At 38.3% G+C, this 72089-nt stretch overlaps 2 protein-coding genes across 9 annotated transcripts in view; both read left to right on the top strand.

Annotated features, from left to right (window-relative positions):
• NXPE4 (neurexophilin and PC-esterase domain family member 4) overlaps positions 1–15745 on the top strand; it is a 27178-nt gene extending 11433 nt beyond the window's left edge. For 3 of the 4 annotated variants that reach the window (XM_046637563.1, XM_046637561.1, XM_046637562.1), the window contains exons 4-9: positions 2462–2570; positions 3748–3779; positions 9778–10511; positions 11015–11076; positions 12428–12634; positions 15186–15745. In XM_046637563.1, coding sequence (XP_046493519.1) covers positions 9907–10511; positions 11015–11076; positions 12428–12634; positions 15186–15721 — 1410 coding nt within the window. In that variant the 5' untranslated portion in view covers positions 2462–2570; positions 3748–3779; positions 9778–9906 and the 3' untranslated portion in view covers positions 15722–15745. Of the gene's footprint in view, positions 1–2461; positions 2571–3747; positions 3854–9777; positions 10512–11014; positions 11077–12427; positions 12635–15185 lie in introns of those variants that run through there. The other variant, XM_046637564.1, reaches the window with a different exon arrangement.
• A 15532-nt stretch (positions 15746–31277) lies between these two features.
• Positions 31278–60263, top strand: NXPE1 (neurexophilin and PC-esterase domain family member 1). Of its 5 annotated transcripts, none has more exons than XM_046684811.1 (7): positions 31278–31475; positions 39203–39218; positions 43140–43248; positions 51340–52073; positions 54474–54535; positions 58894–59106; positions 59484–60263. In XM_046684811.1, exons 3-7 carry the CDS (start codon positions 43150–43152, stop codon positions 60017–60019), a joined length of 1644 nt encoding a protein of 547 aa, XP_046540767.1. In that variant the 5' UTR covers positions 31278–31475; positions 39203–39218; positions 43140–43149; the 3' UTR covers positions 60020–60263. The 5 variants fall into 5 exon arrangements, with proteins under 5 accessions (XP_046540767.1, XP_046540766.1, XP_046540763.1 ...); XM_046684807.1 differs by lacking the exons at positions 31278–31475; positions 39203–39218 and adding exons at positions 41201–41463; positions 42069–42199; XM_046684810.1 differs by lacking the exon at positions 31278–31475 and having other exon boundaries at positions 39170–39218.
• Positions 60264–72089: the final 11826 nt, after the last annotated feature.

The following is a 72089-nucleotide window of genomic DNA, read 5'->3' as shown; positions in this document are numbered from 1 at the left end:
AGAAGCTTTCTTAAACTTTCTATTTTGAAATAATTTTATACTTACAGTTTCAAAAATAGTACAGAGAGTTCTCATATACCCTTCAGCCAGCTTCACTTAATGATAACATCTGTGTAACCATTGTACAAAGTTCAAAATCAAGAAATTAACATTAGTACATTCGTGGCTATTAACTAAGCTACAGACTTTCTTTGAATTTCACTAGTTTTTCCATTGATCCTTTTTCTGTTGCAGGATCCCACATTGCACTTAATCATCATGCCTGCTTAGTCTCTTCCAATATCTGAAAGTTGCTTAAAAGTCTTGCATTGTTTTTCATGATTATGACACTTTTGAAGAGTATTAGTCAGTTATTTTGTAGAATGTCCCTCAATTTTGATCTATCTAGTATTTTCTCATTATTAACTGAGGTCATGCATTTTTGTCAAGAATATCACAGAAGTGGTGTGCCCTTCTAGGTACAATATTTATGGAAAAAGACGTATCTTATTACTGGTGATATTAACCTTGATCACTTTGATAAGCTGGTATCTGTTGCTCTTTTCCACTGTAAAGTACTATTTTTCACTTTGAAATTAATAAATGTATTGGTGGAAAGATATTCTTGTGTCTCCCCAAGCTTTCATCCACTGATTTTAAGATTCATCAGCCCATCTTGACTACAGAAATGTTTACTGCAGTTCTAATGCTGAGAAAATACACCTTAACAATGTATCTATCTATATAACGAAATGGAATACTTTTCATTCCGAAATGTCTGTATTTAAGTTGCTCCGCTTCATTCATGTTTTCCACAAGAGAAAAAGGGGCGTACACCTGCTTCACAATCATATCACTAAAAGGGTCTTGGTAGGAGAGAGGTTCTAGTCAACCCTGAAGGGCAAGCCCACTTATAAATTTTTTAAATAAGTTCTCCTCATTCTATCTTGGAGACAAAGTCTCAGCCAGGCAAACATGTTAATTAGAGTTTGGTCAAAAATTGACTACATGGCCAGATGCCCACAGTCTCCTGTTCAGGTTGTGCAAATCCATTAAAAGTGCTCTGGAAACCAATCACATCCCTCTTTGAACAAACATGTTCACTTACCTAGCCATGAAAATCCCTAGACACATGCTCCTCGTATCACTCAAGTGTCAAAGTCAGGTGCATCTGAACAAGATGTTCACGGTTTTCCTGTGTTTTGTTTTTCATCTTCATGGAAAACATCTTCAAAGAACACTTTCAGTTTCATGCTGCCAGTGAACAAAAATATAATGACGTGTGTTTGCAATATCTGTAGCTGGTGTCACACGATTTTGACAGTTTCGCACATTTTAGAATCCTGTCGAGAATTTGAGGCTGTAGGGGAGGAAGACATTTCCTCTACCCTCTCTGGGTTCTTCTGGCTGGAGAATGAATTAAATTCACGAGACAGAATAACAGGAGAAAATTAAACAAAGCTTTATAACATGTATACATGGGAGAGGCCCAGGAAACTCACCAAAATGACTGAAGCCACCACCTTAAATATTATCCTCAGCTAAAAGCAAAGGAGGATGTTGGGGGTAGGGGGAGTCGATCATGGGAGATTACCACACAAGTACAGTAAACAAGAGTCAGGTTATTGTGCAGACTTGAGTCCTTGCCTTCCGCATTGATGAGAGTTTCTAGAGATAAGGTCATCCCCCCTCTTCCTGGTACAGAGAGGGAGACGCCTTTACACATGGAGATTTCCTTTACAATGTAAATGTCTCTTAAGAAAGGGTAAGTAAATTCTACTTTTCAGGGTTTCTTTCCTGTCTGCAGTTTTTAAAAGTAACCAGCCCAAATAATACTCAGGCCAAAGAGGCATATCTTGGGGTGTCTAATTCCAGTCTCCCACAGGGATGAGATAAAATTCATCCTCCCAGACCTGCAACATGCTCCAGTGCCTCCCAGAGAGCATAAGGGTCACTGAGGAACTAACTGGAGGGGCCTTTAGGACATGAGGTGGCCCTAGTAATGCGTTTGAAACCACCTCAGCGGCAGGCACAGGTTTTGTGTGCTCCACCATTAAGTGACTCAAGCACTTTCTGTCTCTGCTTCTCCTACTGCTGTTAACACCGAACCAGTCTCTACCCTCTGTCTCTGCTTCATGGCTTCTGCTGCCTCGTGTCTCCCACTATCTCATGACTGCTGGCAGCACGTTAGAATGGTTAAAAATCCAGCTCTGGAGCTCTGGCCTCAAGGCCTGCCTCTTCCATGTGCTAATTATATGACCTTAGCTAATGTTTAAACCACCTGTGCCTCATTTTCCTCATCTGAAAATGGGAACGACCTCACACACTTACTTCTGTGTGAACTGATAACGGTAGTTTGTTATCTAGGCCCCTCCTTAGGATGGAGCTGGCATACTTGACACAGCTGAAACAAGCAGAAGGTTGTGGCTCTAAGCTCAAAGCATGCAGACCGCAGCTTATGCCTTGATTTGTTTTGGCACAGAGGAGAGGTACTCCGAGAGTACACTGGTGGCTTCAGAACAAAGCCTCCACACCCGGCTTACCGGAGCTCCTATGTGGAGGATTCAACAAAGTCAAAGTCTAAACTAAAGGTATGAAAATATTGGCAAATTTGGGCAAGCAGGGGAAGGGGTAACATCTATTTTTGGATGCAGAAACTTCTAATGTCTATGTAGAAACTGTGGATCTAGGCTAGGAGATGCTTCTAGGGGAAAGTAAATTTTCAGAGATGGAAAATTTTAGAAAGACAGCAGTAAGAGATTGGATTTTTATTTATGTATATAAAGAGATTTTTTTTTTATCGTAAAAGATTCAGGTATACAGCTTTATAATTCAACATCTGTATATGCAACAAAGTGATCAAGCAATCTGATTTTAAAAGACAACTTGAGGAGCCGGCCCGGTGGCATAGTGGTTAAGTTTGCATGCTCTGCTTCAGTGGCCCCAGGTTCACAAGTTAAATCCTGGGTGTGGACATACACGCCACTCATCAAACCAAGCAAACCAGGCTTTGGCAGCATCCCACGTACAAAGTAGAGGAAGACTGGCACAGATATTAGCTCAGTGAGAATCTTCCTCAAACAAAACAAGGATGATTGGCAACAGATGTTAGCTCAGGGCAAATCTTCCTCACAAAAAAACAAAAAAAAAGACAACTTGAAATTCCAGGACGAAAACAGAAATTAAGATGTAATCATAGAAAAATATGGATAAAGGTGAAAAATTTTTCAAAGAAATCTGAGTTTTAAAATAATTCTTTTCCAGCTTCAGGGGTGCTAGAAACGCTGGTAAGACAAGAAAAGGGAACATATTAACAGATTTGTCATAAGGAAGCTGGAAAAATCAAGTTACATTGAAAAGGCCCTAAGATGATGTGATCGTCGGGGTCAATATTTACTGAGATATTTTGTGTCTGCTTTTTGTGTTTAAGGGAGGAGAACAAGAAATCCGTTAGGTGACACAGATCCTAGAGATTCACCTAGACTTGAGCAACCCTGTATCCTTCAGGCCCTGAGCTGCTCAGTTCCCGGGAGTCCATGGTGGGCTCCACGTCTTGGAATAGCACTTCTGTTGAAGGAACAAGCTGACAGCCCAAGCTAGCAGTTGGGAGACAGGAGGAACAGCTGGAAGGGCCAAGGTTGAGCTCTGGGAGTAGATTATCTGAGGACGAAAAAAAATCGGGAGGCATAAACTTTTCATGTGTATCTGCATTTCTTTTCTATTTTGATTTGGTTGTGTTTGTGCTAGTTTTTGTATTGTCTCTTGCAGGAGCCTAATCAGGACAATGAGTGTGATAAATCGTAAGTCACTGTTGGTATTATTGTTTATATTAGCCTCCTGGATCACTTTTACAGTTGTCCAAAACTCCGCAAAGGTAGGCGTTGCTTTCTTTCTGTGTTTTACAAAAGTATACTTTTACTCGCTACTTCACATGTTTTAGGAAAGTCCAAACGACCAGACCTATAGATTGTAACAGGGGAGTTTCAACAGCTTCCACAACCTTTAAGAACCAGGGTACTTTATGATCATTGTGCAATATGGGAGAGGATAATACTGTGTGTGGCCGCACACATTCTTCCTTCGTCTCTTCCGTATGTGTTGCAACTCTCTTCTGTCAATGTTTAGCTGTCTTTTCATCTTCTTTAAGGGAATTTCTTTTCTTGTTTTTTAGTGAGCAAGATTGGTCCTGAGCTAACATCTATTGCCAATCTTCCTCTTTTTGTTTGAGGAAGATTGTCCGTGAGCTAACATCTGTGCAAACCTTCCTCTATTTAGTATGTGGGATGCTGCCACAGCATGGCTTGATAAGCAGTGCATAGGTCCAATGTGGAATCTGAACCCGCGAACCCCAGGCTGCCAAAGCGGAGGACACAAACTTAATCGCTATGTCACTGAGCTGCCCCCCAAGGGAATTTCTGAACAACAGACTATTTTTATATTTATATAGTAAAATTTGTTTGTCTTTTTTTTACAGTTAATGCTTTTTAAGTATTAAGAAACTCTTCCTTACTCTAATGTCAGATTATTTATCTAAATATTCTACTTTTTTTAACTTTAAAGACATTTAACCCTGTAATGTATCTGGATTTCTCTTTTTTACTGATTTTTCTTTTATTTCCATATGGATCATCACTTTTTCAGCTCTTTTTATTTTGTAGTTCTTTCTTTCTAAGCTGATTTATGGTGTCACTTTTGTTGTATATCAAAATTTCTAATAAGTACGGGTCCCTTTCTGGCTCTTTGTTCTATTCCGTTGATCAATTTGTCTTCCAGGTATCAATACCACATTGCTGTAATTAATGGAACTTCATAATTAGTCTTGAAAACTTGTAGGTCAAGTTACCATTGCTTAATCTACTTCAGTTCTTGGCCAGTCTTGGCCTTTTACTCTTGCTCGTATGCTTTAGAGTCAGCCTGTCAAATTTGATGAAAAATCCTACTTAAATTATATGTACATTACATTAACCATGTAGATAAAATTGGAAAAAGTGACATATTTGTAGTATTTTGCTGTTTAACAACATGTAATATCTGTCCATTTATTTAGGTCTTCTGCAAGATCTTTCAGTAAATTTTAGAATTTTTGCATGAGGTCTTAACGCACCTTTTGTTAGATTTACACCTAAGTGCTTTATCATTTGTTGTCACTGTTGTAAATAGTGTCCTTTTCAATACATTTTCTATTTGCCTGTTGCTGGTGTAGAGGAATGCAACTGACTTTTGCCACTGAATAGCAAGATTTCACTTTCCAAGATCTTTAATTGATCCATTCTTTTATGGATGCAATATCATCTAGCATCTCTCTGAGGATAGAAAGTATACTTGTTCTAAATTTTGTTTTGCTCTTCCTATTAATTCTGTTCCCTTGGGTGTCTTCTCTTCGTTAAACTTGATACCTCTCCTTCATGAGTTGGCTTCCATAAAAATCTTTGCTAAATCTTGGTTGTGTGTCCACTCTATACCTGAGATTCTGTGGTGGCCAGTCTGGAGAGCTGTGATCTGTTTTCTCCAGCACGTTGGTAGCATAGGTGCAAAAGGTACTGCAGGGCAATACATGCTGCCCATCTGTCTACGCTGTGGCCAAGCACACAGGGTCCTACCCTACCTCTCCAACTGAAATATCTCTAGTTTTTACTCACACCCAAGTACAGAAGTCCCCATTTGTAGCTGCCTGGCCCAGGCTCAGGTGGGGAAGTAGGGCAGGATCAACCCACCTGGTTAGTCCTCCTGTGGGTTACCCCTCTACCCTCTCTTACCCCAGTTACCAACCTCCTCCCGGTTTGTAGTGGCCATGAAGTGGGTTCCATCTTTTTGCAGAATCCTCATCTGCGTGACTTTGGAGCCAAGGTTTTCTTCCTTGATCTAATCTCATCTGCCTTTCATTTTTCAGGAGATTCCTTACTAGTTCTGGTCCAATTAAGGTATCTCTTCCTCTTTCCCAGAACAGTTAGAAATTTTTTAAGTACTTTCTTGTCTTTTATAGGATTTTATGGAGGGAAATCGAGGCTATAATATGTGCTTAGTTCTCCATCTTGAATCAGAATTTTCCTGTTATATTTCTTCATTTTGTGCACAGAATATTATTCTACCATACTAAAAATCACTCATAATTTTCTTTTTTTTTTTTTTTTTGAGGAAGATTAGCCCTGAGCTGACATCTTCTGCCAATCCTCCTCTTTTTTGCTGAGGAAGGCTGGCCCTGAGCTAACATCCATGCCCATCTTCCTCTACATTATATGTGGGGTGCCTACCACAGCATGGCTTGCCAAGCGATGCCATGTCCACACCCAGGATCCGAACTGGCAAACCCCAGGTCGCCAAAGCGGAACATGCAAACTTAACTGCTGCGCCACTGGGCTGGTCCCTCAAAAATCACTCAATTTTCATTTGAGGTTGTAGCAATTTAAAAATATCTGATAATGTACTGTGATGGTTAAAAGACATTACTATGCTAATATTGTTCAGATCCTTTAGGTCCTTACTCATTTTTTTATCTAGTGCCTGTAGCAACTACTGAGAGAGGTTTTTAAGTTTCTAATTATGATTGTGAATTTTTCTATTTCTTCCTTTAGTTGTGTCAATTTTTGTTTCAGGTATAAATACATGTATGTGTAGGCACATACACAATTATGATTGCCATATTTTCTGACACATTGACCCTTCTATCATTGTGAACTGTCTATCTTTGTTTCTGGTAATACTCTTTGTCTTGAAGTCTGCTTTAATATTAATATTAGCTTTTTTATGCTTACATAGTATATCATTTTCCATCATTTACTTTCAACCTGTAGCTATCTTTATACCTAAACTACATTCCTTACAGACAGCAAGTAGTTAGGTCCTGCTTTTGTATCTCTGCCTTGCAATGGAGTGTTTAGTCTACTTACTTTTTTAAAGATTTTATTTTTTTTTTCCTTTTTCTCCCCAAAGCCCCCTGGTACATAGTTGTATATTCTTTGTTGTGGGTCCTTCTAGTTGTGGCATGTGGGACACTGCCTCAGCGTGGTTTGATGAGCAGTGCCATGTCCGCGCCCAGGATTCGAACCAACGAAACACTGGGCCACCTGCAGCGGAGCGTGCGAACTTAACCACTCGGCCACGGGGCCAGCCCCAGGTCTACTTACTTTTAAAGAAATTTTTTTTTTTTTTTTAAAGATTGGCACCTGGGCTAACAACTGTTGCCGATCTTTTGTTTTTGTTTTTTTTTTTTCCTGCTTTATCTCCCCAAACCCCCCCTGTACACAGTTGTATATCTTAGTTGCCGGTCCTTCTAGTTGTGGGATGTGGGATGCTACCTCAACGTGGCCTGACAAGTGGTGCCATGTCCACACCCAGGATCTGAACCCTGGGCTGCCGCAGTGGAGCATGAGAACTTAACCACTCAGCCACAGAGCTGGCCCCTAAAGAAATTATTAATATGAGAGGATTTAGGGTCACCATTTTGCTATTTGTTTTCTATTTGGCCCCTCTGTTTTTTGTTCTTCTGTTCCCCCTTTCCTGCCTTATTTTGGGTTAACTGAACTTTTTTCCTTTTTTTTTTAGTATTTCCTTTTCGTTTCTCTATTATTTTTATAGCTCTAAGTTGTTAGATTCTTTTTTAAAACATTTATTGCAGTGGTTTTTTGTTTTTCGTTTTTTGCTGAGAAAGATTCACCCTGAGCTAACATCTGTGCCAACTTTCTTCTATTTTATTTGTGGGTCACCACCACAGCATGGCTGATGAGTGGCGTAGGTCCATGCCAGAGATCTGAACCTGTGAACCCAGGCCGTCGAAGCAGAGTGCACAGAACTTAGCCACTAGGCTGTGGGGCCGGGCTTTCTAAGTTGTTTTTTTAGAGGGATTTTGCTAGGAATCACAGTACACAGTCTTCACTTTCAGAATTAATATTGTGCTACTTCATGTAATCTGTAATAACCTTTTGAACTTTTAGTTCCATTTCTTTCCTACCCCATTCTTTATGCTATAGCTGCCATATTATTACAAAATTATAGTTTTTACTTTAAATAATTATACATATTTTAACAAAATTAGGAGATAAACACATAATATTTTTTATTTGTCTGTATAGTTACCATTTCTGGTGTTTTCATTTCTTCTTGAAGATCTAAGTTCTCTCTGGTGTAATTTCCCTTTGGCTTGAAGAACTTCAGTTAGCGCTTCCTATAATGCAAGTCCAGTTGTTCCTTCTTCCACCTTTCAACTCCCTTCCAGCATTTGTCTGCTTGTAGTCACTCTCCTGTGCTTTTAGAGAGGATGTTTTTTGGTCTAGAGTTTATCATTGTTCTCTGCAGAAGAGTTAGTCCAATACAAATTACTCTGCCTTTACTGGAAATTCTGGAAATCCAATACTCTTGGATTAATATTATTACTGTTTTATTATTTGACATATTAAGTTTTTTTAATAAAAAACATTTTTATTTATCAAATAATATAGATAGTAATAACAAACACTTTAGTATGTGCCAGGTACCATTCTGAATGCTTTTCCTATGTTAGCCCAATGATCTCCACAATAACATATGAGGTGGTTATTTTTATGACCCAAATTTTAGATGAAGAAGCTGATTCACAGAGAAGTTAAGGAATTTAACCTAGGTTGTACAGCTAGTCAGCGACAGAGTCAGGTTCTAATCCCAGGCAAATCTCTCTAAAAATGAGCTGCCCAATGGTGTGAGCATGAGGTTTTAAGAGTAGAATTCTCATTCACTGCTCGTTTAGGTGCAAATTGGCACCACATTTCTGGAAAACAATTTCACAGCATGTGTTAAGATCTTTAAAAATATTCACCACATTTCACCAATAATTCTATTTCTGAGTTCTCAGCAAATAACCTGAACTACAAAGAAAGATTTATACCAAAGTTCTTCTTTACAGAATTATAAGTAATAGAGAAAAGCTGAATGCAATAACTGTCCAGAAAAGATGGAAATAGGTGAAATATTAAGCTATATCCATAGGCTGGAACACTATGCGGCCTTTGACCTAAGATGGAGAGTTTTTAACGGCACTCTTTTTAAAAAAGTCGAAATTCATTGGTAAATATTCAATTTATTCACAATCATGTAAAATAGTATATGAAGAATGAGAGAAAAATCACCAAAATGTTAAGAGTAGTTATCAATGGTTGGCATGACTGTGACTGATTTTTATTTGCTATAAAGTTTCAGCATTCTCTCATTTTTAATAATAAATCAGTGTTATTTTACAATTAGAAAATAAATATGTATTTTTATAAACCTATGTTTCTTATCTCCTAAGTTAGCTAAAGCAATCTGAAAAATACTGATAAATATCATAGAATGCTTAAGCAAAGTGCAAAAAGTGAAATAGAAACAACAGATAATCATATTTTACGTAAGAGCCCAGGCATTTTAAACATTTTTTAAGAACTTTTTTTAAATGACTGAATTCTTGTTTTAAGATAAAAAATAACAGAACAATAAACACTTGTTCTCTGCTCTGCAGTTAAAAAACATTATCTCATTTGGTCTTCACAGTTGTCCAGTAAAGGTATATTTTATCATCACCACTTTAAGGAAGAAGATTCTCAGTCTCTTTGGGGTTAAATGACTCTCTGAAATAGATTAGCCAAGGAGAAGTGAGGTTGTACCACCAGATTTAAGGAAAATCATTTTGCCTGTGAAACATATATGATAATAAAATCTCAATATCATTTTAGTTTAATTTTCATATCTCCCATCATTCTATAAAAGATAGAAGTTGGCTAACCTACCAAAAATTATTACATTAAAGGGGAACATTTTCTATGCTCTCTATTGTATTCCTTGTCATTTCAGTTATGGACTGCACTCAAGTTGCCCATCTCCCTCCATCACTGGAATTACTTCACAAACTCCTTATGTCCTGACGCATTGCTGAATCCAGTAGTTTCACGAGCAGAGACTGAGCTGAGAATAAAGAAAATCATGGAGGAACTAGACCAGCTGGTCCCACCCAGACCCTTCACTCACGTGAACACCACCACCAGTGCCGCACACAGCAGAGCTACCCTCCTCAACCCTCAAGACACATACTGCAAAGGGGATCAGCTAGACATCCTGCTGCAGGTGAGGGACCACCTGGGACGCAGGAAGGAATATGGCGGGGATTTCCTGCGGGCCAGGATGTCCTCCCCCGCCCTGCAGGCAGGCGCTTCAGGAAAGGTGACAGACTTTAACAACGGCACCTACCTTGTCAGCTTCACTCTGTTCTGGGAGGGCCAGGTCTCTCTGTCTCTCCTGCTCATCCACCCCAGTGAAGGGGTGTCGGCTCTCTGGAGGGCAAGGAACCAAGGCTATGACAAGGTGATCTTCACGGGCCAGTTTGCCAGTGGCACCTCCCATGTCAATACTGACTGTGCCCTGCTTTTAAACTCAAGTGCTGAACTGTGCCAGTACCTGGATGCCCAAGACCAAGAAGCCTTCTACTGTGTGAAGCCTCCACAGGCGCCCTGTGCTGCACTCACCCACATGTATTCCAAAAACAAGGAAGTTTCTTATCTTAGCGAACAAGAAAGGAGCCTCTTTGAAAGGTAAGTAACTATTTTTGGAGACTACCTGGGCAACCATGGTAATGATTTCACCTACATATTGATCCAAAGGAAAGTGCTGTGAGTATATCAACTTTGGGACTCTATGAAGAGCCATTTTAGAAAAGATCTGTGAATTCGTTTGAGGACAGTGCCCACTCCCCAGTAGTCTCTAAACTTTTTGGATATTTAACCCTTGTCATTGAAACAAAAAATATAAACAATACAAATTAAAAGAGGATGAGAAATATACATGTGTGTACATGTATGTGCTCTAATATATTCTTTCTGCAATCTCAATAAATTACCTAGCACACCTTCCGGGTATCTGTACCCCCTAAACTAATAAGCAAAGAAATGAAAATTTAATAAATGGCTTGGAACCGTGGGCACAGTAGTCAATTATTATCACTAAGAAATAACTGAAGCAATGAAGAATGTGGCTTCTTGTGTTTCCTGATCTTTGGGGCCACCTGCAGATTAATTCCTGTACTTGTCTCTTTAAGGTCAAATGTGGGTGTAGAGATTATGGAAAACTTCGATGCCATCAGTGTCTCCCAATGCAACAGTAAGTTTTCCCTGTGTTTGATGAGTGGTTCTCAATATTAGACCCAGGTAAAGGGTTTCTTCTTTCTGCTGGACTTGTTCACTATTATCAGTCCTATTGGTGCTTCTCATCGGACTTGTCTGTGGTGGGCCAACATACCAGTTACCTAAGTGAATAAATGATTGAAATCACTAGGATACCATAAATCTGTTTTAGCAATATAACTCTCATAATCAATCTATTTATCAGGCAATAGATTACCTGGCCATCTAATACAATAACCTTCAAATGTCAAAACTCTCTTCCAATTTACACGTAGGTCTTTACCCCCCACACGACCACCATCAGCACTTCCCACATCATTACAAGACCAGAATCACCATCTAGAGGTTTCCAACCCACCATCTAGGAGTCAATTCATTACAATTTCCCCCTCTTGGTCTTTGCTGCCTTTCAAACTATTTTAGCATATAAAATAGCACTTCCACACTTATATTTATTAATTTCTCTTCAATCTGTTTGGCTCCAAACATCCTAAGAAATCTCTATCTAAAATCATTTAAGGCAAGAGCTTTTGTGTCTCTCTAAGCATTAACAGCTTGCTAATTGCAAATAAACTTGTTCACCCTGAAGTGTAAATATGTACCTAGAGGGAGAAATGGCATTTTTCACCCAGGATACACACGTACACTCATACCAGTTGTTAAAATATGAACTATTTCCTTTGGTTGGTGAATAATCACTGCCCCAAGTCCCCCAAGGGCTCCTCACCATCCTAGCCACCTCAGTCCCTCAGATTCCCAGACCATCCACAAACCAGTAACTAACAGTTAATACCTGGCCCGTCTTGGACCTCCAGGACTCTACGCCAGCCTACAGCCATATTCATGTGGACTGTCCAGGTCCCAAACCAAACTAGTTATTAATTTTTTGTGTATCACCCTGCATTTAATTCAAAGGATTTACAGTTTGATGGTGGCATTTAAGACACTATGACAGAGTGTGATAAACTTGGGGATAAAGTGGGCTAAAATGATAGAATAATTGAGTTTTCGCTACTAAGCAAGAATTGATGACTCTACTTACATAGGAAAGCAAACAAACGCTTAAATTTTACCCAGAAGGCTTTTTTTTTCTGGGAGAAAATATGTTCTGTATAATGAACATTATGGGTATCATTTAGAAAATTCATATCAGAGAAAAATTTTACTGAACAATAACTATTCCGTTAAGAGGATGATGCTTCAATAAGGCTTTTCTACTACGCTTATGCCCTATTAAGTAAATACTTAGAACAGACAGTAGGTTCTTAATAAATACTCAAGGATAATGTGATATTTTAGGAGAGCCTATCTTGCTGATTCTTTGGCAGAAAAAAGAGTTCCAACGAAAAAGAAATGCAAGTTTGGAATGACATCCACAATCCCCAGTGGACACGTCTGGAAAGACACATGGAATCCTGTCTCCTGTAGTTTGGCTCCGATTAAAATGAAAGAATGCCTAAGGGGAAAATTCATACATCTAATGGGAGATTCCACAATCCGCCAGTGGATGGAATACTTCAAAAGCAGTATCAACAGTACGCTTCGGTCTAAGTTGTTATGCATAACCCTTTCAGAATCTTCTTTTTCATTTCAAGGGGAGAAAGAAATACGGGAAATGCCTCTTCTTTTTCATATTTCTTAAACACAACACACAAAAACTTTTCGCAAGACGTCGTTAACTTTTCTTTGAAAGAACACATTTCTCTGACTGGAAGGGAGCCAGTGTAGAAAACAGTTTATTACATCCTTATCCCCGCAGAATTCACACTTCAGTATTTACCCAGCATGCTCATAAAATCGCTGACGGAGCTGAAGATAACCTCATATATTATGTTGTCCGCCTTCTACAATTGGCATTATGTTTAAAGGTGTGGATTCTAGATCCAAATGGCCTGGGATCAAAATCTGGTTTCTTCGTGTCCTATCTGGGTGACTTTAGGCAAGTTATATAACCATTGTGTCCCTTAGTTTCCTCGTCTGTAAAATGGAGATGAAAATAGTACCCACATGGTAAAATGAGGTAATGTAAGCAATGCATTCAGAATACTGTTTGGTACATAGTCAGTTCTCTTTAGTGTTAGCTATCATCACTATGATCATTACATGAAAGAACAGATGCTACCACAACTAGAAGGACCTGCAACTAAGATATACGACTATGTACGGGGTTGGGGGGGGGGGGGGGGTGGGAAGGTAAAGCAGAAAAAAAAAAAGAACAGATGCCAGGAGCTGGGTGGTGACTTTGCATCAGGTAGGCACAATGGTTAAAAGCATGGGCTTTGGAATCTAACAGACTTGAACTGTGCCACTTAGAAGCCATGACCTTGGGCATGTTACTTATTTTCTCTGCCTCATTTTCCTCATCAATCAACTAGAAATAATAATAGTATCTGGTCCTTGTTATGAAGATTAAATGAGGTAATGGGTATAAAATATTTAAGATATTGTAAGCCACACAGGCATGTGGAAGCTGCTGGGTAAACAACAGCATATTGCAATTATTATCATTAGTTAATGTCAGAGTTGGGGCTAGACTCCTAGTCCAGTTGCTCTTTTTACTAAACCAAGAATGCGGTAATAATAACTCAGAATCCACTACTAGATCGTAGCCCTCTAACCTGGAAAACCATCCCTGCCTACCCTCTGTGTGCTGGGCTCTAGCTTTTATCACTGGGGTCAGTGCACCTGGTGTGGCTCCTGGTGCCAGGGGCACTCTGGCCTTCCTGACATGATGCTGCTCTTGTGATCTCAAACTCAGAGGGTAAGCTGATCCTCTCGATGAAAAGGGAAAATCAGTAGGGCTCCAAGCTATCAGTGGAATTCCTAACAGAAGGAGACAGTTTTACATTGTGACCTCTGATAAACAACTGAACTCCTTGGACCTCAGTTTCCTCATCTATAAAATTAAGGTTCTGGTGATGACCTTTAGCATCACTTCCTATAACAGAGTACTGAATTACTGAGTTATTACCATCTGTGACTAATCTCCTAAACTGCAGTAGCAAAATATCTGTTGCACATTTTGTTAAAAATTAAACTCTATGCCCATAGTGTGCTTTGAAAAAGGAAACGGAAGTAAGCTGGAAGCAGAATGAAGAAAATCATTCTGCCATTTTCCTCCAAGCAACCCTCCAGCATCTCCATTTTCAAACCTCACTGCATTAAGGCGTTAAATGTAGCCCTTTACTTCCAAGACGGCACAGGTTACAAAGCATTAATAATCCTTTTCTACACATTTTTCTCAGAAGTTCTAACTACAAAGCAGCTGGCCTTGATAATCTGATAAGGATCTAATTAATATGATGAAAAATGGAAGGACTTCATTTTATTCTGTTCCTATTACATTTACCATCAAAAGTTTTAAGATCGGGTGGACTACTTTCACAAGAAGTGAGAGCAGCTTCAAGTTTCAGCACAGATTCTGTCACTAGCTGTGTAAACTTGAGCAGGTCATTTAATCTCTTGGTTTTCTTTTCTATAACATGGCAATTAAATATATCCATATATGCACAAATATATATATGAAGAGCTCTGAGGGGAATGAATATATAAGTCCAAATAAATGCTTTGTAAACTGCAAAGTCCCTCACAGATGAATAGTAATACTGTTATTATAGATGCTGTACTCAGTACCGTTCCATGCATATGTAAAGGAAACACACAGGTATAGAATGTAATTTCAGTCTTAAAGGAACTTACAGAATATTTGGAGGAAATAGGTCTACTTATTTTTTTTAAATGTAAAGACATCAATTAGTACCTTTTTCTATCTCAAATGAACTTAGTGTACAGTTAAGAAAATGTACAAAAATAACACCTACAAAACTGACTACATCATCCTCCAATGAATTTACTTCAGAGCTTACCATCCCCAGTCCATTTGGTTCTACATGGTTCTACAAGGGGGCATATATAATTTCTTCTTGTGCAACCCTCTTGATTGCTCTAATAAGTTTTAAACCTGAAACCTATAATAAATCAGCCATGATTAACTTATTCAATCATAAACACTGAAGCTTTTCTTCATCTTTATGATCTTTGTAACTTTATTCTCCTTTCATTTTGGGATTGCCTATTTGTCATCAGCACTGAAGTCAGTGGATCTGCATGAACTTGGAAAATTTCAAAACCTGCTTGCTGTGGACTTGGATAAGAATATCAACATCAAGTGGCAGAAACATGGTTACCCCTTGATTGGATCATTGATCTACTCAGTCAAAGATATTGAGTACCTCGCCCGGGTCATTGACAGAACTGGAGGAGAGAAAAATACCATCATTGTTATTTCTCTGGGCCAGCATTTCAGACCGTTTCCCATTGATGTTTTTATCCGAAGGGCCCTCAGTGTCCACAAAGCTGTTCAGCGTCTTCTTCTGAGAAGCCCAGATACTATGGTAATTATCAAGGCAGAAAATATCAGGGATATGGACGCTGACATGGAGAGATTTAGTGACTTTCATGGTTACATCCAATATCTTGTCATAAAGGACATTTTCCAGGATCTTAATGTGGGCATCATTGATGCCTGGGATATGACAATTGCATATGGCACAAATAATGTCCACCCACCTCAATCTGTAGTCAGAAATCAGATTAATATATTGTTAAACTATATTTGCTAGATAACATGTATCTCTGAAATTCATTTACTTAATTAAAAACAATAAGTGTTTGCTGTCATGTCAAATGTGTGTTTGGTTCTGAACTCCCAATTAGCACAAGATAATCTGCACCATGGTTGATCCATAAACCACCAGTTCAATCAAATCAGTTAGTTACTTCTAATTTGGGCTTCCTCTTAAAAATAAAAATACTCATGAAAAGGACCTACCGTTCTTGATCAGAACCCTGCCACTCTTCACAAATGGGGAGTCAAGACACCTAATGGTTAAAAGTTCTTCTCTCTGAGGCATGGAAATTCAGAGCAATAAAGTCCTTATAAAATAAATATGTGGAGAAAGCACTTCCATTTCCTTATTTCTACCACTAAAGATAAGCTCAAGGTGATTTCCAAGTGGGAAGAGAAGTCTTGTGAGGCAATTCTCCAGGTCCACAGTGCTGGAGGACCAGCAGAATTCCAAGCAAGGTTCCTGGGATACTGAAAACCTCTGACTTTTCTCTCCCTATAGAACTCCCACTGCTAGGAGACTAATCTAGTCTATAAACTTTATCCTTCAGGAATATAGGATAACACAGGCAAAAGCACGGTGCACTAGAATTCACGGAGCTGGGCCTGGGTCCTTGTGTTGCAGTAATTCTATAACTTTGGATAAGTCACTTCCGCTCTCTGGACCTTGGTTTCCCAAACGAAGGGGTTAGACTAAGATTAGTAATTTGCAAACCTTGCTCTGTACAGCTCTGGGTGTTGTAGGTGGTACTTCAGGTACTGCCTGGATGGACAGGAGTTAGGAGAGGTGCCTGGTGGGCAGGGTGCAAGATCTGCCGCATCACATCAGCCAAAATATCAGCCATTCTTACACTATGTGTATCGGACTTCTGGTTGGGCTTTCGGTTTGAAAAAAGTTCCACTGTTTAAAACATGTTTGAAAAGCATTATGCAGATAATCAACAATTAACACATGTAGGTTAATATTTTAATCATACTTACTTGCATTTTAATAGGACTTCCCAAAACTTGACCGAAAAAGAATGATTGATATGAGAATTTCAGTTGAATAGGGCAATATAATTAGTATAAAGCAATTTGGCATCATATTCTTCCTTAATTTTCCCCTCTAAACTATGCCCCAGATATCACTGGGTCCCTGACTTACTCTTGCTGTATCTAGGAAATAGCAATTGTAATAGGAACATCTTAAATATATCTAGCCTCTCGGCAAGGGATAATAAATTTTCTCCTCAATTGCCCATGAACCACAGTTCACAGTTCAGTGCCCAGTAAACACTCAGATGGTCAAAAATATTTATTAAATCCCTATCATGTGCCAGGAACTGTTCTAGTCTTTAGGGAGACAGTGGTCAAAGAGGCACGTGAATTCTCTGCCATCAAAGAATTTACATCGTGGTAAAGAAAAAAGATAAACAAAAGATATAAAATAATTCCATACTGCAAAAGTAGTAAGAACAAAGTATAGAATAAGGTAATACGTTGCAGAGCGACATGGTAGTGATGGAGGTGACTAGTCAGAGAAGGCACCTTAGAGGAGAAGACGTTTCAAGTGATATCAAGATAATGGAAAAGAGGCATTCATGAGACAAAGGAGAGACAGATGCTAGAGAAAGAACGGCAAATGCGAAGCCCCTGAGACCTGATGGAGCTTGGTTTATTTAAAGAGCAGGAGACCATTATGCCTGGAGTATTGTCAGTGAGGGAAATATGGAGGGAGAAGAATTTAGAGAGGAAGGCAGAGGCCAGATCACTATGGCCTTGGAGCCTATGGCAAGGAGTTTGAATTTTATCCTAACTAAAGTGGGAAGGCAGCTGGGGGAGGGAAAATAGGAGAGAGGGAAGGAAAGAGAGGGAGGGAGAGAAGGAAAGAGTGTGACACAACTCTTTCTGTGTTTTCCTCCTGCCTCCCTGGAGACTCCTTCCCACACTCCTTTGCCAATTCTGCCTCTACTACTTGGCCTCCAAATTTGGAATACCCTGGGGTCAGTCCTACCCACCTGCTTTGCTCTGTGCTCTCATTCTGGGTGATATCCACCCTGTGGTTTAAAAAACACCTGTAATTTTGACAACTTCTAAATATTTGTCTCTAGCTCTGATCTCCCCACTGAGTTTAGCACTTGCATATCGAATTACCTACTTAACTCTCCATTTTTGCATCTAGGAGGCATCTCAAACTCAACATGATCAAAGTAGAATTCTTATATCCCTATATTCCAAAACACATTTATTTATCCCTAGTCTTCTCCAATTGAAAAACATGTTAGCAAAATCCATAGAGTAATCAGAAGCTATCCTTGATTCACCCATTTCTCTCACTCATCTCAAAGTTTTGCCATATTTCCTTACAATGTATGTAGACAATCTGTCTCTTCTTCTCTTCTTCCACTGCCTTCCTAGTCCAAGCTATACCACCCCTGAGGCCATTACTGGTTTTTCTGCTTATAATCTTGAAACTTCTACAAGTCACTGTCTACACAGCAGGCAGACTGATCTTTTAAAAATCGAAATCAGATTATTTCACATCCTTAGGTAAAATCTTTCAATGACCTCTAAACTCCTTTCCATGACCATAAGGCTCCCTTTCTTGTCAGTCCAGTCTCAGGTCAATTATCTCCCGAGAGAGAATTCTTCCTGACCACACAAGCGAGAAGTAGATCTCTCGATCTCTCTGGCAATTAGTCACTTCACCATGTTCTCTTTTCGTGTAACTACATATCGCCATCCAAAATGATCTCATTAAGTTAGTCATGTATGTGACTCTTACCTGTTCTACTCAACGCTAGATTTATCTAAGCTCCCGAACTATAGGGCCTTGTGTTGTCCACCAGGTGCTTTGTCCACAGCGTCTAGAACAATGCCTAGAATATATTAACGGTTCAGTCTGTATGTGTTAAATAAAACAAAGGCTCCTTTTACATTTGCTAGGAAGGAAGCCTGAGGCAATAATAGCTAATAGCTACCTATTTGGAATTAGAGAGATGTTTATGTATAAAATGACACGGCATGCAGTAAAGACATGTTCTCTTTCAGGTGAATCTGTCCATGATATGACAGAGAGGCTACAAGATTCATCCAATCTGCAAAAGCCCACGAGATGTGTATCACAAAATGTTTTGATGTGTTGACTCAGAAATGAAGAGTTTAGGAACAGAGATTGTATTGTTCATTGTTACCTATGGATGACTGCAGCTTTACAAGAGAAAGGAGAGTATGGACACCTGTCATTGGGTGCACTACTGTTTGTGTTACCAGGCAAACTTTGCTCTTTTGGAACATGGACAATGATATTGATATACGTGGCTCAAGGAAAGGGCTTGGCACACTTAGGGCAGAAAAAAGGAAGAATAAGATTTGGTCCCCACCCAGAAAGCAACCATAATTCAACCAAAGGGACAAACTTGTATAAAGATAACTTAAAAATGAAACCGGGGGTCCACCAGCATGGCCAAAATTTCTGTATCTTAAACTAAATTAAGCTCTAGAAGTGGCCCTTTAATGAATTTTCTACTTCCATAACCAGGTAAGGATCATATTGATTATATATTCCTGCCCTCAGTCCATTGTCCAAGCTGTTCCTTTTTCATGGAAGGAACATCCTTCATAGCTTTCTCCAATTAAAGAGAGCTCAGTCATCCTTCAAGTCCCAGGTCCATACAGGCATATTCAACCACTCCCTCTTCTGCGTACTCATAACAATATTTTCCCATGGCTATAATGTTGTTTTGTGTTGGAAATAATTCTATATGTGTCTGACAACATAGATAACACTGAAACTAAATCACACATTTGATAAGGGCAGGGAATATATCTTTACCACTTATAAACAATCCCAGACCTTCAGAGCTGAGAGACTACACATGGATTCCCAGTTATTTTCAAGTTTACAACTGCAGGCATGCAATAAGTGATTGGGACTAATAAGTAAATCAATGAGTGAATAAATAAGTACCTAATTTGACTCATGGGGAGAAAGAAATTTTCGGATAAAGCTTTCTTAAAGGATTAATGACAGAAAATATGACTCATTCTCTTTTTTGCCCTCATCTGTACTGCCTTTTGTATTGAACAACTATTGTTTCTGTCCTGACCAATATTCCTACTTCTAGTAACACAGGCCCTCTTTTACTGGGGAACTGCCCCTTCTCCACTTTATATCATACTAGAGGGACTGTCAACCATGTGATTCTGACTCTCTGTGGATCCCATTCATCCCATCGAAGCATTCTACCATCTACATAAGTGATGCTCCCAGCAGGATCTATTGGAACTGTTGTGTGGACAAAAAGAGCTTGTATGGAGACGGAATGATTTTATTCCACAGATTTCTCCTGAAACAAAAAGAGAAGGACACAAATTAACGGAACTACTAAGTGCCTGCTTTTATGCTTAATCCTCAAAACCTTAAGAAGCCTGCACTGTTAATATCCCACTTTATAGATGAGTAAGTTCCGCCCTAGAAAGTTAAGAACTTGTCCAAGATTGTAAAGCCAGTCTATTGAGAACCTTTTATTTATCAGGTATTATACACCTAATGGGTTCTAGTGATAAAAGATAAACAAGTGGTCCTACTTTGGGCACAGCATGAGACGGCAGGATTCTTTAGAAAAGACAATAATGTTCGGAACAGTAGAAGGCAGCAGGAATAGAGGAAGACCAAATATGAGATGGATTGACTCCATAGAGGAAGCCATAGGCGTGAGTCCACAGAAGCTGAGTAGGGCTGCGGAGGACATTGTGGACGTCCCTCATTCACAGGGTCACCAGGCGTCAGAGCCAACTTGACAGCATGTAACACACGACAGTATAAATAGATAACAAGAGATTAACACTATAAAGTAGGAAGCTGGTGGTAGATAGGAAAAACTGCAGAATTTATTCAAAATGGTGGGCTTGGCACCTGCTGCAGGCTCCCCTGTCAAATAGGTCCAAAGAAATGTCTGGAAGGAGATTTATAAAACTTTGTTACCATGCTAGAGGAGAAGAATAATTTCTTTCATCAGAACAGAGAATGTGAGAAAATTCTAAAAGATTGAAATCAGAAGAGATTGGATTAAAGTATGAAACTACAGCACCAAATGAATTCAGGACTGGACTGCCACAAAAATTTCCTACACCAGGATCAGGAGGGAGCCCCAGCGTGATTGACAGAGAAGCGGAGGTATGACTCCTCCACACCTCATACGAAAGCACTGAAGGTATATGCTTGGGTTGGAAAGATAAAGCAATGTCATGCACAACACCTAAGAACAAAAGGCAGACTGGACTCTGGAGAGACTAGGTGTTGGCACACAGCACCAGGCAATATTTCTAACAACTCTCCGAGAAACGAACTGCAGTAAACAGATATAACATCTACAGAGGCTAGTGGGGAATCTCAAATTCAAAGATGAACACATATCCAAAAATTAGCCATCATTTGAAAAAGACTAATGCTTGCAAGAAAGGCATCAAGCACAGCAATCAGAAGAAATTTACGCATCAAAGAAACAGAGCAAGTTATATAGGAATTTAAAATAATTATAATTAATTTCCAGAGTGACGTGAGAAGATGTTGCAGCCATACTTAGAGTTAACTAGATGTTCATTAAACTAAACCTGTGATAGATGAAATAAAGACAAACTCGAGGGACACACCAAAAATTAAAATGAATACAATAAACTGGTGAGATGAATGAACTCAAGAATTCCTCCAGTTTGTACATAGCAGTGATCATATTATACAGAAAAGAATAAAATTTCCTAATCAAAAGAGAAATCAGGTTGGAATATAATACTAAACATGCACGTGCAACCCAGAAACTGCTGTCCTAGGCATTTATTCCAGAGAAAGGATCATTTATATTCACACAAAAATCTGTACGCGATTGTTCACAGCAGCTTTATTTGCAACACCCAAAAGCTGGAAAAAATCAAAATGGACCTCAATAGGTGATGGTTATACAAACTGTGGTCCATCCGTAAATGGAATGCTATTCAACAATACAAAGGGAGAAACTATTGGTATATGCAACAGCTTGGATGGATCTCAAGGATAGTCTGCTGAGTGAAAAAGCCAATCTCAAAACATCACATATGATATGGTTCATTTATATAACATGCTTGAAATGACAAAATTATAGAGACAGAAAACAGATTAGTGATTCCCAGAGGTTAGGAATGGTGGGAGGGGAGGATGCGTGTGACTATGAAGGGGTAGCATGAAGGAGATCTTTGTGGTGATGGAATAGTTCTATATCTTGTTTGCAGTGGTAGTTACACAAATCTACCCATGGAAGAAAATGACATAGAACTATACACACACAGTATAGCAATGTCCAATCCCCAATTTTGATATTGTACTATAGCTATGTAAGTTACAACCATTGAGGAGAACTGCATCAAGGGCATAGAGGGCCTCTCTGTACTATCTTTGCAACTCCCTGTGAATCTGAGCTTAAACTAAGTGCAAGGCACTGTTCAAAATGTTGTCCATGTATTAATTCATTTAATCTTCATAACAACCTTATGAGCTACATACCAGAAAATCGATGATACTAAGGCACAGAGAAGTTGTTTTTTTCATATATGTGAATAATGCCTGGCACGTGGTAAGCATGTAAAAAACATTTGTTTAACGAATAAATGATATTAGACACTTATAATAGCATTGAATAATTAGGAGAATTAAAAACAAAGTTGAAATAAATGCTAGATAAAACAATAAAGTGTAGGGGCTGGCCCAGTGGCAAAGTGGATAAGTTCAGCATACTCCATTTCGGTGACCTGGGTTTTTGGGTTCAGATCCCAGGTGTGGACCTACACCACTAATCAAGCCATGCTGTGGCAGCAACCTACACACAAAAATAGAGGAAGATGGGCACAAATGTTAGCTTGGGGCCACTCTTCCTCAAGCAAAAAGAGGAAGATTGCCAACAGATGTTAGCTCAGGGCCAATCTTCCTCACCAAAAAAAAAAAAGAGAAGAAGTGTTTTATAGGAGGAGATAATGGAAGCTAACTGTTCCTTTGCATGGCAGAAGAGCAGCAAAAGATGCAGATTGATTTTAAGCTTTTTAAAGATGTGTATTAAAAAATTTTAAATTATATTAACTATATATATGTATGATAAAACTTCCAAAACTATCAAAGAGGGAAAAAGAGAATAAAAAATGTAATCATCAAGAGAATGGAAGACAAGCCACAGACTGGGAGAAAATATTTGAAGAGACATATCTGATAAAAGACTGCTATCCAAAATACACAAATAATTCTTAAAATTCAACAAGAAGACAACAAACAACCAAATTAAAAATGGGCAAGAGACCTGAAAATATACCTCACTAAAGAAGATATACAGATGGCAAATAAGCATATGAAAAGATGCTCGACCTCATACATCAATAGGAAATTGAAAATCAAAACAACAATGAGATACCACAAGACACTTATTAAAGCAGCCAACATTTAAAACACCAACAGCATCAAATGCTGGGGAGAATGTGGAGCAACAGAAACTCATTCATTGCAGGCGGGAAGGAAAAATAGCCACTTTGGAAAACGGTTTAGCAATTTCTCACAAAACTAAACATACTCTTACCGTATGATCCAACGATCACACCCCTTGATACATATACCCAAATGATCTGAAAACTTATGTTCACACAAAAACCTACACATGGATGTTTATAGCAGCCTATTCATAATTGCCAAAATTTGGAAGCAACCAAGATGTGTTTCAGTAGGTAAATGGATAAATAACCTCTGGTACATCCAGACAATAGAATATTATTCAGAGCTAAAAAGAAATGAGCTATCAAGCCATGACAAGACATGGAGGAAACTTAAATGCATATTGCTGAGTGAAAGAAGCCTATCTGAAAAGACCGTATACTATATGAGTCCAACTATATGACATTCTGGAAAACGCATGACTATAGAGACAATTAAAAGATAAGTGGTTGCCAGGAGTTAGAACGGAGGGAGAGGCGAATAGTTGGAGCACAGAGGATTTTTAGGGTGGTGAAACTATTTTGTATGAGAGTGTAATGGTAGATCCACGTCATTATACATTTGTCAAAGTCCATAGAATGTACAACACCCAGTACGAAACCTAACATAAACTATGGACTTTGGGTGATGATGGGTCAACGTAGGTTCAACAACTGTAACAAATGCACCATTTAGGTGTGTGAATTGATAGTAGGGAAGGCTGTGCGTGTGTGGGGCCATGGGGCATATAGGAAATCTCTGTGCTTTCTGCTCAGTTTCATGAATCTAAAACTGCTCTAAACAATAGCCTATTTTTTTAAAAAATAATCATTCCACTAGGAGGACAGGAAAGAAGAAAAAAAACAGCATGGTAAATATGAAGCCAAAAAAAAAGATGATAGAAATAATGCAAGTAATCACATAACTTTAAGTAAACCAAATTGTCCTGTTAAATGTCAATGATTAAAAATTAGAAGTAAAGAACTAAAATCCCTCCTTAACTTGTTCAAAAGACACATCTAAAACATAGTGACACAAAAAGGTTGAAAGCCAAGGAGTGGGAAAATAGTAAAAATAAACAAAGGGGATGCAGGAGTATCGATTTTAACACAAAACAAAGAAATGTTGGGAGAGCAAAATGACTAATTAATTTTTCCATCTTCTAACAGCTTCTTCTACTCGGATCATATTCCTGGATCAAGAACCCAAACTATCACGCCTCCATTCCTCATCCAGCACCTGAAGGATGAGTCCCCATAAGGGTATATCGTCCTCAGGGAATGTCTCGACACAGGAATACGGTACGTGGGAGGCAGGTGAAGCTCTGGGTATGATGGGATAACCTAGGACCAAGTTTGTTAATGCCCTAAAGATTACAACCTTGGGATCACTGGACTATGAGATTCTTAAGAGCAAAGATAATATTTTATTATTTATGTTTGAGTTACTAGCACCTAAAACATCATAGGTACTCAGTAAACGCTGGGTGAATAAAGGAGTGAATTAGTGTATGCACATCATGCAGTGTAATGATTTAATTCTTCATTGTCATACACATTATCATATTCATCGATACAGTAAATACTGCTATACTCTCTCTATCCCAAAAGCCTACAGATGCCAAGGGCATATCAGAATGCCCAGATAAGCCCTGCCCTAGATTCTCACACTCCCTACTGAAGACCTTTGCATTCTGACCTCCTGTCCTGGAGTGTATTTCTACCACTCTCTTTTCTTACATAGCCTCTTCTCTACAGCGGTGCTTCTCAAAGAGTGTTCCACAGACAGACACATATCCCACAGAGCAAATAATCTTTCCCCACTTATTAGATCCTTTCCAAACTGGTTGAAATATCTCAGCCACTCGCCAGTTCTCCGTATGGTGTCCACTGACAATACATCCTCCTAGTAGGAGTCATTTTGAGACCCCAGGTTTTCAGAGGAAAGTCTACCTGTACAGTAGAGCCACTGGGATATTCCCACACTATGACCACAGGTCCTTAGCTGTCTTACAACTAAGAGATTTCCATTCCCAAAGGTCTGGTGACATATGGGGAGAGAAACAGGAATCTCAAAGAATTTCTGGGAAACGCCCAGTTAGCAGAGCCTGTAGAATTACACCACCGTCTAGTTACTTTATTCCTTATTGACTCTTCATATCTACATGCTGAGGCAATAAAAAACCAAGAGAGCGAATACACGTAGATGAAAATAAATATCTTCATAGACAAGAAAAAAGCGAGTTTTCTGCAGCAACAAGAGCCAGTTGAGAACTCACAGGTTCTCTTCCTACTATCCAGGTGGGGAAGTCATTAAAACAGGTGAGTAAGTAAAATTATGGAGACTCTGCCATTCTCTCTCTTTCTCTCTCTCTCTCTCTCTCTGGTCTTGACTGTGGTCAGTGAGGGAGGGGAAAAAGCAAAGCAAAAGGAATTAGAAAGACTGTCTCTCTGCCAAAATGTTCTCTCAAGTAAGAGAAAGGAAGAAAAGGGGGAAAGTTCAGAAGAAAAATGTGGTAAACAAACAAAATATGATCATGAGAGCCTCTCTTCCTGACAAAGACAGGCTGGTTTTGAACGACATGGCAGGAAGATAAATATTTTTCTAATAACCAACCAGCTAAAGTACCCAGTGCTCCATGGGGAGCAAGAATATATATAGTCACCCAACCTAACATCCAACTGGAGAAAGAAAGAAGTATGTCAATAATACCTGATCACAGCTGATAACATTTTTTTGTCTTGTTTCACATGTGACGTTGTCTGGGTGGAAAATGTATAAATAAGCCACAGGAATTCAGAACATGGGAGAGACCCATGTGGTCTAGAGTTATTCTGGAAAAGTTTCTGTAGAGATGGGTCCTAGGTGGGGGGCTGACTGACTATAGAGTTTGGATGGGCACAGGGGCAAGCATCCCAGGAGGGCAGCAGGATGTGTCACAAACAAAGTCAGAAAAGGAGGAAGATTTTTTTATCTGTGTCTTTGAATATCCGTGTATCCTTATATTGCATTTCGTGTGTATGTTTTTAATTTACATATAATTTTGTGATATAGATTTTTAATATTTTTTACTTTCTTCACTTTGCACTGTTTTTAAGAGCTGCTGTGTTGTATGTAAATCTAGTAATTTGCTCCTAACTGCTGTTTAGTGTCCCACATTACACATCCACTATATATATGTCTTAACCATTTCATAGCAATATATATGAAAGTCTATCCAATTCCATACAACTACATACACAGATATAGAAGCAACTGAAATAAAATTTTGTATGCAATTCTTTGTGGACTGAGAAGTCCTCTGTGATATACCCAGATTAGATTGCTTGGACTTAGGACATAGGCATACACAATTTAAAAAAAACTACCGTCATATTGCTTTCCAAAATGATTGTATTCATTTGTGTTCTCACCAACAGTACAACAGAGTTATGTATAAAAATGCAATATATATTATGACCCAGTTAGGTTTAAGCCAGCAAAATAGCTTTGGAAAACATTTAAAGATATAGGGGGAAAATCATATAACCACCTCAGTAAATCAGAAAAAAGCCTTTGACAATATATCAACTTCTATTAATGATAAAAACACTTAGCAAACTGGTTTTGTAGAAAATAACTTTCTTATTTTAATAGAAGACAGTAAAGAAACCAGCAAATATCATATGTCAAACATCACACATTTAATCAAACATGGTGAAATATTGAAATTAATAGTGGGAACATGTCAAAGCTGCCCAATACCGCCACTTCTCATCATCTTTGTTCTAGATGTGTGCTGATGCAAAAACACTATAAAAATAATACAGCACAGTAGCTGGGGGCAGAGATGGGGACAGAATTGACAAAAGTGGTAAACAGGAATTTGGGGGGGAAATTCTATATACTGATGCTACACAGGTATATACATTTGTTAATGCTCATAAAACTGTGGATTTAAATGCATGAATTCTTATTGTATACAAATTATACCTCAGTAATGTTTAAAAAAACACCTATTACAATTCCTAAGCAATACCTCGGCAATACCTGTACCAGGCAGCAATAGTAATGATGGAAAAAGACTACAAATTGAAGAGATACTTAGTAGTAGATGTAGGCAGGCCGAACTGCTGTTAAAAGAAAAACCTCCAAAAATGCAATGATTCGAAAAGGTTGGGGTTTATTTCAGGGGTTCTGCTCCTCGAGGTGATCCAGGAAGCCAGGCGTCCATCATGGAAGCTCCGTCATCCTCTGCCAGTGGTCTCAACCTGAGGTTGATGGAGACTCGAAAGGGCTGATGGGCAGAATTTAGGAAGTCTGTGAACTTGAGTGGGAAAAAACTTACATCTTTATGTTCTCCAGCTTCTAAAGGAAGTTTAGTAATCTCCTCCATTGTGAACGGTGGCAACAAATCACAGCAGCATTCACAGTACCTGTGGCTTAGTCCCCAACTGAAGTCGCCAATATTTTCCTACCAAAAAGCAGTTATTATAGAATCTGGAAATAGCACTCACACTTAACATCAGTTTAAAATTATTATAAAATATTAGACCTGGCTGCTAAATCTTGCTATTTAGTGAGTTAATAAAGAATTGCTCTACAACTGTATAACAAATTAGGTTATTTAAAATGTTGATAAGTGTACTGTAACATAATTATTTTTGTTATAATTCTGTATATTTTGTGTATTTAAAAACGTTATTTGGAGAAGAGGTCCAAGGATTTCGTCAGACTGCCAAAGGGGCCCATGTTACGAAGACGTTGTAAGAACGCCCTGTGTTAGGATGTTGCCATCAACCCCGTGGTCAAAGCTGGGCTGCTGCCCCATCCAGTTTGCATCAAGTAGGAAGAGCAAAGAGAGCACGAGGAGTTAGATCACAGCCTTAAGGGAAAGGCCAGGATACGGCACACATCACCTCTGTCTACATTCCACTTAGAACTCAGTGCAGTCTGGGAAACACAAATATTGTGCTTGTCAGGTGTCAGGGATGAAACAGTTTTCTTCAACCCTCTTTGGGTCCCTGGCTGGGAATGAAAATTAAACTAAGATGAATAAGAGAAAAGCAAACAAATTTTATGAATTTTTGCATGTACATGAGAGCCTTCACAAGAGAATGAAGATCCAGAGAAGTGACCAGAGCAGGAAGCTTTTATACCTTTCAGACAAAGATACAATAAATTTGTGGAGAATGGACAAGACAAAGAGGTTTTCACTAGGGCTAGTCTAACTAGGGTTAGGTAGTGCTTTACACCCTACTTAAGGAAGATAGGTTAACCACAGTTGTTTGCGTTTTCCTCTGGTGCCATCTCTGGGCTGATAAGAGTCTATCTCCAATAAAAGGAGGTCTTCCTGCATTTACAGTTTCGTAATTGCCTTCACTCAAAATAATTTTTACGTCAAAGAGGCATATTTGGGGGTGACATTCTGGTTTCCTTCACAGGCACTGTGTTAGGCACTGGGCATACAACTCTAAGAACCATTATTCCACGTGCCCAGCTATATTTCTATTACTAGTGGTGAAAGAGGCAACTAGTAATCTCTGCACGTTGACTCAATTGTGTCTGAAGATGACTGGATATAAGCGTAAGGGAGCTAAATAAGTCAAAGACAGCGGCCGGGATTCTGATTAGTGATACCATTCACAAAGAGAGAGAGAGGAAGAAGCAGAAGAATAGAGAACATTCCACTTGGACAAGTTGACTCTGAGCTTTCTGTGAGCAGTAAGGTACTGGTAACCCTGCTCTCGGGTGGTGGGTTTGGGGCCTGGGGGAGTGGGGAGGGGCAGAAAAACCTGTTTGCAGCAATTGCAGATTTCCATGAAGTAAATCTACCCATCACGGCCACTTTCAAGCTCCCAAGATAATGTCATGGCATAAGGAGTTGGGAAGAGATGAGCACAACAGGCTCTCATAAGCTAGTCTGAGCCAGCACACCTCTGCTGGGCCCTGCAGGCTGAGAATTTGTAAGTGGAGACATCCTGAAGACATTTGCATATGGAGAGTTCAAGTTTAGGAGTAGAATCTAGGTGAGACATTGATTTGGAAATCAGTAAGATTTTCTGGCCATAGGATTCTGTTTTAAAAAAAAAGAAAAGGACAACAGGCCCAAAGCCCCATGTCACCAAACCAAGACTTAATTAGTTTCTGCTCTCCCAGAAATGGAATCTCAAACCAATCAGGAATCTCCTGATCAGCACTAGTTAGACAATCTGCCTGACAGACTCCTGCCATCCCCTAAAGGAAAGAACCTCGCAATAGCCAACCTGCTTTCTTTGGCCTGGTATTAACTTCCGTGCTCCTGCTCCCTTCCTCCTATAAAAGCCTAATTTTGTATAGCTCCTCGGAACCCCATTCTATCTACTAGATTGGATGCTGCTTGATTTGAATCAATTTCTGCTCAAATAAACTCATGAAATTTTTAATAAGCCTCAATTTACCTTTTAACAGCTCTAGTGTCACAAGACAGAACCAAAGGAGACCCCCAGTGGCCCCGGGGAGCAACAAGCAACCAGGCGAAGGTACCATGGAGCCCCTTGAGCTCTCTGCTTCCTCGCTGCCTCTGGATGTGGTGGGCGCGTCCCTCCCGGAAGCTAGCTCCACAGCTTTTGTGTTAGCAGCTTTCAGACTTGATTTGAGCATTTCTTTTTCCAGACTTGGTCTGGAAACCGGCCAGAGTCAGACTGCGTCCAACTTGAAAAAGTAGACTGGATCTGGAGTTGGACTGGGGCCAGTGTGAGTCCTCAGGTGAATAAAATTTTGTTTTAAGGCTGAACAAGCAGGTTAACCTTACCAAAGTTCATGTTGAATTACAGCGGCCACAGTGGAGAACTTTTAACCTAGATAAACTCATGCATTTACAAGATGTGCTAGAGAAAAACAAGCACTCACCATAAAGGGTCGAGGGAAAATTACTTTTTCTGGCCTACAGTTTCTGGTGACCAGGATGAGACCCATTGGAACACCCCACTCACTCCAGAGCCTGCAGGCGAGATTCTGGGACAATTGGTAGGAGCCGGCCAAGGGTGAGAATTCTTACACAGTCAGCTCTCCCAGATCTGCATCTGTGCAGCCTGGTCCAAAGAGGAGGGTAAATTTTCACGTTGTCCCTTCCTTTCCAAATTCAGATTGGCAGGCAAAAAACATTTGTAAGAATTAGATCTTTGACTTGTGACTCTTGAATTTGCTTTCATGTACTCATTTGCGGTCTGTCCTTTCTCTCCCAGGGACAGCTACTGCCTTCTTGTTTGTCTTCTTTGTGTCCTGAGAACTTGGCTTGGCAACTGTCAGGTTGGGGTCCCCAAAAATATAGCCAGACAGAAATGTGGGTCGCACCCCACTTATAGCTAGATATGACTGCATAGAAATGTGGGCTGCACTCCATTGCAGCTAGGGTCCTACCGACTGTTGCCAGCTCTCAGGGGAATTGTCTTCATTTATTTTGGTTATCTTTGGCTCTTGGGAGCAGGCTGTGTGGAAGGATTTACTGAAACAGCTCTAACATTTACAAACAGCTCTAAATCTAGAACACAGGAATCTTTTGATTTCCATCTTAGTTGAAGAACTTCTCCCTGATGTAAAGAAATAAATTGAAGATAATATAGCTGGATGGGTGGGTCAGCACCTGGATATAATTCAGGTTGCATCCCAATTCTTCAAGGAATTAAAAACAACTGTTCTACAAATTGACGACAACTTGTACAACTTGTCTTACAAGTTGAGTCTTTACAAGAACAGAAAATGCCCATGTGTCTTTTTCACCATCTCAAAATCTCCCCTGTTCCTTTCGAAAGGTGCGTAGGTATTGAAAAGATTCTGGCTTTAGGAAACAAAAGTGCTTCTTGGAGAAACTTGCATTCTTTCTCCGTGCAACTGAGATAAAAATGTTCTACCCCAGCGCTGGCCCTGTGGCACAGTGATTAAGTTCCCACGTTCTGCTTCAGCGGCCCAGGGTTCGCCGGTTCAGATCCCAGGTGCTGACATGGCACCGCTTGGCACGCCATGCTGTGGCAGGCGTCCCACATATAAAGTAGAGGAAGACGGGCACAGATTTTAGCTCAGGGCCAGGCTTCCTCAGCAAAGAGCGGAGGATTGGCAGCAGATGTTCGCTCAGGGCTAATCTTCCTCAAAAAAAAAAAAAAAATGTTCTACCCTGTCTTCTCTAGGAACTGAGGGCCATCTCTTTGAAACGCAAATTTCAGGAGGTAACTCTTGTCAGAAGAGGAAAAAAGAGAGGTTATTCGGAAACTCTGCAAATGAAAATCCTCACCACAAGCATTAGCGAGAAGTTTAAGCTGTCTGAGTAAGTAACTGGAACTTACCCCGTCTGCCAGAAACACAATATGTATCCAACTGTTCTTTTATAAACTAGTAAGTTTTGCATTATCTTACCTGTCTCATGGCTAAAATTTTAAAACAAAAGCTATGAGATCTTGTTTGCATCTGACTGTATGTTTACATATGTCTATGTACATATGTTATAGGTGAGTGATATTTTTCTACCTCTGGATGGTATTGTCAAATGAATTTGTAAAGAGCTCTATTTGACTGGCTTAAATTAAGTGGACTTTCAGGAATGCAGAAACTACCCAAATGTTTTTCAAGTTAACGTGATCTAGCATAATCTTCAGTAAATAAGGGCCAATTAAAGTTTATTGATTTAATTAAAACAGTCATATCTTTAGAGTTATCAGTGTTAAATATAATGCAGGCACACTTTTATTCTACCTAGGTTTACTAAAAGTTAAATAAGCTCACATTATCTCTATTACAGAATTTGTCAGCAAGAAAGATAGCTTAAGATGATGGTTAATGTCTCATGAAACTTTCATGAGTAATCTAAAAATAATTGTTAAGAACAAGTGAATTAAATAGATGTAAGTAAGTAAACTTATAAATGAACTTTTCAACAATAATTATGCTTTATGGTATGTCTATTTAAAAATAGTTTCCAAACCTTTTTAGTAATTTGAAACCTTAAAGTTATACTGAGATAAGTTAAATGATAGATACTCATTAAATATCTAGATCACTTCCAAATAAGACAAAATACTGAAATGTTAATTCAGAACATAGGTTTGTCTACGTTTAACTGCCTTTGCCAGAGGAGCTAAAGACATTTGGGTCTATTAGTAAACATGTTTTGTGCCACATTGAAAATTTGCTATTAGGAAGAATATACTTCTAGAAATCGTGAAATGTACTTATAAATTTGCCAACCCACAGACTGCTAACGTAACAGTCTACGCTTGCTTACATATTACTTAGTTTTCACTAGGAATTAAGAGTTCGAAGGGCTAAGAATTCTAGTCAACATATGTAACTAAAACTACTTAGAAATATTAAGGGTGAAAGGAAACAGCTGTTTGTGAAAAGTAGGTAGGGAAAGTGAAACAACTGATTGTTCCAGAATGAGAAAAAGGAAAAAATGAAAAACATAGGACAAAATATGAATGAATATGAAAAAGCTGTAGGAGGTTTGTGGGAAAGGAATCTTGGGAAATGAATTTTATGTGTGATCAAGCTGGCTAAGATTGGAATGGATTTATTTAATTTTTTTCAAAATGAGTTTTAAGGGGCTGGCTGGGGGCACAGCAGTTAAGTTCATGCAGTCCACTTTGGCGGCCCAGGGTTTGCAGGTTCGTATCCTGGGCGCTGACCTAGCACCGCTTGTCAAGCCATGCTGTGGCTGCATCCCACATAAAATAGAGGATGAGTGGCACAGATGTTAGCTCAGCAACAATCTTCCTCAAGCAAAAGAGGAAGATTGGCAACAGATGTTAGCTCAGGGCCAATCTTCCTCACACACGCACACACACAAAAATGAGTTTTAATATCAAAAGTATACTGCTGCAAAACTAGAATTTGGTTTTCTCTCTGTTAAAAGGACAAAGTTTTCTTGAACTATTGATCTGCTCTTGATAAGAGATTGTGAAAAGTTTGGGGTTTTTAATCTTTTGGGTAATCTACCTGGAAAGCAAAGATTTTGTCTTACCAAAATAATTTACTGTGTTTCATGTTATCTTTATCAGGTCATTGATTACTTAAGAAAACCCAATCTTCTCAACACTAAAAGAGCTAAGTTTTGTTCACAACTATGCAACATTCTGTATTTGCCTTTAAAATCTTGTCACTTTTGTTAAATAGATAATTAAGTATTATTTCATAATGATCTTTGATCCTGTCTAGTCAAATGTTCAAATCTTTTGACATTCTGACAACTTCCCCTAATCAAATTCTAAACGGAGTCTTTCTGACCCTTCTGAGTAAATTTGAGATTTCTCAAAGGGTCCCTGAGATATCTCAAAAGATTTGTCTGTCACCTTGTAAAAGAGAGATATTAAACTAATTAGGTTTATTTGGTATGTCAAATGACAAGGGAAGCATTGTCAAATAAGTGATGATAAACTTTCTTAGGTTTTATTTGTATGGATGCATATTACTAACATAAGTGTTCTAGAAATTGTATGAAATTCCTAGAAATCTGATATGCCCTGGTATAATGTTATCAGTCATAATTCCAGTTATCTTTAAATGCTGTATGTCACAGAAATAACCAAATTTCCCTGTCAATTCAATTATAATGAGCTCTCATCAGATCTTTAACCATAAGCATTTTTAAGTCTTTTGTCATTTACAGACAGTTTTTGCTTTACTCTGATGCTTTTACAAAGGTGACTTTCATGGAAAGGACCCTACCAAGTATTCTTGACCAGTGACATCACTGCCAAATTACAAGGTGTCAAATCTTGGGTACATATTTCACAGTTGAAGAAGGCTCCACCTAATATCTGCTCCCGTGCAAATGCTGGAGACCTGACAATCAAATTGACAAGGAAGAGAAGTAGCCAACATTGAGATAGAATACTGCCTCCCAAGACATTGGATCAGTAACGTTTCTTTCCATACCTCCTTCCCTCTCTGACCATCCTTTTCCTAATCTTATACCGTGAGGTCTTTATGATTCTTTTTTCCACATTTTGCCTTGCTCTGGCCGGGATAGATAATGCCATTGTTCACACACTCTCAGCCATTGCAAGGGAGGTAATCCAATCTCCAAATAACTGTTGGATTGGCCACGATATAGTGATCCTTTAGCTCTGCCCATCACAAACTTCTCCCTGGTTTCCAATGCCTCAGTTTCTCTGGAACAAACTCAGCCCCCTTTCTATCATGTCAGAGTTCCTAACCCTGGGGGTCCATTTCCTTGTCTCTGATAACAATCCCAAACCTGGGAACCTTGCATCTAGGCTGGCAAGGGTAACCAGAATAAAACTGCCTACACAGTCTACAGTTCCTTATATTTTACTTGCCTCAATGGCTGTCACCTTTCTAGTCCTGAGCCACAGACTCAAATGGGAATTACTGGGAGGCATTCACAATTCAAAATTTGCTTCCTTTGGCAGATCCCTGCTACCCTGGCTAGGAGTAAGCACAAATGAGGCTATGATCAGGAACCTCTCCTTAACTCTTGAAGATATTGCAGAATCTGCTGCTAAAGCCACAGCTACCCAACAAAACTCTTAGACTCTCTGGCCGAAGTTGTTCTTGGTTATCTTTTAGCTGAGCAAGGAGGTGTTTGTGCTACGGCCAACACCACTTGCTGCACTTTGATTCACACTTCTTGGCTAAGGAAAAGGATAGAGGTCTGGGGCTTACGCCAAAGAAATATATTTTGGGGTGGCATATTCTGTTACCTTCATTTCCACCTTTGAAACTTCTAAGAAGTTTCACAGTCCAGAAGCTGAGTTGGTCGATTGTTCCATATCTCAATGAACCAGTCTCTTAGTCCTGAGAATAGGTCAAATTAGTTAAAAGGTTGTGTCTCATCAGGAGGTAGTGATGCAAATGGACTCCCATAGTTAGGCCTATATGGGGCCAGCAATCAGTATTCAATAAGAGGATTTCAATGAAAACAAAAGAAAAACATTGATTAATGGTTGGAGCAGACTATAAACCCAGTCTGAATCCTGAGGGCAGGTATTCAAGAAGATTTCTAGATGTTGGGCTGGAAGCATTTTCAGACAAGAGTGAGAGCAGACAATGGCAATCTGATAGATTTTCCTGGTTTGCAAATTTGAATGTCTCTGGTGATCTTTCTGAGTGGCCCACACAGCAGCAGGCACAAAGATTGCCCTCACATGAGCTGTTGTGTTGATTTCCGTGACCTTTATATCAAGTTGTCAAGCTTCAGTTTGCAGGGAAAAGGGCAGCCTTTGTTTTTAGTGACTTCAAGACAGAAGGGTGGAAAAAAATTGCAAGTGTTAGTTTGGAGAGTTGTAGCCAGATATTTGAGGAAACTCGAAGAATTCAGGATCCAGTCCAGTTTACTGGGAGATAACAAAATCCTAAAGACAATGAACAAGTCTATAATCTCACATCCACACAGGTGCACTAGAGTTTTCCAATGACATATAATTTTTCTCTCTACAGTCACCCCCACTTCTATCAGAGATAATCAGAGTAAAACTAATGTTTGCAAAGTAAATTGTCTCGTTATACTTGGCCTGATTATTTACTAAGTGCAGCAAGAATAATGATCGACCATGTAGATTTTTTTAATGTTTGCTTCCTGGAACCTTTCATAAGAAATCTCAGATTGGACTCTTAAAAGCCTCTCAAGCCTAGGAAGCCAAGCCAAGGACTTGCCTTCAGACTTCGTCTGCAATACCTATAAATTTCGGTTAATTCCTCTCTTCTCAAGGTCCCCAAAATATCTTGAAATATCTGAGGCTGCCAGGAAATGACCCCCCTTACTCAACTGGTAAGGCTGTTAAGAACTCTGTAAGCAACGTACCAGGCTGTTTCTCCAAGGGGTTTTCTTGGCTTCATAAAGTCAATCTTAGTTCCCTAAAACTGTCTAGTCATATCTGATTCTATGCACATCATTATCAAATATGACATTCCAGTCAAAGCCTTGGTAATATAACCAATGTTTCCAAATGTGTCCTGTTACAAGGAGAATATATTCTTACTGCATTTCCACAAATATTTATATTGCCATAAAAATAAGAATACTTGCTAAGAGTTTCTGAATTCTGGAGGGATCAGATAGGGAGAAAAAGTAATTGTTTTATCTTTGTTCACAAAGGTATAATTTAGCAAATCACTGTAAATCATAGATAGGTTAAGAGAAAAATATTTCCTTAAATCTGGAAAAACAAAACATTAAGAAACAGCAATGTTTCAAAGAAAAAGTCATAAAAAATTATAGTCATTCTCATCAGTTTATTCAGTCCCATGGAATTAATTTTTGTTGATTTTTATCTTTTGCTTTCAGTTTTCTAAAGCCATCAGTTTTTCCATTACAGTTCTATAAATTCTTACCCAATTCAGTGGTATGATCTGAAAGTTATCAGAAATCTGTACTTATCAGAGTCCTTTCCGTGAATGTCCTGGAAGATAAAGCACTTTTACAAAAGCATCAGAGTAAAATAATAACTATCTGTAAATGACAAAAGACTTCAAAACGGCCATGTTGAAAGATCTGATGAGAGTTCATTATAATGCAATTGACAAGAGAATTTGGTTACTTCCATGACATACATTTTAAGATAACTAGAATTATAACAGATAACACTATACCACGGCACATCAGATTTCTAGGAATTTCATATAATTTCTGGAACACTTATATTAATAACATACATCTATAAGAATATAACCTGAGGAAGGTTTAACATCACTGCTTGTTTGACAATGCTTCCCATGTAATTTAACATATCGAATAAGCCTAATTAGTGTTACATCATTTTTTTTTAAATAAAGAGAAAAACTAAATCTTTTAAGATGTTCCAGGAGCCCTCTGGAGAATCCCAAAGTTAGTTCAGAATTCAAAACAAAATGAATTTTATTTTTAGAAGTTTGTCAAAAATATCAAAAAGTTTTGTACACTTGGCTAAATAGGATCACAGATCATCATGAAACAATACTTAATTATCTATTTAACCAAAGTTACCAATAAACAATTTACAAGCAGATACAGAAGGTTACATAGTTGCGAGCAAAACTTAGCTCTTTTAATGTTGAGAAGATCTTTGTTTTTAAGTAACAAAACGCTGATACAGACAACAAGACGCACAGGAAATTATGTTAGTAAGATACAACACCTTTGCTTTCTAGATAGATTACTTTAAAAGTACAGAAAAAAAACCTTCACAGTCTCTTATCAAGAACAGACCAATAGTCCAAGAAAACTTGGTCCTTTTAGCAGATGAAAGAAAATTAAATTTTAGTTTTACATAAGTACACTAATGATATTAAAGCTTATTATTAAATCCCTTATGATAAATTCTTTCAATTTTAGCCAGCTTGACTACACAAAGGTTGTCTCTCTTCCTCTCTCTCTCCTCCAAACTTTCTACATCCATTTAGTTTGTCCTTTATTCTCCTCTTTCTCATTCTGAAACAGCCAGTTATTCAACCTCAGGACAAAATTCCTCTTTTTCCTTTAACAAAAACACATCTCCATACCTGATATATTTTCTTAGCCAAAAACACATTCTACCTTCCTTGCATAGAGAATTGTTTCTCTTATTATTTTATATGAGTTTTAATTACACACATTAATAGAATTCTTTACTCTTAGAAACCTTAATTTCTACTGAAAATTAAGTAAGCAATTATGAACTGCCTGTTACACCAGCATTCCTTAGATTGGCAAATTTATAAACACATTTCATAATTTCTGGAAGTATACGCAACCTCATAGTATATTTTTTCAATGTGGCACAAAATATATTACTAACAGACCCAAATATCTTTAGCTCCTCCATAATAGGAAGCCCAAAGTGGGTCAACTTATGTTCAGTAATTAATGTTTCAGTATTTGATGTTATTTAGAAATGATGTAGATATTCAATGAATTTCCATCATGTAACTCATCTTAGCAAAACTCTAAGGGTGTAAGTTACCAAAGAGATTTGGGAAAGTATTTAATTAGACATATCTTATTGTTGAAAAGTTCATTTATAAACTTTTATCTTACTTACACTTATTTAATTCACTTGCTCTTAACAATTATGTTTAGATTACTCATGAAAATTTCATGAGACATTGCACTAAGTTAGCCAGCAACCTAAGTTATTTTTCTTGCTGATAAATTTTGCAACAGAGACAACATGAGTTTATTTAGTTAGTAAACCAAGTTAGAATAAAAGTTATCTGTCTGCATTATATTTAATGCTGATAACTCTGAAGACAAGCCTACTTTAATTAAACCAACAAATTTAAACTAGCTCTTATTTACCAAATATTACCCCAGATCATGTGAACCTGACAAAGATTTGGGTTAGTTTCTATATTTCTGAGAGTTTGGGGAATAGTTAATTTATATAAGTGCTTACTTTTCTTTAAGCCTATTAAATAGAGCCCTTTTTCAAATTAATTTTGGCCATACCATCGGGAGTCACAAAAGTATCACATATACATAATGTAGATCTATAAACATATAAACAGACAGACAGATGCAGAGACCTTATAGTTTTAATTCTAAAATGTTAGCCATAAGTCACTACGATAATACAAAACTCACTAGTTTATAAATAATGCTTGAATCAAAATTGTGTTTCTAACAGATGGAATAAGTTTATCAACTCAGATGACTAAAGCTTTTTTTAACTAACATTTATGTAGAAGACTTTTAAGATTTCTATTCATCCTTGACAGGTAATGTTATGGAGGCTGTGGACTAGATTTTGGGCAAGGGAGCTTTTACAACAATTTATGTATATATATATATATTTTTTTTTTTTGAGGAAGATTAGCCCTGAGCTAACATCTGCTGCTAATTCTCCTCTTTTTGCTGAGGAAGATTGGCTCTGAGCTAACATCCATGCCCATATTCCTCTATTTTGTATGTGGGATGCCTGCCACAGCATGGGGATAAGTGGTGCATAGGTCCATGCTTGGGATCTGAAGTAGCAAACCCCAGGCCGCCGAGTTGAAGCACACAAACTCAACCACTATGCCACCAAGCAGGCCCAGCTGTTTATATTTTTAAATGCCTCTTTTCCCTTTTTTTTTCTTCAGTCTCAGGAAACTGCAGGTAGTGTTTCAGTTATCTCCTTGAGTGTTTATATTTCAAATACATCGTTAAGATTTACATTTTCAGGGGCCAAGAAAGAATGTAAGTTTTCTCCTAGAGTCTTTGTAGTATATTTGTCTATTTTCAGAAGTCTAGGGTAATCACTATTTAAATTTCTCCTTCTTTTTCTTAAGTGCAGGGCATTTCTGTCTCCAATATCCTGATCTTTTACAATATTTACAACATTCTGAGATGAATAGAGGAGGTTTGGTGATTGGTAAGATTGAGAAAACTCTGAATTGCTTCTAGAGCCACATTTATGGCTTTGTAAAGACTCAATTTGCAAGATATGGACAGTTGCTTTTAATTCCTCAAAGAATTGGGTTGCAGCCTGAATGATATCAAGGGGCTGACCCACCCATCTAAACACATTTCTTTTCTATTTGCTCCTTTATATCAGGGAGAAGATTTCCAACTGTTATGGAAATTAAAAGATTCCTATGTTCTAGATTTACAGCTGTGTGTCTTTGGAATGTCTTAAAATTTTTCCACAAAGTCTTCAGGATGTTTTCTTCTCCTTTGAGTACATAGTTTTGTTTTGGCTTAGGAGAGAAGGCCTTAAAAAAATGTTCCTATCAGGCTCCAAATATCAGCCTCCAATTTGGCCAACTTCTGACTATAGAGCTACTTAAAAAAAAATCCTTTCAAATATCTTATCGAGTTTCAGCCAGGACAAACAGTAATTACTCCTGGTAGTCTTGAACTCCTTTTTTCCCCATTTTTCTTTTAAACTAAAGGTAAACCTCAAGTGACTCAACCAAAACCAATGAGCCTTTTATGACTTAATCATTGACTCAAGAGGTGTCCCCAAAGACAGTGCAAAAGATACAGTCCTCCCAAGATCGAAAGCTATTCCCAAAGACAGCCAAAAGAAAGAAAGACTTAGACAATTCACCTGAGAGCTGGCAGCAGTTGGTAGGACAAACCACAAATGGTGTGCAACCCACATTTGTCTGGCCATATTTTCAGGGCCCCTAATCTGACAGTTGAGCTGCCTACACATGCAGAACCAATAACTTGCATGCCTTGGGCAGGCAGAAAGCCAAGCCAAGTTCTCAGATCATACAACAAGATAAAAAGGAAAATAATAGCTGTCCCTGGGAGGAACAGGATCAATAACCAATGGGTACCCAAAACCAAATATTAACCAGAGTCACAATCCAAACAGCAAATTCTAACAAATGTTTTTCTCCTTCTAATCTGAATTTGGAAAGGAAGGTACAACATGAAAGTTTTACCTTTCTCTCTCAACTAGACACAGATCCAGGAGAGCTGGCTTTGGTAAGAATTCTTACCCTGTGCTAGCTTCTGCCAGTTTTTCAAGATCTCATCTGCAGGTTCCAGAGCAAGCAGGATATCTCAGCAGGTCTCGTAATGGTCATCAAATTGTAGGGGAGGAAAAAGAATTTTCCCTCTATCCTTCTAGGTTCTTGACTGAGACCTCCCTATAATAAAAAGACACATTAACAGGAGGGGAAAAAAACTATTTTAATTACATATGTACAGGAGACCCATAACGATATGAGACTCAAAAGGCAGCCAGGCACTAAGGTTTATATACTATCCCGAGCTCAGTAAAGGGATAGCGGCCTGGAGCTTCAAAAGGTAGGAAGGCAATTCACAGGAAGCTGAGAAGAGGACATGGATCGTAAATAATGTTTGCCCTTTCGTGCAGTTGTGTCTCTCAGATAAACAAATGATCTCTAGTAGTAGCTCTGTTCCTGGGACAGGCCCCCTTTCTAACGTAAAATTGCCCTTACAAAGGGGAAACTTCTACTCTGATTTCAGAGCTGCTTCTATCTCTGCAGTTTCTCAAAATAATCAGCCCAAAATACTTATGCCAAAGAGGCATATTTTGGGGTGGCATATTTTGCTACCCTTCAATAACAAAGGTATGCATATGGGAGCACAGAGGAATAAATGATTAACTAAAACTACTGAGGAAGGAATAATTAGTACTCAAGCTCAAGGTCAAATGATGAATAGGAATTTTGCAAGTTTACCAGGGAGCGTGGTGGGGATTAGGGGCTATCAGCGTACAGTAAGGGAAGAGGTGATGCAAAGACTCGCAAGCATGGAAGAACAAGGCTTATTCGGAGACCAACAAGAACTTGGTATTTCTACTACTGTATTCTAATCCTACACAAATGTTTATTTTATTGTCGGTTTATCATCAACATTTTCCATGGTACCTGGCACTTATTTGGTAAGTATTCGATATTTTTCAAATAAATAAGTAAACAGAATAGCTTTAAGATCTCTGAAAGGGAGGTTGAAAGTCTGATTCCTAAGTGCAATTTTAATCTTTTTTTTTTTAAAGATTGCTGAAAGTTAATTACACCCACTACTTCCTAGGTAAGGAGAAAGAATTAGACCGTACATTGTAACTCACATGCTACAAAATTCACTTAAAAGTGAGAAGACCTGGGTCAATCTCTAGAATGGTGGGGAGAAGGGACTCAGAGTTGCCCCTTGACTATGATTTTTTTGCCCTGTTAAATATGCTGTTTGTACATTCTGAGAAAATACAGAATTTCAGGGGATAGACGTTGAAGTTGGTCTGAAAAGCAGGATTTGGTTTTAAATTATTCATTCAACTAATGTGTTTGTGGGACACTGTGCTGGGCCCTGGACACACAATCCTGAGATAGATATTATTCCAATTCCTTAATAATTTGACAGTCTTTTGGCAATCAGAAGGTAAGAAAACTACTGCAATGTAGTATGTGACACAGATTAGAGCTGTCACTTTGTCCTCTCTCCTGCATTCATTCATTTGTGTCCCCATACCAATCTGGACTCGGAACTCAGCACCTCCACAGGTTCTCCCACACCAGGCTCCAACAACTGGAAAGAAGTCATCGTTCAGATAGTGATTTAATAAGAGTTGTGGCTGTGTACTGCACCTTGTTTCAAACAGTTTCATCCTGGACTCCCCCAAGGTTAGCCAGATATAAACTGACCGTTTGTCTACCTTCTGTTTTGCATGTGCAGTCCCTGTTTTTGCTCTGCACCAACCAGATTCAAACATGGAACCTCTTTTGATTCCACCAAATGAGTCCCATTCACACAAAAACTTTTCACACAAGCTAGATTTCCCTGAGAATTTGGGGAGGGACAGTGGAAAGGAAAGGAAAGACTTTACATCTTGCACCCCAAAATAAGTTGTTTAAAATGCATGTAATTTGATTTCTGTTCTCCATGACCACACTAACATGGACATGTGGGGACGGGCTTCTCTCCCACTCTCCCTTTCTCTCCCTCACCCCTTCTCCCCTTCACCACCTCTTCCCATCTCCTTTCCTCATGTGGTACCTAGCCTTGTTGGGTCATCTCTTCTCTATTATGCAGAGTAATGAAGTCCTGAAGGAGTTCCTGCTTCGAAATTTTGTACTTGGTGCTCAGCAAAACAAAAGCTACCAGCCCCACCGCCCCACCCAGCTAACATAACCAATATTTTTTAAGGGCATTTTACAGATTATGTTCGTAACATAAGCATATTCTTATATAACCCATCAGCTATCCTAAGTCTTCTTCTAAAAGACAGGCTGATGAATCGATTTTTATGCTTCTCATTGTAATTGCGTCAAGTGCTATAACTGAGAAAGTAGAGCACAGTGAGAGAACACATGAGGGCCATCTGACTCCCATTTCAGGGTCCAGGAAGGAGGAAGCAATAATCTTCACTAAAACCTGGATAGGTAGCCAATAGGTGGGTGAAAAGTTTGGGGGTATGAGTTGTTGGTTATGAGAGAGAAAGAAGAAAGTGGTTCACAAAGGAGGAACAAAGTCTCAGAGACCTATTACAAGTTAAAAATAGAACAATGAGCACAGAGAGATTCGCTCCTTACTCCATTCCCTCTCTTGTGTCTTCTCTCCTAGGGCACTCATCATGTCCTCAAATATACTGTTTCAAAAAATATTGCTGATGTTGATGTCTCTTTTAGTAGTTGCCTGGATGATTTTCACGATTTCTCAAAACTCCAGAAAGGTAGGAAGATTTTTCTCCAGTTTGACCTGAAGCTTCCAGCAGTGTGACCTGTCTCAAGTCAGTCCCCACCAGCCAAACCCTTCCCCTCCTTTCCCCATCCAACTCTGCTCTTCCTTCTCCCCTTCTCTACCTAATTTCTCAGAGGGATTGTGGATACTATTTCCATTTCCTTACTTCCCATTCATTTTCAATCCATTCTAATCAGGATTCCATCTCCAACATGCCCCCAAAATGGCCCTTGTTAAGACCATTGATGACTTTCTTGTTACTAAATCCAGGTGAATATATTACTTGACGATGTAAATCCAGGTTTTCATTTTGTCTTATTTTTTTTTTTGTCTATGATTTCTTTTTCCATGCAAAAGTTATTTTTAAAGTAATCCAGTTTCCTTCATTGTTTCTGTATATTGAGTCACAGAAAAGTTCTTCCCACTCTAAGGTTGTACAGGAATCCACCCAAGTTTTCTTATTTTTTTACTTAGTTCCATTTTTTATGTTTAAATATCCAATCCACTTGGAATTTATCCTGTTGAATGGCATGAGGTATTGATCTCACTTCACCTTTTTCCATATTGGCTGTTCAGTTATCCTAATCGCCTTGTTTAAAATTCCATTTTGTACCCCCACCGATTTTGAGTGCTGCCTCTATAGTATACTAAATTTGTATTTATAACGAGGTCTTTTTCTGATTTTCAGTTCTGTTCCATTGTCTTTTTATTCATGCACCAAACACCCTATTTTAATTATAGAGACTTTATGAGTAGATTTTAATATCTAGTAGAGCTAATCCTACCCACACCTACCACCCCTGCTTTTTTTTACCCTCCATATATTTATGGGGCTATTCTTTCCTATTTGCCCTTCAAGTGAATTCTCTAATTAACTTGTCTAGCTCCAGAAAAAATTACTGATTTTTTTGTGATTTCATTAAGCGTATAAATTAACTTTAAAAGAAATAGTATATTTATGATGTTAAGTTTTTCTATCCAAGCACATGGTTTCCTTTCCATTTGCTCAAGTCAATTTTGCTTCCTTCAATAGTATTTCATGAGTTTTCCTCAAGTAAGTCTTAGACATTCATGTTAAGTTTATAACTATTTTACTGTCATGTTGCTATCATGTCAGATCATCTCTTCCACTTTATCTTCTCTCTGGTTTTTTGTCTGTATATATTAAAGATATGGAGTTTTTGTGTTTATTTTTTAAAGCTTTATTTTTTTATAGCAATTTTAGGTTCACAGAAAAACTGAGAGGGAAGTACAGAGATTTCCCAAATACTCCCTGCCCCCAACACATGCATAGACTCCCCCATTATCAACGGCCCTCACCAGAGTGGTACATGTGTTACCAAGAAGAAACCTACATTGACACATCATAACCACCCAAAGTCTATAGTCTACATTAGGGTTCACTCTTGGTGTTGTACATTCTATGGATTTAGACAAATGTATAATAACATGTGTCCATCATTATAATATCATACAGAGTATTTTTACTGCCCTAAAAATGCTCTGTGTTCTGCCTGCTCATCCCTCCTCAGCTCTGGCAACCACTGACCTTTTTACTATTTCTGTAGTTTTGCCTTTTCCAGAATGTCATATAATTAGAATCATAGGGTAGGTAGCCTCTTCAGATTAGCTTCTTTCACTTAGTAACATGCATTTAAGTTCATTCCATGTCTTTTCGTGGCTTGATAGCTCATTTCTTTTTAGTGCTGAATAATATTCCATTGTCCGGATGTACCATGGTTTAACCATTCACCTACTAAAGAACATCTTGGTTGGTTCCAGGTTCTGGCAATTATTAATAAAGCTCCTATCAACATCCATGTGCAGCTTTTTTGCGGAAATGTTTTCAAGTGCTATTAGTTTTTATACATTAATTTTATGACCTGCTATTTTACTAAATTCTTTTGTTTGCAATCATTTTTCCATTGATACTTTGGAGTTTTGCAGATAAATAATCACTGCATCTGACAATAAAAACTATTTAACTATTCCTTTCCAACTCTAAAGTCTCTAATTGCCTTCTCTTGTCTAAGTGCATTAACTATACCTCCAACCCAATGTTAAATAATCTTGGAGTAGTGGGCATCCTTCTCTTCTTCCTGATTTTGGTGGCAAAGCCACTAGTGTTTTCCCTTAAGTAAGATGCTAGCTTTTGGGCTAAAGTATATTTCTTACATGCAGATAAGATCCATAAATTTCTTTTTTTTTATGTACCAAGAAATTTATCACAGTATTGTTGATAACGACAAAAATTTGGAGCCATTTGCTTAAAATTTTAATTAAATTAAAAATGTTTGTTTAACAGAAAGTTTTTTTAATTTTTATTTTTTTCGGATGTACATCAAATTTCAAATTCTGGATACATTACATCATGTTCACCACCCGAACACTGATTATAGTGCATCCCCTCACATGTGACCCTAATCACCCCTTTTGCCCTCCCCCTTCCCCCTTCCCCTGTGGTAACCACCAGTCCAATCTCCAATGCTATGTGGTTTTGGGGTTTTTTTGGTCGTTTTTATCTTCTATTTATGAGTGAGATTATATGGTATTTGACTTTCTCCCTCTGGCTTATTTCACTCAGCATAATACTCTCAAGGTCCATCCATGTTGTCACAAATGGCTGGATTTCATCATTTCTTATGGCTGAGTAGTAGTCCATCGTGTATAAATACCACATCTTCTTTATCCATTCGTCCCTTGATGGGCACCTAGGTTGCTTCCAAGTCTTGGCTGTTGTGTATAATGCCGCAGTGAACATAGGGGTGCAAGTATCTTTATGCCTTTGTGTTTTCAAGTTCTTTGGATAAATACCCAGCAGTGGAATAGCTGGATCATATGGTAGATCTATCCTTAATTTTCTGAGGATACTCCAAACTGCTTTCCAGAGTGGCTGCACCAGTTTGCACTGCCACCAGCAGTGCACAAGGGTATCACCTCACTCCAGTCAGAATGGCTATAATTAACAAGACAGGAAACAACAAATGTTGGAGAGGGTGTGGAGAGAAGGGAACCCTTGTTCACTGCTGGTGGCAGTGCAAACTGGTGCAGCCACTATGGAAAGCAGTTTGGAGTATCCTCAGAAAATTAAGGATAGATCTACCATATGATCCATAAATTTCTTTTGTTTAGTGTTTTTAACATGAATCAACGCTAATTTTGTCAAAGTCCTTTTTTTCATCTATGGAGATAACTGCATAATTTCTCTCATTAGCTGTCTCTCATTAGCTGTATTAACATGATGGATTATATTAAAGGATTTGCTAAAACTGATCCAAATTTATATTCCTGGAATAAAACTCTCGGGTCATGATATATTATTTTTTCTAATATTCATTTGGATTCAGTTGGTTAATATTCTATTTAAGATTTCTACATAAATATTTATATATATACAGTTTTCTTTGGTACATTTTTATCAGGTTTGGGGAAATATACATACTTCATAAAATGAATCTGGAAGTGTTCTCTTGTTTGTTTGTTTTGCCGGCGTGCTGACGTTGTTTAAGTAGTATGGAGATTGGCTGATGTTTAAAGTGTGGCAGAATTCCTCCAATCTGGCTGTGGGAGTACTCTTGTACTTTTTTCTATGATTAATTTATCTGTTTAGACTCTGTCTCCACCAGGGTCAATTTTAGTAAGCTGTATTCCCTTAATTATCCATTTTACCTAGAGTTTCATGTGTATTCGCTTAAAATTGCAAAAAAGTCTCTCGTAACTTTTTAAAATTTTCCCTCTTTAGAGGTCTTCCTCATAAGCATTCTAATTTCTCATATTTGTGTTTTCTTCCCTTTGCATTGACTAGATTAGCTGAAGCTTGTCTATTTTGCTGATTCTTTTTAATAAAAAAAGCTTTTTGTTTGTTCTATTATTTTGCAGTTTTTAATGCATTAATTCTGCTTTTCCCTTCTGACTAACTTCTTCCCTTTGCTTCCTTTTCATTTACTTTGTTTTCCCTTTTTCTGACTTTTTAGATGGGTGTTTAATTCATATATATATGGAGAAAAAAGAAAAACATAGAGACAATGTCTATATACATAGACTCAATAGATACCATCGAGAGGCGATATAGTCTACATGTATACACAGAGAGACAATACTATACATTTTCATCTAATAATTGTTTTAGCTGTATCTCATAGATTCTGATATAATGTGCTAACTATGTTTATTTTAACAAAACTCTATAATATTATTTTGTATTTTTCTTTGACTCAAGGGTTGATTAGGCGCATGTGTGGTGATGGATTGTAATTAGTCTTTGGGTGGTGAAGATGATGTAATCCACACAGAAATCGAAATATATAACAACATCCACCTAAAATTTATATAATGTTATAAAACAACGTAACCGCAATAAAAAAGAAAGAAAGAAACTAATTTTTTAACTTTCAGGTGGAATAGTATTTGGGGGTTTTTTAATGAATTTTTCTTAAATATGTGCATATAATCAAAGAATGTTCTTTTATTATTTCTATTAGTTAGTATTTATTTAGATTTTCTTTGTGACCTAAGATACAGACAATATTTTTAAAGGTTTCATATGTCCTTGAAAAGAAGGTATATTCTCTATTACTGGAATTCACAGATCAGTATATATCTATAAGATCTGCTGTACTGGCCGTATTATTTAGGTCTTTTAGAACCTTGAGAATTTTGGGTCCATTTGATATGTCTTAGATATGTCATGTATTAAAGGCACCAATCATTCATGTGAATTTCTGTATGTCTCCTTGAACCTCCAATATTTTCTGCCTTGTAAATGTATTGCTGTACTGTGTACATAAATATTAATCATTTGTGGATTAATTATCCTTTAGCATATAAAGTGTCCTTTTTTTTTCTTAAAGATTGGCACCTGAGCTAACTGTTGCCAATCTTCTTTTTTCTTTTTTTTTCTTTCTGCTTTTTCTCCCCAAATCCCCCCAGTACATAGTTGTATATTTTAGTTGTGGGTCCTGCTAGCTGTGGCGTGTGGGATGCCGCCTCAGTGTGGCCTGATGAACAGTGTCATGTCCACACCCAGGATCCAAACCAGCAAAACCCTGGGCCACCACAGCGGAGCACGTGAATGTAACCACTCGGCCACAGGGCCAGCCCCTAAAGTGTCGTCTTTTGTCTCAATACTTTTTGGTGTGAATGTTACCCTTATCAAATACCTGCTTACTTTCCTTTTTGTTTTTTTCTTTTGCTTTTACCTGCTGTATTCCTGTCCAATTTCTAATTTTATTAAGATTTAATGAACTTTTTATTTTAGAATAGCTTCAGATTTACAGAAAAATTACAAGAATATCACAGAGAATTATTCCTCTGTACTTTGCACCCAATTTCCCCTATTTTTCACATTATATAGCATATTTGTCACAACTAATGAACTCATGCTGACACATTATTATCATTTGAAGTCCACACTTTCTTCAGATTTCCTTAGTTTTTACCTTTCTCTGTTGCAGGATCCCATCTAGGATGCTCCATTACATTTAGTCGTCACATCTCCTTAGGCTTCTCAAGACTGTGACAGTTTCTCAGACTTTTCTTGTTTGTGACAGCATTGACAGTTTTGAGGAACAAAGGTCAGGTATTTTATAGCATGTCCTTCCAGTCTAGCTTGTCTGATGTTTTTCTCATGGTTAAACAGATTTTGGGTGTGTAGAAGGAAGACCATAGTGGTAAAGTGCCATTCTCGTCACATCATATCAAGGACACATGCTACCAACATGACTCATTACTGATGATGTTAAATTTGATCATCTGGCTGATGTAGTGTTTTTCAGGTTTCTCCATGATAAGATTCCTCTTCCTCCTCGCCCACTCTTCTCCACATTGTGCTCTTTAAGAGCAAGGTTACCAGATCAATCCCACACTTGAGGACTGGGCAGTTCTGTTCCACCTCTTTGAATGGGGGAGTATCCACATAAATTATTTGGAATTCCTTTTTACAGGAGATTTGTCTATTGTTCCCCATATACTTATTTATTCAGTCCTTTATTTACATCAGTGTGGACTCATGAATATTTGTTTCATCCTTTGGGTTATAATGCAACACAACATTCTTTTCTTGTTCAAATTGTTCCAGCTTTGGCCATTGAGAACTCTTTCAGTTGGCTCCTATGTTTGTTTGTTTTTGAGTACTTCCTTCCTTTCTGGAACTACAAGATACTTCAGGCTTATCTTGTATGTCCCTTGCCCTAGTCCTAGAATCAGCCACTTACCCAAGGAGCCCTGGTTCCTTTTACAGGAGAATGGTATCAGAAACCAAGATCTGGACACTGAGTGTGTTTGTTACTATTGGGGTGTTTTGCTTCTAGACCCTCTCAGAAGACAGAGCTCAGAAACATGTGTGCTACTAACCAGTAATACACATATATCTATAATTTGTGTGTACATTTATAAATATATAAAATCTGAATCCATATTAAGCTAAACATGAGTACATCCTGATATTTCTCTCATCCATTATCATACAGCTCACTCAAGCCTTCCTCTCTTGCTTGTCTGTAACCTCCCACTCTAACAATGAGAAATCTGACTCCCATCAGCTGTCATCCATTTGCTTATTTGTTCAATCCCATTATACATAATTGATAGTTTCTGAGCTGTTAACGAAGAGTACAGTCCTTATATGCAACTTCTTTTGTGTTTAGTCTTTAGTCTTACAGTCTCCACCATTCATTTCCAAAGTTACTTAGGTCACCGACCCCTAAGACCCCATCCCCTTCAGAAGGGTTATGTCATATATTTATAATACAGTTAGATTTTGTCGGTCTACATTTCATCCTTGTGTCTCCCAATCTCCTAATTGATTTTTTCAAATTTTGCATAGATTAAGGTTCATTGTATGGATTTTTGCATTGTGTCATGCATCCACCACTACAGTATCATACAGAATAATTTTAGGGCTGTAAAAAAATTTCCTATGCTTAGGATTTTTAGGGCAGTGAAAATACTGTGTATGACACTATAGTGATGGATACGTGTCATTATATATTTGTCCAACTCCATAGAGTGTACAGCAAGAGTGAAGTGTAATGTAAAGTATGGACATTGGGTGATTATATTGTGTTAATGTAGGTTCATCAATTGTAACAAATGTACCACTCTGGCGGAGGATGTTGATAAAGGGGGAGGCTGTGAATGTGTGGGGGCAGGGAGTATATGAGAAATATCTATACCTTCCTTTCAATTTTGCTGTGAACCTTCTGACTATCAACAAGATTGGAAATCACTGAATTTGAGTACCTATAAAACAAGGTCTAATGCTAAAAGGATAAGAAGGGACCTCTAAGGTTCTAACGACTTCTAAGTTAGAAGTTAACAGATATTTAGGTGGTTTTGGGGAAAATGTGGAGGTGGTGAGCAATCCAGGAAGAGGAAAATGTATTAGTAAAGAGCAAGAGCTGAAAGAAAGGAAGGTCAGCTCCTGAAAATAAAAGGTTAGTCTTACTAAAACGTAGAGTGCAAGAGAAAGAGTGGCAGGAACGAGAGAGTTAAAAAGAGGCCACAGCATAAAGCCATATGAAGATCGAACTTTACCCCAAGAGTAATGAGAAGCCATTGAAGGGGTTTTAAGCATGGAGGAGACGTGAATGGAGTTTTCAGAAGAACTGATTTAGATACACTGGAGAAAATTAACTGGAGAGAAAGCAGGACTGAAGATGATCTGCACCCTTGGGATGACTACTATAATCCATGCAACAAATGATGGTGGCCTGAACTACAACACAGCTGGGGAGGAAAAGACCATTAGTCGTAGGTAAAATATACACAGAAGTAGAACTAACAGAAGTAAGTGATGACTGGATATAAGATGTATAAGGAAAGGAGAGTAAATGCACCAGAATCAGTTTAACTCATATGAATTCCCTGAGCTCTATATTTTGGATTCAACATATTTATCTACAACTGTTCAGGAATTCTCTAAAAATATTGAGGTTAAAAGATAAATGTTTACATTTTATTCAAAATTGTCAGAGCATTTACATAATACTGATGATAATATGTAAATAGATATTTAAATTCATAATAAGTAAAAATGACTTGGACAGGCTCATTTCACAGTATGTCACACTCCTTGTCATTCCAGTTTTGGTCTGCTCTAAACCTACCCATCTCCCTCTATCATTGGAACAACTTCACAGTGTCTTCAGAAACTAAAACAACACTGAGCCCGTTAAAGTCACCAACAGAGACTGAGCTGAAAATAAAGAGAATCAAGGAGAAACTAGACCAGCTGATCCCACCCAGACCTTTCACCCATGTGAACACCACCACCAGTGCAGCGCACAGCAGAGTCACCATCCTCAACCCTCAAGACACATACTGCAGGGGCGATCAACTAGACATCCTGGTGGAGGTGAGGGACCACCTGGGACGCAGGAAGGAATATGGCGGGGATTTCCTGAGGGCCAGGATGTCCTCCCCAGCCCTGAAGGCAGGCGCTTCAGGAAAGGTGACAGACTTTAACAACGGCACCTACCTTGTCAGCTTCACTCTGTTCTGGGAGGGCCAGGTCTCTCTGTCTCTCCTGCTCATCCACCCCAGTGAAGGGGTGTCAGCTCTCTGGAGGGCAAGGAACCAAGGCTATGACAGAGTGATTTTCAAAGGTAAATTTGTTAATGGCACCAGCCAAGTCTTCACTGAATGTGGCCTGACCCCAATATCAAGTGCTGAACTGTGCGAGTACCTGGAGACTCGAGACCAAGAAGCCTTCTACTGCGTGAGACCTCAACACATGCCCTGTGAGGCCCTGACTCACATGACCACCAAGAATAGAGAAATTTCTTATCTTACTGTCAAGGAAAAAAGCCTTTTTAACAGGTAAGCATACTTTTAGGTACACTGAGAGGTGCCTACAGGCAGAGCTACATTGCCCATCTCAGTTAACATTGAGCATGACCCTCTCGGATGCCTCTTCTACTCAAAGTCTGCTGAGAAATGTGGTGTCTTCATGAGCCCCCTGTCCATGACTCTCACTGCCAAGGTTGGCATTCTCACTGAAATGTTCAATAAAAGAGGGCTACCCAAGGTGGAAATCTGTTATACATGCCTGTACTTCTCCCTGATGACCAGTATTCTCAGGTTCAGTCATGTCTTTTACTGTAGTCCTAGGTTTTATAAAATACGTTCAGTGTAAAAGTATTCTGCTATGTGTTAATAGATGTTACAGCAAAAAAGGATTCCTTGATAAGTGTGTGATAACCTCCATGCTCCTTCATCCCCCATATCATATTCTGTAGATTCTGCCTTTAAATATCTTTTGTACTCATCCATTTCTCTCCATGCCTAGTGCTGCTATTTGAGTTCAGATCCTCATCTTATCATCTAGACTATTTGTCATAGCTTCCCTCCCACCAATCCTACCCTCTCTAAACCACTGTCCACACTGCAGCCTAAGTAATATTTCCAAAAAGCCAATTCCTACTGGTCATCTCCAGTTGATCTCAAGATCAGATATTCCTCAGTATGTGCTGCTCAGGTTGCAGGAGTCCTTCAAACTCCCCAAATCGTGATCCAGTGATTCTTGGAAGCCCCTGGTTGAACAGGACTCCACAAACTGGGGAGCAAGCACGTTTCTCCTATCAATTATGGCTGCATCAATGCCATGCCTTTCTCCCCTTGCTCATAAACAGATGCTCATTTCCTGGTCTCCCAGTTCTCCACCAAGCTGGAAAACACTTCATTGCTTAGAATGAACTATCAGGGTCTCGTCCTAAGCCACTTTGAGAATCTGCAAAGGGTAGCTATGTGCCACCACAAATCTCAGAACCTGTGGGCTAAGCCCTGGGATGACCTATCCATTTCAGACTCTCTTGCTTCTTTGCTAACTTTCTGTAAGTCTCAGGCTCAGTCCATCTCTTTTTCCCTTCCATTCTGCAACTATCCATTTTTTTTTCCTGGGGATTCAATTTCCCTAGTGACAAAGTGGAATGCTAGGTTCTCACAACCCCTTTCTTAGCAGTTTTCAAAGTCAAGCTTACAGTCTTTCTTCCTTAAGCTTTCAAAAAATATGCCAAGAGAAAGTATGGATAACAACCATGGAAAAATAACATGCATTCCACATCTCACATAGTTGTCCAAGTGTTGGCTCCTGATATATAGTCCCTGACTCCCTTCTGAAATAAGTAAAAGCACATTGGCTCTCTGTTTTTTCCGTTTGATCTCTGATGGTGCAACTCACCAAATCTCCTCCTACCCACTAACCATCTTGAGACCTAAGTCCCGGCAAAATAAGGATGAAAATGTGCTGCTCCCTTCCCTTCTTCAAAGTGAACCTCAAGAGACATCCACAGCAGAGAATTGGGTACCACTTATATCTGTTGTACCTGGCACGTGGGTCCCCATTCCCCTTGTAGCCCCTTTCTGCCTGCCACCACTTACAGACACATGTACACGGGTTTGAAACAAAGAGCGAGTCAAAGAGAAGGTAAGAGCTTCAAAGCAGGGAGAGTGAGGTAGTCTTTCATTAACTGGAGGACAGAAATGCAATGTATATTAATTCATGCATCAGACTGAACACGACTTTCTGCCAGCCACTTTGATAGATATTAGGGAGACAGCAGTGGACTAGGCAAATGCGTTATCTTCCTTCATGCATATCTTCCTTACGATCTTCAGAAAGCAAGTTTCTAGGGCAAATGGAAGGTAAACACAGCAGAAAACATGGATAAAGAGGGAAGCAGGATCCCTGTGATAAGGGGTCTTCATGCCAAGCTAAGGAGCCTGAACACCTCAGGTAAGTGATGGGAATTTTAAATAAAGGATTTTAAGCAAGAATGCAATTGTATTTGCAATTAGAAATGGTGTTCTTGCAGTTATGTTGAAGAAAATAGGTGGGCTAAAACTGAGAGAGCCTGACCAATTAGAGGCTCATAATAATCCAAGGAAAATACTGTATTAACTCGCATAAGTGATGTGGAAGCAGCAAAAGAGAAGAGAACTTGCCAATTAGATAAATACGTTGAATCTAAAATTCCAGGACACACTGATTGCATGTGGCAGATGAGTAGAGCTACCCTGGATTTTAGGTGCTCTCAGAAAGTTAGACAGTTTTCCAAAATCCCAATTCATATGCAATGCCCAATATGTACAAAATTTAAAAGAATACTACTTTCCAACTGGAGAAAATTTTAAATTATCCTTCACTCACAAGCAGGTGACTTCTATTACTTGTATCCTGTGGACAGACATTAGGTTAATTTACTGTTTTATTTCTTGAAGGTCCAATGTGGGAGTTGAAATGATGAAACATCTTAAACACATTAACGTCTCCCAATGTTACCGTAAGTCTGCTCTGTCCTGTGGTAGATGGTGCTTGGCATGCATCTTCTAAGAGACAGTATTATGAAGAGGAAAGTTTGTCAGTACCAATCCTAGTAATCATGGTTTTCCTGGAGCATAATTCTTAGCAGGTGTCTATGGTGTCAATTGCTTTGGATTTTAAAGAGAGAAACCAATTCACAGAAATTATTTCAAACTGTTTTTATAACAGATTTCATCTCAATTTATCCAAAAGGGGGAAGTATTCATATCCTACATTCATATTTAAACCTGGGAGTGCGTCTCCTAAGTCAGCGATTCTGTCTAGGGCACTGTGCAAACGTCTCTGATGGACACTCACAGCTTCAGAGTAGGAACATTTGGGTTTGGTTATCCTAATTCTCTGTTGGAATAACATCTTAACCTTTAGTGGAGGGACTTAGCAATTTTATATAGAGACTCCATTTCATTAAACATGTTTTAGTGGCAAACACAAGCTATGTTACCGATGAAGAATAATGTTTATACTACCTTAACCTTCTTTAAAGCCTACCTGAGTTTACCAATAACATTCATTTGGAGATTTGCTTCAACTAATGATTTCTTGCCTAAATTTATTCATTTACTCAGCCAATGTTTGTTGAGGTTCTAATAGATATGAGGCATTACGGACAAATGGAGAAAAATAAATGTTTAGCAAGGCTGCCATCTGAAAGACATTCAACCTACTAATTCTATGAAGACAGTAAAAAAGGCAAAAGGGCTTATGCTGAAGTTGGTATTTGACTTAGCCCTGAAGAATACCTATAGACAGATAATTAAGTAAAGGGAAAACTCATAAAGACCATGAGTAGCGTTGCCAGGTTTAGCAAATAATAATACAGGGTATCAGTTAAATTTGAGTAATTTCTAATTGCTTATGCATGTTACATGAGATAAAGGGAAAATATTGCAGGAGAAATACACAAAAATTATTCCTTGTTAGAAATAATTCCAATTTGGTATCCTGTATTTTTAATCTGATAACTGTAGTCATGAGCAAAATTATCATGAACTTTGTTCAACAGGCCAATGGAGTGAGAGCATTTAATGGAATGTAGCAAAGGATGAGGCTAAAAGGAGAGGAAGAAACTAAATCATAGAGGTTCTCAAGTACCATGCTGAGGATTTTAGGGTTTATTCAGAAGGCTTTTGAAAGCTACAAAAATCAATTAAGGAAGAGAGTGATATGATCCACTTTGTGCTTTAAAAAACACAAATTCACAGGGCCAGCCTGGTGGTGTAGTGGTTAAGTTTGTGTGCTCAGCTTTGGCGGCCCAGGGTTCGCAGGTTCAAATCTCAGGTGTGGACTGAGGCACAGCTCATCAAGCCATGCTGTGGCGGCATCCCACATACAAAATAGAGGAAGATGGGCCCAGATGTTAGCTCAGGGCCAATCTTCCTCAGCAAAAAGAGGAGGATTAATGACAGATGTCAGCTCAAGGCCAATCTTCCTCACACACACACACACAAAAACTAATTCACAATTTTTAAAAAGTACATGATCTATAGAAAGACAATTTAAAAAGTTGCTGAAGGATATAAGATAAAATCTAGGTAAATAGAAGAAAAATATTATTTCTGAATGGAATCACTTGCTACTGAAAAGATGTCAGACATCTGTATCATTTTCTTATTGAGTGGCTTAAAACAACCAAAATGCATCATCTTGCAGTTCTGTAGTTCAGTAGTCAAACGTCTCACTGAGCTAAAATCAAAGTGTAGAAGCCACATTCCTTTCTGGAGGCTCCAGCATAGACTGTGTTCCAGGCCTTTTCTGGCTCACCACATTCCTCACAGCCCCCTTCCTCCATTTTTCAAAGCTGCAACAGTGGGTCAAGTACTCACATCACATCTTTCTGACCCGTTCCTCCACCTCCCTCTGGTACTTTTGAGGACTGATGAGATTTAGATTGTTCCCACTGGATAATACAGGATAATCTCCCATCTCAAATCCATACCCTAAATCACATGTGGAGAGTCCCTTTTGCCAGGGAGGGTAACATATTCACAGAGCCCAGCGATTAGGACTGGCTGTCTTTGGGTCGGGGGTGGGAGGGCTTTAGCCTGCCCACCACAGTCTCTAAACTAATCCACAAATATAATGGAATCTTAACACTATTACCAACATAGTGTTAAAAATACTCAAGCCTATTCTAAAATTATTAAGTAAATAAATATGTAAGACTAATCATAACAGAATTTCTTATATATTTCAAATAGCCCTGCAGAGCACTTCGTTTGACACTTGGCAAAATGAATGCTTTGACCCATAAATTATACAAGATATGGTTTACAATAATAAGCTCAAAGGCTATCTTCTCACCAAATATACCAGTACATTCTTAGGATGGGGAATATTTAATAAGTACGGACCGTAAGTTTCCAGGGTTATGGTATTCAACCATCCAGGGTGCAATGCTGACAAGCCTCAAAGAAGCCCTATCACACTGAAATGCCAAAATAATTAGAGGATGATGAAAACTCTCTTTAGCAAGTCAAATCACCAGGACTTAATAGCTAATCCAAGTAATTCCAGATAAGAGCTATTCCAGAATTTTCCAATTCTGCCACCAGCACCATTTTGCCACTTTGTCCACAGGTTACAAACACAGTGGACATAGGCAGAGACTGCAAGGCCTTTGGGAGCTAAGCACAGAGAGTGAAGCAGAGACTGTGGGTGTTCTCCCAATATCCATTTCTTCCTCCCTCTTTAACAATAGAACCCCCTAATTTTAGCTGGACCCATGGTCACCAAGCTAAACGTCACAGCATTCTCTGCAGCTAGTTATGGCCGTGACTAGATTTTTGGCAGAATTGTGAGTGGAAGTGATGTGGGAAACTTCTAAGTCATGCCTTTAAAAGTAAAACAACTTGGCCGACCCTTTCATTTCTCCCCTTCCTACTGGCTGAATTGTACACATAACGGGGAGAGATGAAAAAGCCATGGTCGGCCATGAGACTGAAGTCATAGGTTAAAAACAGCACCTTGATTGTGGTGATGGTATCATGGATGTATGCATATATTCAAACTCATCAAACTGTATGCATTAATTGTGTGCAGTTTTTTGTATACCAATTATACCTCAATAAAGCTGTGGGAAAAAATAATAAAGTTAAGATTATTACCCCCTTTCCCCCCCAAAAAATGGCAGAACAACAAGACAGAAGGAACTGGAGTCCCTGATATCATGAATATCATATTAGCCCTGGTCTGCTCACTCTAGGACTGTTACGTGAGGGATAAGCAAATTTATATTTTTAAATCATTATTATTTGCTTCCTATCTAATACAGAATGAGATATCGGCACAGAAGTGCTGATGTAACAAAACCTGCAATACAGGCATTGGCTGGGGGTGGGGGCCGTGGGGGGCGTGGCATAATAAGTGACAAGGAAACACACAGGTGAGAAATCTGATCATCTTGTTATGCCACAGCAAAACATTTGGTACCTGTGATGCCTTAGAAGGCAGACCATGTGCCACAGAGCCTGTAATTCTAAAGGAACTTGATGGAAAATCTCAAAATATTCGTTTGTGTTGGCTGCTGTATGGCACCTTTAGCAAAATCCTATTAAAAAATATTAATTCAAGCTAGGTATTTTACACTGTTTGAGGTTTTTGAAATGTGGACATAGTATCACATATTTAAGCCTTTTTTGAAAAATTAAAAATATTCCTATAAAAAAATTAATAGAAAAAATAAGATTATTGCTTCATTCCTGGAACAAAAGGTAAGTGATTTGATGCAAGGACACCAACTTGAAGACCACGAGTATTTAGGTTAGAGACAAAGGCCTAAGTCACCACAGAATCAGGAGGGATGGCAAAGAAATGACAGAACATCAGGACTTAGCTAATGACCAGATTTGGGAGAAAATGAACAGGGAAGAGTCAAGATACTCAAAGTCTCTCAAAAGAATGCGTAGAACTGCCTAAAGCAAAGCTGGTGATCAAAGAATGTACTAGGAAGGTAAGGAATTAGGAAATCGGAGTTAGAGGACGAGAGAAAGAGATCAAGAAAGGGAAGGACAGGGACCGGCCCGGTGGCGCAGCGGTTAAGTGCACACGCTCTGCTTCTTGGTGGCCTGGGGTTCGCTGGTTTGGATCCTGGGTGCGGACATGGCACTGCTTGGCATGCCATGCTGTGGCAGGCATCCCACATACAAAGTAGGGGAAGATGGGCACGGATGTTAGCTCAGGGCCAGTCTTCCTCAGCAAAAAGAGGAGGATTGGCTGTGGACGTTAGCCCAGGGCTAATCTTCCTCAAAAGAAAGAAAGAAGGCTGGATATTTAACTTATGCCAATAAAATCACTTACCACAAGTATCTCTGTTACCAGAGAGAGAAAACATAAAAGAGAAATGCCAAATTGGAATGAAGGTTCCTGTCCCTGGTGGTTACACTTTCGAAGGAAGGTGGATTACAACGTTTTGCAACCAGACTCAGTTTAATACAATTAAGATAAAAGACTGTTTGAAAGGAAAACTCATTTACCTCCTGGGAGACTCTACGCTGCGTCAGTGGATCTACTACTTACCCAAAGTTGTAAAAAGTATGTAATTATTTTTAAATCTTTTAGAAGTTCAGGCTGATTTTAAAATACTTTCAAGGCGATCTCTGTTCTTTCATTTTGACTGTCTTGTTTTTTACTTCATTTAGCTTTCTATATTTGAGCCTTTTAATTTAAAATATATTGTGTAGTATATTGTATTCCCTCTTTCACAAGAAATGTTCCTCTTTATAAACTCCAGTGAGAACTTTACATTTTGATTGACATTTCACATGTATGAACAGGTACTCTGCCCTAGAGGGTAGAAATGCTACAGTCAAAAATAATCTAGGTAGGTGACTACTTTAAAGGATAGGATATCCCTTTAAAAAATATTAATCATTGCCTTCTAGTTAAAAGATTTATTTTTTTTTTATCAGCACTAAAATTTTTTGATCTTCATGGAACTGGACTTTTTAAGAAACATTTGCTCCTGGATGCAGAAAGACACACTCAGATTCAATGGAAAAAACATAGTTATCCTTTTGTCACAATGCAACTCTACTCTGTGATAGAAGAGGGTTATATTCCTCGGGAAATTGACCGGATACCAGGTGACAAAAACACAGCCATCAGCATCACACTTGGCCAGCACTTCAGACTCTTCCCCATTGACATTTTCATTCGCAGGGCCATCAATGTCCGCAAGGCTATTGAACGACTATTCCTGAGAAGCCCAGCCACCAAAGTGATCCTTAAGACAGAAAACATCAGGGAGATGCATTCAAACACAGAAAGCTTTGGAGATTTCCATGGTTACATTCAATATCTTACCATGAAGGACATTTTCAAAGATCTCAACGTGGGTGTCATTGATGCCTGGGACATGACTATTGCATATGGCACCAATAATGTCCACCCACCTGACCATGTGATTGGAAATCAGATTAACATGTTCTTAAACTACATCTGCTAAAGCACAAACAACAAAATCTCTGTGGCTCAATCTCTGCAAATAACCCTGCTTGTTTTGTCCAAGAAGTTAATTTATTTTAGGGACTAAGAAAATCAAATTTAAGATAATCTGTCTGGGGAGGGAGGATGCTTAAAAACAAAGACAACTGGCATAGGATGCAAAGCCAAAAGAAACAGACATGAAGAATGATTACACCAAGCTTGGAGCTTGTCTATGTATGATAATAAATGTTCTTATTCTTTAAGCAAGTTTGAGTCATGATTTCTGTTACTTGTGGCTGAAGTTGTACCTGATAATTTAGTAAGGTAAAAGACAGTAAACTTGTGATTGCCATGATGGTCTAAACAGAGGTCATCTAAGTTTTTCTGTAAAGGGCTAGACAGTAAATGTTTTAGGCTTTGCAAGTCATTTGTCACAACTGTTCAACTCTGCCATTGTAGCAAGAAAGCCGCCATAGACAACAGGTAAACAAATAAGGATGGCTATATTCCAATAAAATGTGGACATTGAAATTTGAATTTCATATAATTTTCACGTCAGGAAACACTGTTCTTCTTTTAATTTCTACCCAACTTTGAAAAAATGTAAAAACCATTCTTAGATCATGGGCCCTAAAAAAAAACATTGTGGATCATATTTGACCTCTAGACCATAGTTTGCCAACCCCCAGTTTAAAAGAAAAAACTTGACAAAATTGAACACAGATCCCTTGGAAGCTGAGGGAAAAACTAGTAACAAACTAGAAATAGAAGAAAACTCCCGTAACTTGAGAAAGGTTATCTACCAGAAAACTACAACAAATATCACTTAATGAATGAAACATAAACATTTCAGGAAGAAAACATGAATGCCTATCACTACTTCTATTCAATAATGTACTGGCAGTACATGTGAGAAAGGAACAGAAGTTGACTGTCCATGCTTATTTCATCATTCTTCTAGGAAAAAACTAAGAGGCTAGGAGTCGGCCCCATATGGTGTACTGGGTAAGTTCAGTGCTCTCCGTTTTGGTGGCCAAGGTTCACAGGTTCAGATCCCAGGTGTGGACCTACACCACTCATCAGCAGCCATGCTGTGGCAGCGACCCACATACAAAATAGAGGAAGACCGGCACAGATGTTAGCTCAAGGCCAATCTTCCTTAAGCAAAAAAAGAGGAAGATAGATTGGCAACAGATGTTAGCTCAGGGCAAATGTTCCTCAGGAAAAAAAAACAAGCTGAGGCTAAATATAAGAATTTAGAAGATGACCTACAACAAGTTCAACATACAAAAATTAATAGTTTCCCCTCTGGGAAAACAGGATATCCATGTGGAAAAAAATAAAATTGGACCTCTACATTACACTATTCACACACACACAAACTGTTCAGGGAGATCATAGACTTAAATGTGAAAAGCAAGGCGATAAAGCTTCTCAAACAGCACATCTAACACTATCTGTGGTAAAGAGCCACTTTTTATTTTTTTACTATTATTAATTTTTTTTTAGCGAGGAAGGTTTGCCCTGAGCTAACATCCATTGGCAAACGTCCTCTTTTTTTTTTTTTGCTTGAGGAATATTATCCCTGAGCTAACATCTGTATCGGTCTTCCTCTATTTTGTGTGTGGGTTGCCTTCACAGCATGGCTGATGAGTGGGGTAGGTCCACGCCCAGGATCCAAACCCACGAATCCGGACCACCAAAGCAGAGCACAAACTTAACTAATATGCCACGGGGCCAGCCCCCAAGTAGTTTTTTAATTGGGAAAGATTTAATATTCCCTCAGTTTACCCATAACTTTATAACCTGAGAGAGCAAAGTAAATGAGATAGAGTTAAACCTATTTTGTCTTAATTTGTGTCTCCAACTAAATTTTAAATTACTCTTGAGTAGGGATCTTGCCTTGAATGCCTCTTACTATGCCCAGCGCAAGACAGGTCCTAAAATGTTTGTCAAACAAGTGGATACATTGTTCAGTACATTTTGAAGAAATATCATGGTTTCTTAAATGCCTAAGGGTTTTTTTTTAAATGTCAGTCTCCATCCCTTGTGACCAGCTGGGTCTTGGAGGATAGGGTGACTATGGAATGGAAAAGTCTCCTTCCAAACTATACAGTAGTCTCCCCTCATCCATGGGGGATATGGTCCAAGACCCCCAGAGGATGCCTGAAACCACAGATAGTCCTGAACTCTATAGATACTATGTTTTTCCTATACGTACATACCTATGATAAAGTTTAATTTACAAATTATTCACAGCAAAATAATAAAATGGAACAATTATAACAATATACTATAAAAAAGTTACATGAATATGGTGTCTCTCTCTCTCAAAATATCTTACTGTACTGTACTCACCCTTCCTTGTGATGATGTGAGATGATACAATGCCTATGTGATGAGATGAAGTGAGTGAATGACGTAGCCATTGTGACATAGCATTAGGTTACTATTGACCTTCAGAAGGAGGATCATCGAGCCATCAGGATGTTGATGGTTGGATGTCAGCAGCAGAGGATGGCTGCAATTGGTTGACTGTGAACAACTGAAACCTCGGAAAGTGAAACTGTGGATAAGGGGGGACCACTGTATACACAAAGTAGACTCAAGAGCTCCCTGAGCTGCCCCATAGGACAACTCTGGCTGATGGGACAAAATCTAGGAGTTTCATGGTGCTCAGCCTCTGCACCATCCCCTAGGGTCGTACTCACATACAGTAACAACACCTGCCCCACCACCACCACCACACAGACACACATACATTCACACAAATTTGAAGGTGGGTATGGAAAAGTTAGATCACAGACTTGAGAGTCAGATTGCCTGGATATGAATCTTGACACTGGCAGTTATTAATTTTATGGCCATACGCAAATTACTTAACATCTTCCTGCTTCATTTTCTAATCTATAAAATGAATATAAGATAGGACCTACCTCACAGAGTTAATTGTTTCCCCATATTCACTGAATAAGTAGGTAGCTGGCTAAGTCTTCATCCTCTCCCGAAACTCCTTCCACTGCCCTGAAAGAATTTAGATCCCACATCCAAACCAATTCAAGCCTCGAGCCTCCTGGTGAGTTTTCATTCCAAGTACCGGTAACCTTCACATCTAACGTATTTTGACAACCCATTTTGAGGGCCACACCTTGAACCTTGTTATCACCCAACTAACATCTCACACTTTCTAACCACCAACTCCTAATCTTCTATATTTCTTATACTCTCACTCTCATTACACCTCCCAGAAATGTTGAATTCACTCACTGATTCAGTAAACAAAAATATACTGAATGCCTCTTCTGTCCCAGGCATGTTTCCATGATTCTTCCAGATTCTTTCACCTTATAAGACCTCTTCTAGTCCAATTTCCTTTTCTTCTCAAAGTAGGTTCTGTATTCATTACTTGAACTTTTTCTCCCCTAAACCCTCAAATTCACTGAACACATGTTTTTCTGTTTGGGTCTCCATTTCCTTGAAGGAAAGCATCTATTAATTCTAAATTTGTCCTTGGACAGTTTCATCTTTCTGAAGGTTAAGGAAGCAATAAGCAAAATCGTTTCACTAGTTATCAGACATTACTGTAGGATACAAGTTAATTTGTATTCTCACATCAAACCTCATATCAAATAAATCTCAGATTATTTATAGATTCAGCCTTTTTTAAAAAATCCAACCATTACAACAAACTCAGGGGATATGGTCCCTATAAACCTCTTTTTTTAAAAAAATGTAGAAGACCAACTTCAGCTAAACAAGAGATAAATGGTAAAACCTCCTACAAACAGAATGATGACAATTACTGAATCCGCTTAACTATGGTACTAGCCAAAAACATGATAAAACTACCGAGATTAGGGTTGGAAAACAGAATGTAAATGTTATAAACTGTGACAATGTAGAAATGTTGTAAATAAGAAAAGTCGGAGGAGGACAGGTGGAGAAATTCCTTATCATTTTTAGCCTGGTATTAAAAGATACTTTTTAAAGCTAATAAGTAAATACATATGCATGAATATATACACATATATTAAAAATACATCTTTTAATAAACAAGTTATATATAACAATATATACTATTATATATTATATATATTTATTATTTATATTATATTTATTGTATATATTTATATAATATAGTATATACTATGTGCTATAATATTTAGCATATACTACATTATATATAGTATGTATAATAACATATATGCAGTATATACAACATATAATATACTATATATACTATATATAGTGATATATACAACTATATATGACATATATAACTTGTTTATTAAAACACATATTTAAGGAAATAAGGGTAAACACAAAGATACATAATTTTGGTCTCTGCTTATAGTAGAGAGTCAATAGATATTGCTGAAGAAAGAGAAGATGAAATATTTTATATAAATTTATTGTAGATATAAACTTATGCGTTACATGAAGACAATTGCTAGAACAAAAACACAAACGTTTTCACTTTTTAGAACACAGACAATCAAATGCTGTTAAATTTCAACCCACTAACTCCATTTCCAGGGTATCTGTACAAGATTACTAAATTCAACCCTGTATTAGCAGAAGACTAGAAAAATCTGTATGTCCACTGACAGGGAGGTTAAAGAATGACATCCATACTATGGAATAATGTGTGTCCATCCTAATGGATGACTGAGACAGCTCAATACATACTGAAATGAAAACATATTCAAAAGATATCCTTCTTAAAAAAGCAAGGCACACAACAAATTGGACAGCCTAGAAGAAACGGATAAATTCTTAGACTTGTACAACATCCCAAAACTGAATCAACAAGAAATAGAGAATCTGAATAGACCAATCGCAAGTAAAGAGATTGAAACAGTAATCAAAAACCTCCCAAAAATAAAAGTGTAGGACCAGATGGCTTCTCTGGAAAACTCTACCAAACATTCAAAGATTTAATATCTATGCTTCTCAAATGATTACAAAAAATTGAAGACAGAATGCTTCCTAACTCATTCTATGAGGCCAACATCACCCTGATACAAAGACCAGACAAGGACAACACAAAGAAGGAAAATCAAGGCCAATATTGCTGATGAACATAGACACAAAAATCCTCAACAAAATATTGGCAAACAGAATACAGCAATACACTAAAAGGATCATACACCATGACCAAGTGGGATTTATACCAGGGATGCAGGAATGGTTCAACATCTGCAAATCAATCGATGTGATATACCACATTAATAAAATGAGGAATAAAAAACACATGATCATCTCAACAGATGCAGAAAAGGCATTTGACAAGAGCCAACATCCATTTATGATAAAAACCCTCAATAAAATGGGTATAGAAGGAAAGTACCTCAACATGAAAAAGGCCATATATGACAAACCCACATCCGGCATCATTCTCAATGGGGAAAAACTGAAAGCCATCCCTGTGAGAACAGGAACAAGACAAGGGTGCCCACTCTCACCACTCCTATTCAACATAGTATTGGAGGTTCTGGCCAGAGCAATTAGGCAAGAAAAAGAAATAAAAGGCATCCAAATTGGAAAGAAGTGAAACTCTTTGCTGTTTGCAGATGACATGATTCTACAAATATGAAAACCCTACAGAATCCATCAGAAAACTTTTAGAAATAGCAACTACAGCAAAGTTACAGGGTACAAAATCAACTTACAAAAATCAGTGGCATTTCTATATTGCAATAACAAACTAGTAGAAAGAGAACTCAAGAATACAATTCTATTTACAATTTCAACAAAAATAATAAAATATCTAGGAATAAATTTAACTAAGGAGGTGAAAGACCTATACAATGAAAACTATAAGACATTACTGAAAGAAATCGAAGATGACATAAAGAAATGGAAAGATATTCCATGCACATGGATTGGAAGAATAAACATAGCTAAAATGTCCATATTACCTAAAGCAACCTACAGATTCAGTGCAATCCCAATCAGAATCCCAATGACATTCTTCATGGAAATTGAACAAAGAATCCTAAAATGTATATGGAACAACAAAAGACCCCAAATAGCCAAAGCAATCCTGAAAAAAAAGAACAAAGCTGGAAGCATCAAAATCCCTGACTTCAAAATATACTACAAAGCCATAGGAATCAAAACAGCATGGTGCTGGCACAAAAACAGACACACAGATCAATGGAACAGAACTGAAAGCCCAGAAATAAAACCACACATCTACAGACAGCTAATCTTCAACAAAGGAGTGAAGAATATACAATGGAGAAAGGAAAGTTTCTTCAATAAACGGTGTTGGGAAAACTGGACAGCCACATGCAAAAGAATGAAAGTAGACCATTGTCTCACACCATACACAAAAATTAACTCAAAATGGATTGAAGACTTGAAGGAAAGATGTGAAACCATAAAACTCCTAGAAGAGAATATAGGCAGTACACTCTTTGACACTGGCCTTAGAAGGATCTTTTCAAATACCATGTCTATTCAGGCATGGGAAACAAAAGAAAAAACAAAGAAATAGGACTATATCAGACTAAAGAGCTTCTGCGATGCAAAAGAAGCCAGGAACAAAATGAAAAGACAACCCACCAACTGGGAGAAAATATTTGCAAATCATATATCCGACAAGCAGTTATTCTCCAAAACATGTAAAGAACTTATGCAATTCAAGAACAAAAAACCAAACAACCCAATCCAAAAATGGGCAGAGGATCTGAACAGATTTCTCCAAAGAAGATATACAGATGGCCAATAGGCACATGAAAAGATGCTCAACATCATTAATCATCAGGGAAATGCAAATCAAAACTATAATGAGATATCACCTTACACCCATTAGAATTGCAAGAATCACCAAGACAAAAAATAGCAAATGTTGGAGAGGATGTGGAGAGAAGGGAACTCCCATACACTGCTGGTGGAAATGCAAACTGGTGCAGCCACTATGGAAAACAGTAAGGAGATTTCTCAAAAAATTAAAAATAGAAATACCATAAGACCCAGCTATTCCACTACTGGGTATTTATCCAAAGAACTTGAAATAACAATTCAAAGAGACTTATGCACCCCTATGTTCATTGCAGCATTATTCACAATAGCCAAGATGTGGGAGCAACCCAAGTGCCCACTGACTGATGAGTGGATAAAGAAGATGTGGTCTACATATACAAAGGAATACTACTCAGCCATAAATAAAGACAAAATCATCCCACTCACTACAACATGGATGGACCTTGAGGGTATTATGTTAAGTGAAATAAGCCAGATAGAGAAAGACAAACATGACATGATTTCACTGATATGTAGAAGATATAACTAACACATGGACAAAGAGAACAGAGTAGTGGTTACCAGAGGAGAAGGGAGTTTGGGGGTGGGCAGAGGGGTAAAGGGGCACGTTTATATGGTGACTGACAAATAGTAATGTGCAACTGAAACTTCACAATGTTATAAACAATTATGACCTCAATAAAGCAAAAAAAATTAAGAAAAAAATAGGCAAAGGACTTGAAACAACATTTCTCCAAAGAAGATGTACAAATGGCCAACAAGCATAGAAAAGATGCTCAATGTCTTTAATCACTAGAGAAATGCAAATCAAAACCACAATAAGATATCATCTCACACCCATTAGGTTGGTTGCTATCATAAAAAAAAAGCAAAACAGAAAATAACAAGTGTTCATGAGGACATGTAGAAAATGAAATCTTTATGTATTGTTGGTAGCACTGTAAAATGATGTAGTCACTATGGAAAACAGTATAGCATTTCCTCAAAAAATTACAAATAGAAATACCATATGATCTAGCAATACCACTTCTAGGTATGTATCCAAAAGAATTGAAACCAGGGTCTCAAAGAGATAACTGCACACCCCCTGTCATAATAGCATTATTCACAATAGCCAAGAGGTGGAAGCAACCCAAATGTCAATCAACAGATGAAAAGATAAAATGTAGTAATATATGTACAATGAAATGTTATTCAGTCTCAAAGAAAAGAAATTCCAGCACATGCTACAACATGGATGAACATTGAGGACATTATGCCAAGTAAAATAAGTCAGTCACAAAAACACAAACACTGTATGATTTCGCTTATATCAGGTATCTGGAGTTGTCAAACTCAATAAAAAGAAAGTGTAATGGTGGTTGCTAGGGGCTGGGAGGAACAGGGGACTAGGGCGTTGTTATTTAATACATACAGAATTTTAGTTTTACAAGATGAAAAAGTTCTAGAGATTGGTTGCACAATGTGAATATACTTAACCACTACTGAACTGTACACTTAAAAATGGTTAAGATGGTAAATTTCATGTTATATGTATTTTACCACAATGAAAAAAAGAGAATATACTTCTATTTCTCCTAATATGGTAGCCAATATAATCTAAAAACATATCTGCTACACAATACCTAGAAATTCTACATAATTTATAACAAACACCTTTTTTAAATGCATAGGTAGTCTTATAAAGTCCCATGGAATTTCATGCCATATACAACCTGACAATTTCTAAATTGTTAGGTATAATGTGGACATTTCCTCTGAACTTTTCCAGACTCATATATTTAACTGCCATTCAACATCTTCACTTATATGGCTTATCAGGCATCTCAAGCTTAAGATCACAATGTAGGGGCCAGCCTGGTGGCACAGTGGTTAAGTGCACACGTTCCACTTTGGCGGCCCAGGGTTCGCCAGTTCGGATCCCGGGTGCGGACCTCTGCACTGCTTGTCAAGCCATGCTGTGGTAGGTGTCTCACATATAAAAAAGTGGAGGAAGATGGGCACGGATGTTAGCTCATGGCCAGTGTTCCTCAGCAAAAAGAGGAGGATTGGTGGCAGATGTTAGCTCAGGGCTAATCTTCCTCAAAAACAAAAAAAAAAAAACTAAACTAAATGTCCAAAACCAAACTCCTGATTTTCCTCCACAAACCCACTCTATCCAGTCTTCCTCATCTCAGTAAATAGCAATATATTTCTTACCGGTTGCCCAGGCCTAAAAATCTTGAAGACTCTTACATATACTACATATTCATTCCATCATCAAATCCTGTTTTCTTCACCTTCAAACTATATTCAGAATTTTACCACTTCTCACCACCTCCATTGTAACCATCCAAGTGTATGTCATCATCATTTCTTATCCACAATTCTGCAATAGCATTCAATTTTTTTTCTCCCTGATTCCATCCTCAGGTCCTATAGTCTATTTTCCAACTGCAACCAGAGAAATTTATTTAAAATAAAAATCAGGTCACATTCTTGCATGTCACACCTTTGCTCAAAACCCTTCAATAATTTTTCACCCCACCCAGAGTATGAGTGAAACATCTCATCATGACTCACAAGGCCCTACGTGTTCTTGCCTCTCATTACCTCCCTGGCTTCTTATCCTACTACTATTGCCCCTCATTCATTACCCTCCAGCCTCACTGGATTTCTTGCTTTAAATCAAACAGGAGACAAGGTTTTGGGCCTGAAACCCCTGCATAAGCCTAAACCTTCAAAGGGCTATTCTCAAGAAAGGCTGGACTGGAAAAAAAAATATACCCATTGATAATGAAAGTTGACAAAGAAGCTTGTCTGTTTTGTCCTAGATTCTGATAAAGAAGCAAAAATCTCCCCCTGAGAGTTAGTAAGCACAAACCTGCCTTGATAAAGATCTGAAATTCTAATCTATACCACCTGTGCAGTTCAGGAAACACCAATCCAATAACTAATTAAATAAATAAGCAAGGAATCTGGGGATAATTCCCTAAGAGAACTTAACAGAAACAAGTGAAAACTCTTTCTGAATTGGCACACTCAAAACAAACCACACAGGATTGCCATAGATAAATCCCACCAATCATAAAATCACAATCCAGAATTACAAAACAACACAAGGAAACCATGTAACATAAGCAAGAATCAGAAGGTATGATGAAATTAGACCTCTAAGAATTTCAGATGAGGGGCTGGCCCCGTGGCCAAGTGGTTAAGTTTGCATGCTCTGCTTCAGTGGCTCAGGGTTTTGCTGGTTCAGATCCTGGGCATGGACATGGCACGGCTCATCAAGCCATGCTGAGGTGGCGTCCCACATGCCACAACTAGAAGGACCCACAACTAAAAATACACAACTATGTACCAGAGGATTTGGGGGAGAAGAAAGGAAAAATAAAATCTTTAAAAGAATGTTACAAATATCTAAAAAGAAAAAGAATTTCAGATGAGTTACCATTAAAAACTATAAGCATTTAAAATTATCAAAGGCACACAAAATAAAATCAAATATATGAAAAAGGACAAAAATATCACACAGATTTGAAAAAGAACTAAATGATACTTCCAGATATGAAACATATAAATATAGTCATTAAAACCAAAAACCCCATGGATGAGTTAAGTGGCAGATTAGACAAAGATGAAGACAGAATTAGTGAAATGGAAGACAGGAAAGGGAAATATGAGACAGAAAGTGAGAGATATGAAATATATAATAAGAAAGTGCATGATGAGGGGTTTTTTGAGGGAAAGAATTTGAAAATAATGTCTAAGAATTTTCTAGAATAAATGAAAGATATGTATCCTCAGATTAAGATGCCCAGTGAATCCCAAGCAGCATAAATAAAACTAAATCCACACCTAGTATAGAACACCAAAGAGATATAAAGTGTGAGTCTTAGATTTCTGGTTTGCACAATAGGAAGAATACTGGTACCATTTCCCAAGAGAGGGAACACTGAAAGAAGTCCAAGATTTGGCAAGAAAGGGCATGAATTTGATTTTGGATATATGGATTTGAGAACTCTTTGCGCCATCAAAAGTAGTTGCCAAATAGTCACTTGTAGAAAAATTCTTCTTTTCCATTGGCTAAGACAGATTTTTCCAATCACAGCACAATTGACATTTTGGGAAGGATAATTCTTTGTTGTGGGGCTGTCCTGTGCATTGTAGAGTGTTCAGCAGCATCCCTGGCCTCTACCCACTAGATACCAGTAGCACTCCTCCCAGCTTAACAACCAAAAATATCTCTAGATATTGCCAAATGTCTCCCAGAACACAAAGTCATCCCCAGTTGAGAACCACTCACCTAAGAGAAGACTGTAATTTTTTAAACATAAAATCTACTGAGAAACTAAAATTTTTTAATGTTATCACCAATACATTAAGATCATAAGTCCCTCTGAAAGCCATTATCTCTAGGTTCTTCCCTCTGGGGTCCTGAACAGCAGTGCACTTTATTTGACAGCCCTCTTGGCTTGCTTGGAGCTTTCCTGATCCATTAGCCCTGGAATAAATAAGGCACTTGCCTCCATGGCCCCAAAGATTCCTCCTTGAAATTTTAAGTTGCCCTCTTTGAACAGCAGAACAGTCATCCAGATTCCAGTAGTTTTGCAACGTGAAAATATCTTAACTAGACCACAACAACAATAAGCAACATATTCTCCCAAATTAAAAAGAAGGTCACTAAAAGATGACTCGAGATTCATGTTCATTTCAATACCTGAAAAAATAGGCTAATTTTCTGTTTCCCTGTTTTGAAGGTCTAGCATGTACATTGAAATAATGCAACACATTGAACCCACTGTATGACTATAAGTCTGCTCTTTGCTGTAAGAGGTAGTACTTAGGACAATGGTTCCCAAATTGACTGGATGTCTCAGAATCACCTGGAGAGCTTTTTAAAAAGCAGAAATTTCCCAGTTTTTACACTAAAAATTAGTTCTTGGAAGGAGTTCCAAAATCTGTTGTTGTTTTTTGTGGGAGGTTTTTTTTTTTTTTTTTTGGAGGAAGATTAGCCCTGAGCTAACTACTGCCAGTCCTCCTCTTTTTTGCTGAGGAAGCCTGGCCCTAAGCTAACATCCGTGCCCATCTTCCTCTACTTTATATGTGGGATGCCTACCACAGCATGGTGTGCCAAGCGGTGCCATGTCTGCAACCGGTATCTGAACCGGCAAACCCAGGCCGCAGAGAAGCGGAACGTGCGCACTTAACCACTGCGCCACTGGGCTGGCCCCTGTTCTTGTTTTTAACACCTCATGTATACTGCTAGGTTTGAGAACTACCACTTTAGAGTATGGACATTCTTACTCAGGGTTCTAACCATTCAGCCTCAGTCC

This window comes from Equus quagga, chromosome 14 (assembly GCF_021613505.1).
Source record: "Equus quagga isolate Etosha38 chromosome 14, UCLA_HA_Equagga_1.0, whole genome shotgun sequence".
NCBI lineage: Eukaryota > Metazoa > Chordata > Mammalia > Perissodactyla > Equidae > Equus > Equus quagga.
This window is presented reverse-complemented; position numbering and strand designations above follow the sequence as displayed.

Bases quoted from the DNA above. Each gene is read 5' to 3' on its own strand.
- NXPE1 (XM_046684807.1), top strand. From the start codon at position 41,443: ATGGTACCTGGCACTTATTTG. The intron at 43,249-51,339 runs GTAGGAAGATTT...TTGTCATTCCAG, and splicing joins TTTCTCAAAACTCCAGAAAG to TTTTGGTCTGCTCTAAACCT. The intron at 54,536-58,893 runs GTAAGTCTGCTC...CTCTGTTACCAG, and splicing joins TAACGTCTCCCAATGTTACC to AGAGAGAAAACATAAAAGAG.